This window comes from Tachypleus tridentatus, chromosome 13 (assembly GCF_004210375.1).
Source record: "Tachypleus tridentatus isolate NWPU-2018 chromosome 13, ASM421037v1, whole genome shotgun sequence".
NCBI classification, from domain to species: Eukaryota; Metazoa; Arthropoda; class Merostomata; order Xiphosura; family Limulidae; genus Tachypleus; species Tachypleus tridentatus.
In genome coordinates, this window is record NC_134837.1 from 148,385,614 (window position 1) to 148,457,702 (window position 72,089).

Consider the following 72,089-nt stretch of genomic DNA (forward strand, 5'->3'; position numbering starts at 1 on the left):
TGGCTTTGCTATAAAAAAAACACACACACACACATAGAATGAGACGAGTCATGCAGTGTATTTGGGAAAACATTAAAAAATCACAAATTGAAAAACTGCATGGCAACATAAAAACAAAGCATAGTGCTCTTTATAAATCAAAGGGCACTCTTGCAAAATACTATAGCATTTCACAACTTATTTGCTTTTCTGTGATAATGTTTTGTACCATTAATAAATTCACTATATAGATGAAATTACTTCTTATTTACGATTCCTTTTATGTGTACCGTTTATGTGTTTCCATAACATTAGTTTTCACTACTTTATAAATAACTTCGACATGTAAATGTTCTGAAAAAATCGCATTATTTAATTTTTGGAGGACATTCTTTGACAATTCATTTATCAAGTTTTACTAATATCGACATAGCACGTGACAAAAGAACAAAACTCCTGTCACTTCACGAATAAATATTTTTAATGTTATTTTTTGTTGCCCTAAAACAAACATCATTTTAATCTTCTAACGTTAAGAAGTCGTTTTTTCGTACAGCTATTTTGCCACTGTCGAAGATACTTTGTCAACGACGGTATTTCCGGTTCAGTAACGTAGTGTCACCACCACGTTTTCTTAACGTACAAAAAACGAATGAACGTTTTCGTTACGACAGGACGATGACAAGAAAACTCCTCGTACCACAATACACACCTAAAGATATCAAATTATGTTAGCAAGAATCAGGCTGATATAAATAGTTTGCACCAAAAAACCGTAGCTGTTTTTAATCAACCATCACTTACATAGTTAATCATAGCGTCTTGTTGCCAACTAGAAACAGGCATAAAAATAGTCCTTTTAAGACGTGTGTATGTTTAGTACTAAATTTATTAAAGTGTGGGTATATATATATATATATTACTTTGTAATAACGTTTTAGATGATATAGATGTGGGATATGGTAGGCTTGAGAACCCACAATACGCTCCTAATTTCTATTTCTATATCTATTCCTACTCTTTTATTTTTTTTATTTATGTGAGACTGGAAAATGGAAGTTAAGACTAATAGACGGTGTATCCACAGTGCAATATGGATCCTACTTCTGCAGTCATCTACAAAACTAAGGGTACATTTTATATCCCACTTTATAGCTTGTACCCTGGGATCTTTTTAAAAAGTACAGCGTTTTTTGTTTTTTATTTTAAATTTATTTTTATTTCGGCTTGTTTTTAGGTTATAACAAATTAATATAATTAATCAAAGGTTTGGATTTGCTGCTTTTAACGCAATTTTTCCTTGTGATTTTGTCCACTTAACTTGATCAGTATCAATTTTCTCTAATATATATATATGTTACTTTGATAAACTTCCAAAGAGTTTTAAAGAAGTTTTAATTCTTTTCCTTAGCATATAATAAAAAACATCTTTCTATTTAAATAGCTCAGTGAAATTGTGGTAATCACATAGACATTTGTGAATAGTTAACAGATACAGAGATGAACAAAGTAAATTCAGTAATTACATGGACGTAAAATATATTACGCTAAGCATACATACATAGAACGCCACCCTCTAGTGGCACAGCGGCACGTCTGCGGACTTAGAGTACTAAAATCCGGGTTTAGATACCTGTGGTGAACAGAATACAGATCGCCCTTTGTGCAGCTTTGTGCTTAATAACAAATAACAACATTCTCATGATGACGAGAAACCCACTTGAAAGTAAAATGTATCTCAGAACGGCTGTAACAATACACAAGGAAGGTCGAAACTTTGTTCTCTGCTTTATTAGTAAGTGTTAATACCTATACCAGCCGTTCTGAGATACAACAACATATACACGAAAGAAAAAAACAGATATAGAAAACAGCAAGGATGAAAATTTGATAACTCATTCTTATTAATTGTAAAATTTCAAACTAATTAGTGACTAATTAAAACCCAACAAAAAAAAGAAAGAAAACGTAAAACATAAAGAAATGATAGCAATAAGGAAGCCAGATGTTAAGAAGGACAAAGTAAATGCACCATTTCACAACTTTATTTAATTGCTATGTATAATTATCTTATCCTCTTAAAGCAGATGACAAAGATCTTCACAAAATATCTGGTGATTAGTTTTATGCCACAAAAATGAAATAGTAGTTCTCTATTTCGGTTGTTTTGATGCGCTTGAGATATATAAAACTGTTATAAAAGTTTTGTAAATTTTATACATCAAACAAATGTACAAAGGCAACACCAATGAAGTTACAGAACCTCGTATTGGACACACTTCATTTCTTCTTCCAACTAGTTAACATATTTTCACTTTTTAGGAAAGGACCCAAAAAGAATAAAAGAAACGTAGTTGAATTCTCATATCCGCTCAAATGGTGGTAATATCAGCTGGATACACTACCCCGAATACTTAGCTTATGTTAGGAGCATAGCTAACGATGATTACGTCTCAGCAGGATGCAGTGTTTCAAATTCACCCCCTACATTAGTACTGATATGGACACGAAGCAAAGGCAATTTTATTTGTAGTCTGGTGGTGCGTGTTGTGTGATAATGCACTTAGATACAGGATATATTGATGTAACTTTTAACTAGACTTAAGAGAACCTAAAAATTTTACAATGTATTTGAAATACACAATTTCACATGGCAAAAACTAACTAAAACAGCCAAGTTTTGAAAGACAGGTTATTTCAAAACTGTTAAAGGATGAAGTTTCATGTACAGAGTGTCGTTCGTGCGTGTGATACTCTAACAGTATGTTATCAATTCAGCTCTGGTAATCTTGTAGTTTATCTTTCAAACATACAGATTAAAGTAATAATCAAATGCAAATTAAAGTACTCACTTGATGTTGTAAGTTACAAATTAGTATCTTGTGAACCATGTAGACCAGGACAAATTGAACAAGTGGGACAACTAAAAAAAGTCATATCAGTCTTTTATGTGTGTAAAGTACGTGATATTGTTAAGGTGTGCACAGTATATCTCGTCGCTGCTACTGTAGCCTGCAGCTCCTTCAGTGTTATTCTTAGCTTTGCAGTCGCTTCTCTGACAATTTTTCACCTTTTTCAAGCAGACTTTCTTAGGACGACCCAATATTGGCAAAGTCTAGGTGGTGGGACATATTTTCAATTTATTCACAACATATTTTTGAGTATTTAACGGTAAAGTGAGAACCTTTTAAATTGGTTTATAACCTTCTACAGAATTGTGATTCTGAACAAACTTATTCCTTCAGTCTGTATAGTTCTTTTGACGTTATTCTCAATACGTAATAGTAAACCAAATTTTAATTTTCAAAATACTCTGCTTAAATCAATACTGATGATTCTATATCACTTAAAGTATTTTTTCTTATGAATCTATAATATACTTTGGTATATGATAGTGTTGTAGAGAACCACTTGCATTTGCTTTAGTAAGGCAATGACGTAAAGTTAAATCAAGGATGGAAAAACTGAGGAGTGAAGACTTTTGCAACATGTGTTTTAAAGTTTTTGTGTGTCATATCACTAAATTTTGTAACAATACACTTTTTCTTTGTAATCTTAAGAAACTGGTTTGAGGTTAATTTAATAAATATTATTTGAACATTTGAGTCATGTCTTTCAGAAGAAAATACCTAAAATTTATTACCAGCACAGGGGGATAAAGACTAGTGGAAGCACTGTTAATTATAAGAAAATTATAATTTTTTTTACCTCTCGTACAAAATGCTTCAAGCAACTTACTGGATTGACAGTGAGTGCGATATTCTATCAAAAGAAGGCAAATAGGAAAACTTTGTAACCAGAAAGAAGCTATGCTACATCCAGGACAAACCATCCTATGTAAGTACGTTCATCAAATTCACAAGAGAATGACACTCTACTGCCACGTTGAAGAACCCACTCCCCTTTAATCGATCGATGGTGATGTCACTTCTACATATCAATAAATATACTTTTACTTTCCTTCTTTTTGACATTACAATTGTATATGTAGTTTGTACGATATGAAAAATTAATTGTATATGTGTTTCCATTCGATTTTACTTTATCTTCCTCTGTTTTATGTTTATAGTTCATTTTACTGTACGTAAAGCTTCAGTGTCTGATGAGGACGGTCTGTGATATTCAATGTTAACGATAAATCAATAATTGTAGTTCGAGTATTACTTTTCTTACAAGTAATTTATTTATCAAATTAACTAAACTTTGAAGTAAAGTTTCAGTCGATAACGTCCAAAGATTATCTTAATATCAGTCTAAATCCACTCAACCCTTAAAGTTTAAGTATGCAGTGTGTTCAGTTGTATTTAAGCAGAAGAGGATTACTAAATCATTGCAGGTATTGACTGAACGCTAAATTGTTTTGCTATATGAAATTAATAACACAATATAATATTTTATTATTTTTTAGATTTAAATTTTAAATATTATTACAAATATATGTTAATAATTGAAATAATGTATAATTTCTTTGTTAAATTTTTCAAACTAAATTATAAGCTGTTTTGTAAAGCAAAAGATATTATACAAAATAATTAAAATGAGAAATAGAATAGAAGTAATGTCAAACTTTAAAAGGTACACTAAAGAAATCAAATTTAATTATCATAGCAGATTGCACTGTATAAGAATATTTCAAGTAAAATAAATATCTGAATTATTATTATTATGAAATATAGCCCGGTATGTCCAGGTGGTTAAGGCACTCGACTAGTAACTTGAGGGCCGCGGATTGGAATCCTCGTCACACCAAACATGCTAGCCCTTTCAGCCATAGGGGTGTTATTATGTGACGGTCAATCCCACTATTCGTTGGTAAAAGAATAGTCCAAGAGTTGGCGAAGGGTGGTGATGACTAGCTGCCTTCCCTCTAGTTTTACACTGCAAAACTAGGGACGGCTAGTACAGATAACCCTCGTGTAGCTTTGCGCGAAATTCAAAACAAGCCAAACCAAATTATAAAATAGTAATACAAGGGCCACGACATATAATGAAGATGAAACTTACAACGTATTACACTGTAACTAATTTTACTCTACAAGTTTGTTTAGTTGCTAAAAATTTAAGTCAACTATAGGTCTTACAATGTTAGATATCGGTTTTGATCCTCATGTTGAGCACAACTTAGATAACCAATTGTGTAGTTTTGCGTTTAACAACAAACACGTCTAATTATTTTTATTTTTAGCGTAAAATTTATTTGATGCTTTTTATTTGTTGCTATTTTTTTGTCAGTAAGCTGTACTTAATCTCACCTGATTTTTATTTTACCACCTAAACAATGACTACAAATAGCAGACTTTGTATGGTCAAGAAACGGATACAAACTTAACTAGGGGAACTAAAGCAACACGACCATCCCCGTATATTATGATTTATGACAAGTTACTATCAGAGCGATTCGCTTCTTTGTTGTCCATGTGACACTACACCCTGACGAATAGGCGCGAATGTGAGTGGTTATTTTTTTAGACTTTTGGTCTAAGATAAGTACTTTGGTTTTTTTATGGTTGCAAAGTAAATACTTAAAAGAATTTAACGTTTTTGATTTGATACAAAAAGAACTTTAAAAAAAACTTAATATGTATATATACACACACACACGCACACACACACACACAGTAAAAGAAAAAACTGTTCAATTTCACCGATTTTTAGCTTCGACATAACAACTCATAGAACAATTTTGAGTTTTTCAGGTACAAAGCTTTAGCTTGTAGCTACCGTCATCTCATGACCTCTTTGAGGTCTAATTACCGCTATGGATTCAGGAGGCCAAACTCTTTCGATTCATGTATTTCAAAACGCCTCATAGAATAATTACTCTAATCTTGCCTAAACTCCTTTCATTTTGAGGGAAGGCTGATAGAGATCCCGATGAGTAGCAAAATCGAATCTGGTGTACTAAAATCATTTTATTTTGAGGGAAGGCTGATAGAGATCCCGATGAGTAGCAAAATCGAATCTGGTGTACTAAAATCATTTCATTTTGAGGGAAGGCTGATAGAGATCCCAATGAGTAGCAAAATCGAATCTGGTGTACTAAAATCATTTCATTTTGAGGGAAGGCTGATAGAGATCCCAATGAGTAGCAAAATCGAATCTGGTGTACTAAAATCATTTCATTTTGAGGGAAGGCTGATAGAGATCCCAATGAGTAGCAAAATCGAATCTGGTGTACTTTCACCACACGCTTCGTAATGCTGGAACACAAAAATATAACTCGTACAAATGAGTGGAAAAGTATCATACATTAATTTACTCTAATTCTGCCTCTAAAACACTTTCAAGTGCTGCGTGTGATGAGTGGTTTAGAGTAAGATAACTCTTCTTTCTACATCTTTTGAGAGCAAGCTTCGATCGAAGTGCACGTCGTTGCTCCACACTAGCAGCCAAGAGCTTTTGCACCGTTGTCATAGATAATGTGCAACTTACGCATGGCAGAAGGACTTTCCAATTCCTGCCGGGAACATTTAAATTATAATTTATATGGAGGTGCTAAAAATGTAGTAGGAATACAAACAAACTAACAATTCCTTTAAGGGGGAAAGAAATCCACTCTGAACCAGATCCTCCCTGGCCCAAATCCGAAATCACTATAAAAATAACAAGTATTATAAGTTTGGTAAGAACCAATTTATTCATGTCATCCAACCACAATAAGTGCATTTCTTTCAATATTTAATAAAAAGGCACAGCTCCCTCTTTGTTTTAACTAGAAATGATATTAAAAATAAAACGAGGCTCGTTTAAAACTATTGAAGATTTTAATTAGATTAATTGATGGGAATTGCGTCGAAATTTAAGGGGGAGGGAAGCATCTTACTGTCATCTTCCCAAATTGCCTTCCACATTTGTATATTGCCCCGTAAGTATCATTTATTTATTCAAATGTAGTTTATACGTTGATATTTTAATTTTTCAAAAGTTCTTTCAAACTTTAATATTTTCTTTTAAACACACCACACAGTATCACAATGTGTCTTTTACTATTACTACTCTCTTATATGGAATAAAATCGGTTTGGCGGCTCTTAGAAACTAACCTGAAAAGTACCTTGTGAATGAGTTTAAAATCTTTTAACAACTAAACACAATATGAATAAAGCCTGAATTTGGTGTTTTCAGCTATATTTTAAGCGATCCATAAGTTATTATATTCAAACATAACCTTTCATAGTTTTCACTTACTGCTTATCACAAGGAAGGCAGCCAATCAATGCCAACAACAACCATCAAAGAATTTCATATAACTGTAAACATAATAATGGAATAGATTGTCGCTGTAAATAATCCACTTACAGCTGAAAGTGCAGAGTGTGTTCAGCGGTATTATTTCATGTGTTTTGACCCTACCATCTGTAGCCTTCCACACTAACCAATTGTCCACGGGTTAACTTAGAAGAGCATAATTTTTGCTTATGAAATATACTATTTTTATTATTATTATATGATCTATTAATTTCTGTCTTATATTTTTTCATCTAGCTATTATAAATTCAAATTTATTGTATTATGGCAGTAAATAATGTTTATGTTGTCATGATGTAATACATTTCATGGCTATATCTACCAGTTTGAAAGATTTACTTATTTAGTTTTAGTTTGAACCTTTCTTTGCAATTGCCTATAATTGTTTAAACTGGATTCTAATGTAATACATTTAAGAAGTTATGACTTTAGTTAATCACATCCACGTTTGCTCATATTGTAAATCTAGATCCGTTGCTTTGAAGTATACTTGCATTGTGGAATGTGATCATCAATGATATTATAGCACATTCGTGGCAGAAAATTAGGTAGTTATTTGTCGTGGTATAACGGTGGTATCGTTTACGCATTGATTTGTATTCAGAATTTAAAGTTAAATTAATATGGTTTGAAAACAAGTTTGAAGCTGTGTTAGCTTTTAACGTCATTCATGTACTCTCCTATAACTAGGACTAGGTCTGGCATGGCCATGTGGTTAAGGCACGTAACTCATAATTTGAGGGTCGCGGGTTCGAATCCCCGTTACACCAAACATGTTCGCACTTTCAGCTGTGGGGGAGTTATAATTTGACGGTTAATCCCGCTATTCGTCGGTAAAAGAGTACCTCAAGAGTTGACTAGCTGCCTTCCCTCTTGTCTTACACTACTAAATTAAGGACGGTTAGTGCAGATAACTCTCGTGTAGCTTTGCAAGAAATTTAAAACAAATAACTAGAACGATTGTTATTCTTCTTCGTTTCGGGGTTTCAATTTTTTTTTCGTAAACAGGATATTAACTCGCAGTTGTGGAAATTTGTCTGAAAGGCTAACCTCTGAACCAGCTGATCTTTTCAGATTTGCCTTGGCTACTAGTTTTGGCAATTGTATTCTACGGTAGGTACCTTTTCAGTTTGTGATTACCTGTACAACTGTTGTAGTTCTGTTACAAGAGCTTATATTTCCAGGAATTTCTCCTTATTCTGTTTATCTGAACAGTAGAGAATTAACTCTCTTTAACTGAGAATTTCGGATTATTCTCTTAAAGTTTGTTTTCAGGAGAGAAATTTGTGACTTGTGTGTGTGTGTGTTTGTTTTCTTACAGCAAAGCCACATTAGGCTCTTTGGTGAGTTCACCGTAGGGAAGTGAACCCTTATTTTAACATTGTAAATCCGTAGACTTACCGCTGTACCAGCGGGGGACGATTTGTGACTTGAAAAAAATGTGATTTGGCTTCGATTCAAGTTCCTCTCGCCAATCAGCATTCTTTTAACACTGCTTTTTCTTTGCTTTTCTAGTAATTTTACATTTTAAAAAATCTTTCATTTCCAGCTTTCTTTCAGTTATATTCTTTTTATCTTATCGAAATAAACTCGACGATTTCACATTTTGCCCAGAGCAGTTTGTTTCAACTGAGTGAATACATTACAACTGCTGTACATTATATAAATATATAAAAATTTATTTTATTCGATCAAAACGTTATGTGCTCTCCATTTTACTAGACCGTATGCAGATTAGTGTTTGGACTATGTTGGACTATGGATTATAGGGTCCAAGGCTCGAGATGTAATACTGCTGAACACGATCCATATTTTTGGCTGTGGTTGCATTATAAGACTGACAGCCATAACCTTTATTCGATTTTAAAACCCAGGAAATGCTCTTGCAATGAAGGGTGCTGCTGGAAACTGCCTTTTCTCTGGTCAGTAGTTTAAAATTAAGGAAAAATATGGTTGAGATTTAGGGGTGTTTGATCTGACAGTTCAAACCACGTGCGCACAAGAAGCCAGCCGTTCAAGTTAAATTTTAGTTCCAATTATTTTCGATATTTGAACTTAATTGCGTTGTACATTTCAGTACGTATGTCATGTAGGTTTCCTGCTTTCTTTATGTATAGGCAACACTATTATTTGAGAATGAAATTTTTATTTGATAAAATTAATTCGTATTTTTTTTTTATTATATTTTTCGACGATTTTTTAGTTGTCTCATCTAAACGAAACAAATTCTCATTCTCTTTAGCCTCTCTGTCTCATTTTGTTTGCTTAGTCTTCTGGAGACCTAGCGTAAACTTTCGGACTTACAACGCTAAAGTCAGGGGCTCATTTCTCCAGTGGACACAGAGCAGTTGTTCATTGTTGTGGGGGACCTGGCATGGCCTATGCGCGTTAAGGCGTGCGCTTCGTAATATGAGGGTCGCGGGTTCCCGCCCGAGTCGCGCCAAACATGCTCGCCCTCCCAGCCGTGGGGGCGTTATAATGTGACGGTCAATCCCACTATTCGTTGGTAAAAGAGTAGCCCAAGAGTTGGCGGTGGGTGGTGATGACTAGCTGCCTTCCCTCTAGTCTTACACTGCTAAATTAGGGACGGCTAGCACAGATAGCCCTCGAGTAGCTTTGTGCGAAATTCAAAAACACACACACATGTTCATTGTGTAGCTAGCTAGCTTTACGCTAAAAATACCAGCGTATTTATACATTTAATGTATTTATATTTTTAATACATAAGTTTTATTTCAATATTTTATATTTCGTGTTACATATTTTTGAAATAGTTGAGAAATGGATAAAAAATGATATAAAATATACATTAAACAGAACTATTATTAAATTTTTATTATCTAATTAACTATTATCTAATTATAAAAAAACAGTATTTTCAAAGACAAGTTTCAATTCTTAACAAATCAACACAAGAACTGAAGGTGAAAGAAACTTTCTGAGCCTGAAAGGTTAAGAGTTTTTTGAAAATTAAAATCATTGAGGCATTCATCAAATAATAACAATCTGTGAGAGAATTGATACAATGTGATTTACCTCTGTTGCAATAAGATACGAAATGACTAAGGTATCTGTAAGGGAATAATAATTTTGTAAATAATAATGTTTAGCCGAAAAGAATTTCGTCAGATATTTATCGGCACAGTGGTGTATCTGTGGTCTTATAGAACGAGGAAACGAGTTTCGATATCCGTAAGGGGCTGAGCCTTTCGTGTAGCTTTATGCTTAATAACCAATAGCAATATCAAATACATGAAAAACGTTTGGTAGAACTATTGAGAAAAACATGTCATTATTTTTCTAATTCCAATTTATATATTTTTTTTGAATTTTTTGCGGTTTTATTGCTCTATAATTATATTTATTTGCTAATCATCTTAAATGTTCATTTCATCAAGAATGATGTTTCTTTGTGTATAATTATAAAATCGTTATATCCACAGTGGCCAAATTATCTTTTGAAAAAAGATACTGTTTACACTCGATATTACCAATACTCTATTTTTAAACTTTAACTCTATTTTAGTATTCCATCTTCACGCAATCGAGTATTTTTAATTTCTGATATGGACCAAATGATTATTTTTCCATATATTTTTCTAAATTAAAAAAAAAACAATTAGAACAATTTTAATGTAGTACATAAATATACATGTATGTATATATTTCTAACTGGGATTAGAAAGTAAATATAAATAACTGGCTTTACTGTTCTTGTTCCTTGCTGTATGTTAACGCGAGAGATTATCGCGTGCATGCAGCTGGTACCAATCGGATTTCTTTTATGAAATGGTGATATTGTTCTCACGCTATTTTATATTGTACTGTTACTGTAAAATAAATAAAAGAGTGGAACGTAGACTGATTATAAGTTTTAATTCTAATTTTATTTAATAAACCACAGTTATGTTTTATCATATTTCTCTAGAAATTTTCAATTATTAGCTTTTAATTCCGCTTTGCAATTTATTATCCATTACAAATAAAATGTTATATATTGTAGGATTTCAACTGAAGGTTGGTGCATTTTCCAATAGCAATAACACTTCTTAGTTTAAACAGTAACACAAATTAAATTATAGAGGGTCCGGCATGGCCAGGTGGTTAAGGAACTCGACTCTTAACCTGAAGGTCGCGAGTTCGAATCCTTGTCACACCAAATATGTTCGTCCTTTCAGCCATGGGGGGGGTTATAATGTGATACTCAATCTCACTATTCGTTGGTAAAAGAGTAGCCCAACAGTTAACTGGGGGTGGTGATGACTAGCTGCCGTCCCTCTACACTGCTAAATTAGGGACGGCTAGCGCAGATAGTCCTCATGTAACTTTGTTGGAAATTAAAACAAAAAAATTACGGAGTTTTATAACTTATTTATTCGCAGTTCAATATTTCACAGCTTATTTATTTCAAATAAACATTAGAATATTTATTTCTATAGTTTTTACGAAAATAAATGACAAGAGTTGGTATCCTTCACATTGTTTAATCTTGTCAGATTAATAAACTCATTTCAAATGTTGATGAATAACTATTTTGAAGAAGTGCCAAAATTTCTAAAATTAACGCCTAATATAAAACGCGACATTATTAATATGCAATTGAATTATTACAGTTTTTATTGGTTGTTTTATTTGGAAAACTGAATCGTAGTAACTGATAAATAATGTTATTATTTCAATTGAATACTATGTTAATTATTTTCCTCTAAAGGTGGAAGTAGGAACTAACAGCAACTAATAAGACTAAAGTAATCAAGAGAAGATATAAGATATCGACTACTTTCAAAGCTGTAGGATTTCATGGTGAATCATAAATATCAAGGAAAATATTTTTGTATATTAATATCTATGTATAATAAAATAACGAGAAGAGTATAGGTACAATAAGAAAAGTAGTAAATCATTGACTGTATGGAAGGCAAGCCTTTAGTAACAACAACAAAAAAAAAATCAACAACATATTAACATTAGGAAGATGTATCAGTCCAGCGGGAAGAAATAATCTTTGTCGAAAACTAGGAGAGTTGTCCAAGAAAGCATAGATTACATATTTTCTGATCATTTTACAAATCATAAAAGGTTAGATAGAGAAAACAGTGAAAGTAAAGTGCTTATAATTTTACGAAAAATTGTGAAATAGAAATAACAAAATTATTTCTTCATTGTCTAGAATAAAATGGCTCGGCATGGCCAAGTGGGTTAAGAGGTTCAATTGGTAATCTGAGGGTTGCGGGTTAGAATCCCAGTCGTACTGAACATGCTCGCCAATTTAGCCGTGGGGGCGTTATAATGTGACGGTCAATCCCACTATTCGTTGGTAAAAGAGTAGCCCAAGAGTTGTCGGTGGGTGGTAAAGACTAGCTGCCTTCCCTCTAGTCTTACACTGCTAAATTAGGGACAGCTAGCGCAGATAGCCCTCGAGTAGCTATGCGCGAAATTCAAAAACTAGAATAAAATAGAACGTGAGAGTGACAGGAGTGGTAGAAACGATATAGACACTCAGCGAATTTGGAGAAGTTAAAGAAAACTTAGAATTAGTGTTTTATAATTGACCTCAACTGATTATTAGAAGTAGCAAGGACTGGAAGAACTCAGTAAAGATAAAATAAATAGAAGAGATAAGAGATAAAAAATAACAGATGAAGAATGCTTTTCGCATAATGTATTCAGGTAATTAACTATGTGAGTGATGATTTAAACTGTTAAGAATATTAATTTCAAATAAGGTTCTTGCAATATGTTTGTGGAAACAATCGCTCGAAATAGCTAAAGCATTCGTGACAGAGTTTACTTTATGGAATTTCTTGTAGTAAAAACATTATGTCTGGTTACTAAATACGTAGACTTTGCTCAGTGAAAGCAGAAAAACAATAATGTTAACATGTTTTCGTTTTCGAGCCAGGAAGTAACTTTCACCCTCAGACTGTGTAAAACCTCGTGAATTTTTATAAGATTGCTGTTTATTATTAAGCTGTTTCTAGCAGTATAAGGCTGTATACATACCGCTGTGCCACGGAGAGGTGTTTTTAATACTTTGTCAGAAACACCGAGAAATGAAACCAAAGTAAAATATTCTTATTAAAGAAGACCAGAGGATGAATATTCCTGAGTGCTTATCTGTTGCTCGAAAGCTCTTCTTTGAAACAAGTTTGTTTATTTCAGTGATGTCGAGAAAACCCACTTGTAGAGAAAAATATACGGCTCGTTTGACAATTAGTCATCACCACCCATTGCTAGCTATTGAGCTACTCTTTCACCAAAGAATAGTGGGATTGACCGTAACATTATAACACCCCTATGGCTGAAAGGGTGAGCATGTTTGGTGTGACGAGGATTCCAACCCGCGACCCTCGGATTACAAGTCGAACTCCTTAACTCACCTGGTCATGCCGGGCTTCTTTTAAACAAAGATGAGCTATTAGTAAAATAAAAGGCTGTGGAAATGAATAGTTGAATTATGTTACGTTTTCAAAATTAGAATGCGATATTAGACATGCTCTGAATATGCTCAATGAAAATATCTGAAAACAAATTAATCTCATTTTTCCCTTTAACAGTACACTTAATGTTGTAGAGAAATTTAAAAATAACATATATGTCACCAGTGTCTCCAGGACATTGTTTTTCACACTAGTATAACAATAGGCTCGTCAGATTAGTACTCAAGACTATAGATACAACATCAGTCTACTGATAGATGACATTATCAGATATAATATGTGAATCCTTAATATCAAATTTAAATAAGTTGCTGAAACTAATTTTGTTTTCTATCTTCTATGTCGTAAGTTTAATAAGTCAGATTAATATCCACAACAGTGATAAGAATGTTGATGAATAAGGTTTTTATTTTAGTAAAATTGAATTAATTAATACAGAACATTTTAAAATTTACTACCGTTAAGACTAAAATAAGAGTTAAATTTTTCATAATTAAAAACAATAGTCTTAACAGGTATATTTACCGTTAATGTTTTGAATAACTATGCAAAAATACCCAGAAGAGAATCAAAAGGTCTAATGTCACTGAATATTAGTTTCAAAATAACGTTTTAGTTCTTTAAATAAAAAAAAAACACGTTAAGTTTTAAATAATTACGAAGGTAAATCATAAGAAAGTTTTTAAATTTGACTTAGTCGTTATGAATGTAATAAATTTTAGGAATATAGTTATTCTTCTTGAGAAAAAAAACAACAACAAAATTCGTTGACTAGGTTTATTTATGTTGAGTTGCCGTTATTATTTTTTAATGTTGTCCATGGAAACTTTTCACACGAAGAGAAAACAACTGGTTTCATATTGTGGTTTTAAATCTACAGTGAAAGTTGTGTGCAAAATTACTAATGTTTGTCAACTTTTTATTTAAAATTAAATACAAATTTACACAATGGATTGTCTGCATTGTGCCTTTCGGGAATCGAAACCTATCATTTAGCGTTATATGCCCTCAGACTGACTGATGAGCCACTGAGAGGCCAAAATTTAAATTGAGCTTGCTTAACTGAAAATACAGCAAAGGGTAAACTTAAATCTAAGTCTTTTATTTTGTGTTTCTTCATTGTTCATTGTAAAGATTAATTATTCTCTTATCAAAACAATGTAGGAGATCAGTCTTCCTATCAGGCTTGATTAATGTAATGTCATTTAATGTTTATAGTTGTTAAAACTTTATCATTGTGTACTTCCAGAGTTTTTAACCTGTACAATATTAAATCAGGTTAAATTAATTAAATCAAGGTTATAGACTATTTTAAAGACTTGTCTTTGTTTTAATTTCCTAAAATGTTGTAGTTTACAACAAAGTTCATTCAACTGCTTGAAATATCTGCTATTACTTAATAGTTTGTGAGTTTAAAGCACAAGATACAGAATTTTTTTTAGTAGTTAATTCATTTTGAACTATCAATGTACTTTTGAGTCTGAGGTTTGATTTTTGTTTTTATGATTATTTAATTAATTAATTCCACACCGTTTTAATCAAATCAAAATTAAAATATTTTAGGGAAAAACAGTTTAGTTAAAACACACACACTAAATAAACAAAAAATTATATAATAAAATCTGAAAACGATCAAATAAAAATCTAAATTCATTTTCGTAGAAAACCCACAACAATCATGTATACGGGTGCGGCATGGCTAGGTGGTTAAGGCACTCGACTCGTAATCTGAGAGTCGCGGGTTCGAGTTTACGTCACACTAAACATGCTCATCCTTTCAGCCGTGAGGGCGTTATTATGTGACGGTCAATCCCACTATTCGTTGGTAAAAGAGTAGCCCAAGAGTTGGCGGTGGATGGTGATGACTAGCTGCTTTCCCTCTAGTCTTACACTGTAAAATTATGGACGGCTAATGCAGAAAACCCTCGAGTAGTTTTGCGCGAAATTGAAAACAAACCAACAATCATGTATACGTGCATAGTAATCTCAACTAAATGGTATGTCAAATTTAGGTATCATTCATCATAAAACATTTAAAAAGTACATGAAGTTTACCTGCTAATTTTAACACAAGAAGTTTCCTGCCTTTTTTTTTATGCTTGAAAATATACCGTAGTTCTGGTTCTTTCAAATTTTAAAAATAAATTAGTAATAGCTTTCAAGAGAAGAACTTGACCCACTTCTAAGTAAAATTTCCACAGATTTCACTATATGTCATTTCAGACTTTATGATATTTTTTCAAAATACCGCATGAGTTTAGCCAATCATTTGGTGGTGTCTAACAACGAAGCAGTCAGTATACATGCAGCATACTGGTGAAAAACAGCTCACGAGCTTTGGCACATCATACTGTAAATGCTATTTTTCTATTGAAAAACAGTTTTCTAATATTTTCAATTTTCATTCAGCAAAGTCTATATAATACGGCTTTATTAATGTTAATATTTTTTGGTATGTTAATGAAGTTGTAAAGTTTCGTTGCGGTAGAATAAACAGGATAAATGTAAAAGAATATTTATAGTTTAATACATGTTTAATAATTATATTAGAGATATCATTGATTTACAAAATTACACAAATGTAAAAAGATAATTAGTTTATTAAAACAAACTAGACTAAAAACTAGCTAGCCAAACATACAAGTCATTTTCTTCGTTCGTCAACATAACAAACTTATGAACAGCATTCACTGTGGACAGCGCAATCGCCATTATTGGTCACGTGACCTAAACATCCCTTTTTCTCACGCGAGAAGGTACTTTGGAGCAGTTGGAGTTGAGTAAAGAGAGCTAGAAGACGCGGATTTCTACTCTGGTAGCGGTAAATAAACAAGTGTCTTTTCTTATTTCCCGGACTGCGTGAAAGATATGACAGTTCATTTATAGAACATGAATGAAGTTGATGAGTGATGAGCTACCTGCAAAAACACTTTTTATAACTGGTTGTTCGACAGCTCACGTAGTTTTCGATGAGATTATAACACAGAGAAATACGAGTGAAAATATCTTTCCATAAAAGCATTGAGTTTCTACAAATTGCCTGGCTTGTGTGAAACAATTATCTGGGGTAAGTAGGAGATTATATTTTGACGAATTTGTGAACGATGAGGGTTTATATTATACCCTTCGCAGTAAATCTATTTATCAACATTCACATGTATCCATGATACTATTTAATGCGTCAGTTATCTAGAAAAGAGATTGTATCATTTATTATTCGAACTTTTACCGAAATCTAGTAATATTGGTCGCTACCTTCTGTAATTTTAAAACTATATTATATATTTGGCAATATGTAAAGATGCTCATTCTCAGCGATTTAAAATTAAGTCAAAGTTGCAAAAAACTAAGTCACAACTTTTCCTTGTGAAAAATTGAAGAAAATCTAACCGTTAGGAATACTAACATACCTTTTTATGAATATATAAAAGTTGTCTTTTGTTTATCAAAAATTGCTGGCACATGTATTTATTTGTTTAGTTTTATTAGTGGTTTCTCAATATAGTTTTAAGTATTTCTAATACAAAACATTTCACTTGGGAGTTATCTGTGAACATGGTTATTTGTGAAGATTTTTTTCATTTAAGGTAAATATACTTAATTGATCCAGAAGTTTTCCTGTACTATAACCGCAGCTCTAAAATAACAATGTATAAAATTCAGAAAAAAGTTAAAATGCTTATTTTTTACCCTTATAAATAATAGTTATTTAATTACGAGTGACAGATACTTCAACAGAAATTATATGTAATTATAAATGATTATGATGTATCGAAAGAATAAAATTAAATTTCCGTGAAAATAATTAAATTTGTTGAAGCAAGATGTGGAGATTTTAATTTTCTTCTAAATAACAGAGAAGCATTTGGAATCATAACGTTCAAATTTAATCAGTCGGTGTGATTTTGTTTTAGTTTATAACAATAAACATTGTAAAAAAAATCAATGTGAAATCTATACCAACAATATGTCTTTGGAAAAATAACTTAATGAATACAATTTTCAAACGAGACCTTACATTTGTTATTCGATACATTTAGCGTTTTGTCTTTTGTAAAAAAAACAAAAGAAAAACGTTTTTATTCGTATGTGGATTTCTGATTTCATTTACCAAACGTAAAATGTTAAAAGTTTATTTTAGCCCTGCATGACCAGGTGGTTAGGGGCGCTCGATTCGTAATCTTAGGATCGTTGGTTTGAATCCTCGTTTCACCAAACATGCTTACCCTTTTGAACCGTCGTAGCGTTATTATGTGACTGTCAATCCCAATATTTGTTGGCAAAAGAGTAGCCCCAGAGTTGGCAGTGGATGGTGATGACTAGGTGTGTTCTCTCTGATCTTACACTGCTAAAGTAGGGATGGCTATCGCAGATATCCCTGGTTTAGCTTTCCTCGAAATTAAAAACAAACAAACAGTTGATTTTAATGATAAGGTAGAAAAACAAAATATCAAATAATACATATGCAGCTGCATAATGGAACCGCTAGTTTAACTATTGCGCTCAAAATGCAATAATCTGAGATATATTCATATATATACAAGGCTCTTATAACAGTACGTTGAACCGTGTGAAATATGTACAGGTTTTCCGTATAATATTAAATAAACTTCATATTAAATATATTGCTTTATTCATACGTATAACACAATATTTCGAAATGAATAGAGTTAAACAATTTTAGAAACTATAATGAATTTTCTGGCTCATTATTGAAATACAGAATAAACTATACCATTAAAATGCAAACCATAATTTTGGCTTGTGCTATGAAAGTGTATTTTGTTCAATTGCAACTACAGGTATAATTGTAATATTTCGACGACTAAATGGTTATAAGTTTCACACAATGGACCATAATTGAATTTAAATTTATTAATGAAACATTTTTAAAGTATTCTATATCATACATAAGGTGAAACCGATCCTAATTTGACCAAATAAGCCTACTGGATTTATAACTACTTCTGGAAGTACCTTATTCACGTGAGGAGAAAAGTTTAGTCGTAGGAAAAATTAATTAATTTATTCGTGATTCTTTGAAGTTTTTTCATGTATCTTAACTGCTAAGCTTTTTTTTTGTAATTACCGAATTATGTAGAATTAATTATTTTGTAGAATGAAGTGGGATGGGTGTGACTTAGTAGTTACCATGTCGAACTCTGTTTGGAGAATTAAGGGTTTGAGACTCGATGTTGCTAAATACTTCACACTCTCAGCTGCAGATGCGTTATAAAAACATAACAGTCAATCCTATTATTTGGTTCAAAGAAATAGACTAAGCTCTTTTGAATAATGGATGCCACTGGCTGGTTGTCTTCCCTCCGGTCAGTAGTTAAAAAGTGGGGTTCGCTCTATCTGAGCCTTAGGGATGTTTGACTAGATCGTTTATCACACGCGCGTGATAAAAAGGATCATTCAGGTCGAACTTTTCAATTCTGTCAATAATAATTGCTGTGTTTTTTTTCAAGACCGAAGATTATTCACTAAAAATAACTATTGGTGTGATATAGTCCATTCTAATTTGGTTCTGCTTAGATCTGATATATTATCTCTAATAATGAGTTTTTTGTTGTACTTGGATAAGCCGAATCTGTTTCTGTTGATTAAGATAGAGTAACAACGTTGTTTAACGTGAGATTTTAAATTTTATGTATTGCTGCTATTAATTACAACAACTTTTTCTCATTTGTGTTGAAAGGACGGTAACCGAAATGTTTCAATCAGTAAGGTTAGGCTAGATGTAATCGAGGTTTTAATTAAAATAATGGATGTTATTTACGCGATTGGAGCCTAATTTGTTTAATAAACACGTCAGAAACGTAGTTTCCAATAAAAGAGGAAATTTTACTTCCGACGCATTATGCTGTGGTCGCATTTTGTTAATATTCGTTCAAGCTACCTGTTATTTTGCTAAGTCGAATGTTACATTGATTTTATTCTGTTGAATACATTATTAAAGCGTGAAGAAACTATTTGAAACACGTGTTATTTTATGAAACATCCTTTATTAGAAAAAGGAAATGAGTTTTAATTTGAATAATTAATCGTGAAAAATGTATTTATTTCCACATTAATTGAAAAACATTGGTGTTTTCGTATAATATTACTATTTTAACTTCTGGTGACTTGAAGTAAATATATTTTTATGGTAACAACTTCTAAATACAACGAAAACATTTAGTTACTGTGCTCACTAGTAGGTATTATAAGTAAAAGTTACAATATTTTATATTTCATCTTTTAAAAGAGTCTGAAAGCTAATTTGAAGTAAAAACGTTTACTAAAATACATCATGATGATATATGTTTCTGGCAATTAACATTAAAAAGTATAAAAAATTAAGAACAGTCATTACTGAATGAGAACAAATAAAACCTGTACATAATCAGTCATTACTGAATGAGAACAAATAAAACCTGTACATAATCAGTCATTACTGAATGAGAACAAATAAAACCTGTACATAATCAGTCATTACTGAATGAGAACAAATAAAACCTGTACATAATCAGTCATTACTGAATGAGAACAAATAAAACCTGTACATAATCAGTCATTACTGAATGAGAACAAATAAAACCTGTACATAATCAGTCATTACTGAATGAGAACAAATAAAACCTGTACATAATCAGTCATTACTGAATGAGAACAAATAAAACCTGTACATAATCAGTCATTACTGAATGAGAACAAATAAAACCTGTACATAATGTGTTTTCCATGTGAATGAACCTGCATATATTTAATTCTACTACATGACGACGTAAAGAGCATTTTGCAAGAATAGCTCTATATGTAATAAAAAAAACCTGATTTTGAAAAGAGAAAAATCATCTATAACCTCTGTTACCATTATTATGATACTAAGCTTTGATCCATAATTTATTGAACTAAAAGTTCTATTAAAGTTAATTTATTTGTCATTACACATCCGTATTAGGCCTATTATATTTTCAAATACTGCATACTAAATCTAATCCCTTAGAGATTTTCAGAAATAAAAGGAGCGTATAATAAAATATTCCAACAACCACAGTATGTCTGCCGTATTCACTGATGAAGATGCATTTCACCTGCAGTTGGGCATACTGAGACACAACAAATACAGTTATTATCGTAATACGATTTAAATAAGCCATTTGTTACGATAACAGCTGTTATGGTTTCAACGTATTTTTCAAGCTGGCTAAACATAATTATAGTTAAAAGAGACATTCCTTACTTAAGCAAGGCATTTGCATCATTACCAGTGATATGAAAAGTAAAAGCATTTCGATATTGGAAAAGGAAGTGTTATCTAAGTGAAAAATGTAAACCACATCACGATCATTTTAGGGTAGTTTCGACTTTTAGACTATTTTATTTTTGGCTTAAAGTAAATCTATATAGGTTTCACTAAGTGGCTTTAATTTATAAATATAACTTTTGTTTGCGCAATCACGAGACTTGTAAGAAAATGGTAAATTGGAAAACATTAAACTAAAGACAATACTTACATATTTTCGATTAACTCTTTAAGACTTATTTAAAAACTGAAACCTGAGAAATGAATTTTTTTTTTCTGTGTTCATTGCAGAATTTAGCATTATAAACCATAAAGCATACCACTAATGTACAATATACATATATGTACAAACCACTTACATGATAAAGTGTTCGGGAATTCGCCGAAACCAAACATGTAGATTTTAAATTTACGGCTCCCTTCTTTGGCAATACTCTTCTACACCAAAACAAACAAATCGTATTTAAAACGAGTGATTAGTTTGCTTCGAGTATTTCCACACAGCCACACCAGCAATACCTGCGTTAGTCGCACCTAATTTTGAACCGTTATGCTAGGGAGAAGACAGCTTTTCAACAGCACCCTCCGCCAACTATTAAGTTACTCTGATTGCGTAGTGTAATTTGACCGTCTCTCTGATAACGCACGTCCAATGCAAAGTGCAAATTTGTGGCAACAAGATGCGAACTAAGAACTTTTGAATTCACAGTTGGGCCTACTAAGCAGTAGACTACCTCTAACGACATGTGTGATTAACCCTCTATGACCTACATGTAACTGTAAACTTCTATTAACATGTTTAGTCCATCACTAAATAGCGTGCCTTTTTTTCTTTTGCACTAAATCATTAGAAACATTAGGTGATAAAGTACATTGAGCGAGGTTAAGAAGTTAACCATGATAAAAATAATCGATTGAACTATATTTACATTCAAAAGATACTAAGTAAATGATGGGCTGAGAAAATAATAATAAAATAGTTATAGAATTTATAATCGACCTTCTTCAAAATAGAAATAAGATCAATAACACTAGTATTTAATCAGAAATTCTCGTTTTTCCATTAGAGAATAATCATTAGTAAAACTAAAACTTACTTAAATGAATATGAATTCATACGCTAAAGTTCACTTTACTGAACTTGTCTTATGAAAACTAACAACAAATAAAAATACTTAGTGCTAGGAATACGCGTACAGAATGGCCAATTTACAACGACACTCATAGGAAAAGGTACAAAGGGAGAGAAGACGAGACGAAAAAAATAAATTCTAAGTTTTACCCACGAGTGTCGCATATCTACGTTAAGTTTAGTATGCACTCCCTTATTCTTTTATACAACCCGCCCGTCAGTACTCGGCTATAAGTCTGAGAAATTAAGAAACTAAATCTCGGTTTCTAATACTTGAGATGGGCAGAGAGCAGATAGCCTATTGTGTGGCTTTGTATTTAATAACAGAAAAATGTCAAATCAGGAAAAAACTGTTGAAAATTGCCAATCTTAATATGTCCTGAAAATGTAAGCGATTTCCGCCGGATTATGCCCTTTAACATAAGGTTATTGAAAATCATCCGGGTAAGCTTTACGTAAAACCATATCCTGTAATCTGCCTTCTTTTGTGGCGTCAGGTCTGGCACGGCAAAGTGGTTAGGGCAATTGATTCGTAATTTTAGGGCCCTTGGTTCGAATCCTCGTCACACCAAACATGCTCACCCTCTCATCCGTGAAGTGTACTAACGTTACAGTCAATCCCAATATTCGTTTTTAAGAGAGAAGTCCAGGAGTTGTTGATTTATGGTAATGACTATCTGCCTTCTCTCTAGCCTTACACTGCTAAATTACAGACGACCAGCGAGGTAGCCCGGGCGTAGCTCTGCGCGAATGTAAAAACAAAACAAAAGACCTCTTGTGGCATCATTCTGACTGTCCTTGTATCCAGAACCTAAGCGATTGTAGCCTACTTCACTATTTCTCGTCATTTATTTATCTGTAATAAAACACAAAGCTACACAATGGGCTATCTATGCTCTTCTCAACACTAGTATCTAAACACGATTCTAACGTTGTAAGTACCCAAACATACCGCTGTACCATAGGGGAGCTCTCGCCATTTGATTAATTATGAAGATTATGTCGCTAATGGCTGGTTTTATTAATTTATTTTCAATAATTCTTGTTGCCTATCATATGTGGTAACCATATTCCTAAATATTTACATTTTCACCTTTCATCATTCTACAGGTATAGTACTCCAAAGTGACCAAAACACTTCTTGACAACTCTGGGAATATATTTGTGTCTTATATATGAATCTTTAAGTTTATTATGGCACTCGCTTTCATCCGTACTTTACTTAAAAAATCAACTTTACATAAAATCACGAAAAACGACTCAAATTGAGCTGGTTAATAAAGGACGTCATTTTTGAAGCGTCATGAAAATGTTCTAAACTGTAAAAAGTAACAAGTGCATACACAAGTACGAAGCTCTAACAATGTTCAAACTTTTTTCGGCAGAATTATGTAGGTGTTAAAACATAAAACCGATCTGAACTCCGTGTAGTAAGTCTTCGATAATATTAGTTGCATTTACAGAAATTTAGATACGTAAAATTAGCTCCCCGTGCTTGTTGAATTTTTCAGAAACGGTGATTTTTTTAAAAATCATCACACAAATAAATTGTATATAATGGAATAAAGAGAGCAAAGGAAACATTTAATATGTTTTGTTGACTAAATATTTCATATTTAAGTCCAAAATGATCAATAAGTATACAAATATTTTAGTATATAGTTTTGTGTAGTCCTAAAGAATAAGAAAACAAAGCTGAAATCACGCAAATGTTAAGAAAGTATAAAATGTATTTTAAAACAGCCGTGTGTTGGCCTCGGAATCAGGCACTCTAACAAAAACTGTCAATACTACGAAAAGTAGGCAGCGCTATCACTACTTAGTCTCAAAATGGGGCCCATAATCTTAAATATTTGTATCTAAGAGAGAGTTGGGACATCTTAAACACACAGTTTTCATTTTATCAGCACTCACAAGCTCTAGAAAAGCTTTGCAGTCACATTAAGGGATAGAAACATCTTTCCTGTTTTGTAGATGTATGAATTTAATGTATAGCTGTGTTCACTGTAGGTTTAAACAAATGTTAACATTTAAGTTTTAGATCTGTTTACTTCTCTCAACATTTGAGTGGTCAACAGATCCTTTTTTGTCAGAGTATTTGCGGAATATTTTTAAACGATAACAAACAATCACTTAAGAAAAACAAAATATTCTATTACTCATCAATATTACGTGGATATTCATTGAAATTTATTGCTATAAAACTAAACCTTCTTAGATCTTATGATGGTCTCTGTCTCATCCTTTTTTTATAGAAAGTATTCTCCTGGTCTTGTAACATCATATGGGGAGTACAGTCTAATCCTCTGAAGATCGAACGGCAGTTACAGGATAGTCATCGATAGATGGCTAATGGCTAAGAAACCTAACGTTATCCTTTTGAACTTAAGAGCATTAAAAAGGATTTATTTTGTTTTATCTTTAGTGAATCGATAGGAATTTCAACTATCAGAAATAGAAAGATAAGTAATTTGAAAACAATATAACAATACCATTCTTATAGATCATCGTGTAGTGATAAATGAATTAACTGAAATAAACGTGCTATAACAACTATCTACAATATTTGGGTAAGTAACTCACAAAATATAACATGGAAATAACATTGTATTGAGAATCTTAACTTTTGCTACTGTCCTAATTTAAATCATGCACAGTTTGCAAAATAGATAATGTTTATGTAAGTCATTGAAATTTCTACCTACCTGTTAGATTTAACATCACTGCAACGAATATCAGAGTGTTTTTGTCGAGCTCACAACAGCACAGTGGGTTATGTGTGCTCTGACCGTCGTAGATATCGAACCTCAATTTTAACGTTATAAGCCTTCAGACTTACCGCCGATCCACGGAAGGTCTGCAATGGCCTGCATATTTAAAGTGAGTATGTATGTGTGTTTTCTTATAGCAAAGCCACATTGGGCTATCTGCTGAGTCCACCAAGGAGACTTGAGTCCTTGATTTTAACGTTGTAAATCCGTAGACTTACCGCTGTACAAGTGGGGAACTTACGGTAAGTGAAGGAAATCTTTTTCACATGTAAAAACGACATACTTTACAGGTTATTTTCTCATTCGCGTTCATGGAAACTATTTCATTTCTTGGGTAAGCTCAAAGTAAGGGTAACTGTCGTGGTTCAAAGAATGGTTGCCTTTCTTTTATCAGTTTCCAAAGATAAGTTAGAAGGAGTACTTTACCTCGAGTTCAACAATGTAATAATTTACTTGAATGAAAACTATGAAAACAGTTCTGTTGATTTTACTTTTATAAATTCAATAACGCGTGATATTAAATAATACGTTCTTGATTATATAAAATGTTAGCTGGTGGCTAAAGCGTTCTACTTGTGAGACATGGGATCGAAGCTCTTCGCTGAATATATTCATCCTATCAGCCGTTTGACCATTATAATATGATTGCCAAGACCATTATTGGTGGATGAAGAGTAACCCAAGAGTTGGTGCTAAGTGGAGTTGACTCGCTGTAGTTGTATTCCTTCTATTATATCATTTCAAAATTATGGACGACTCGCAAAGATAGCCCTCGAGTAGTTTTTCTTAAGAATTAACAAAAACAAAACTGTAAAATATTAGATTGAACAAGATTGTTACTAGGGAAAAGATAAATGATTATTTAGTCTTTTCTTTGGAAAATGGGGTGTGGGCTGGCTCTGTGGTAGAACTCTGAATTTCGGGGTTAAGGACCCGATTTCTAATTCGAACGTTATCACAAAATATTCTCCCCGAATATCCTGTGTGGTATAAGAGTGATAGTTAATTCCTCAGCGTGGATGGTGTTGATTGACTATATTCCTTCTGGTCATTAGTTAAAAATTAAGAACGATGGTAGATAACCTCGATGTTTTTCATATAAATACAAATATAAATACTGTACGTACCTGGTTAGCAGATATTTAAACTTTTCTCGAGCAGTGCAAAAGTTGTAGCACAGTTCTTTATCACTACAAACAAAACAAATAGCAATCAATAATTATCTATTAATATAACAATAAATGTCTTTTAGATTCTGTAATATATTTTTGAAGGTATATTAGCTTAAAAATGTTTAGAGTTTTACTTTACTACTTCGTCGAAGGAATAATTTTTAATTAATTACGCTTAAAAAATTGTGGAAACAATCCGAGGTTATGTGTAAATGTTACAATGCAAACCTCAATAATAGCAATATTCTGAGTTAGACCATTTTGTTATTTTTTATTCTAATCTACAAGTTATTTAAAACTGCATAAACCTAACGATATAATATAAAAACCACCTTTAAAGAGTATTTATTCTTATAGTTTGCTGCGTTCTTGAAGGTGATTAAAAGTTTCAAAGAAATGTATTTTTTTTAATTCATTTATGGAACCCAGAATAAGTTTTCAGTGCATTAAAGTCTTTTGAGCAAACACCTCAACACCTTTTATAGGTTACAACATGTATCATAACATTTTTTATTATTTATTTGTACCCTATTTGTTTAAATATAAACTTTTAGAATGTATGTACGCTTGGTTATTCATTCACATATAATTTCTATTATTACTATTGTTGTCATATTCAAAGAGTTCGGTTATCTTAAGTAAGTAATAACTATTACTTTGAAAATAAAATAGTGAACGGAAAGTACATTAGTGTGCTATGTAAATGAAAGAAAACATTGTACGTTTTTACGAAACTGGTGTGAATAGAAGATTATCGCTCTTATTGACAGAAGGATATATTCAATAGTAAATAAAACTGGGAAATCTCTGTATACCTAAATAATACCAAATTATAGTCATAATAAAATTAGTTATATTTGAAGAGGGCGCCTCACCGGGTTATGAGTTTTTGGCGTGTTTTAAAGAAAATATTCTTAATGTCACTTACTTTGTGCAAACGATTGAAAGAGGTTTTTATAACTACAACCATAGTTATCAAGATTAATAATGCATATAAATTAGTTTTAACAGTACATACCTTTTCATAAAGTGTTAAGGAATAAATCGAGTACTAATTAAAAATCAAAGTTTTTAGTTTCACAATGTTTTTCTGTGAGTACGTTCACACACTTACAATGTTAAAACAATTCGGAACACAATGTTTTTCTGTGAGTACGTTCACACACTTACAATGTTAAAACAATTCGGAATTTGATCCCGCACGGTGAGGAGATCGTCAAATTCGTAGCTTTGAACTAAAACATACTTTTACACAAAGAAAATATTAAAATTAAGTTAAGTTGACATCATTTTCGGATGCATTTCTCAAAACTATTTGATTATAAGAAAAAAAACAACCAAATAATCTGGCGTATCGCCAATATACTATATTGCATTTGGACTATTTGAATTCTAAAAAATAAAGTAGTGAAGTTGATGGAGTTTTAAGAACTTGTAATAAAAAAAGCAACGTCAAATGTTTTTTAGAATGTTTAGACATACCCAGTTCTCAGAGAACGTACGTAAGTTTATTTGCAGATGCAAGTCTCCTGGCTAGGATTCTTTTAAGAGACAACACATTTTAACTTTATTCCTATATATATAAAAGAATCTATCATAAGTCCACTCAGACTCAATCAATCATGGTGTCCACACCAATTCTGAGGGTCGACGATTACGATTTTTTATTGTTTTCTATTCCTAGCACCAACATTCCTTATCAAACTTCTCATCTCCAATATATTTTAAAATGTCATCGAGCCCACGTGAGTTTCTGTCCGCCTGTCGTTTGTCTTCCTTCGATATTACCTATTTAAATTTCTGTCAGCCTTCTTTCAGATCTAATTATATGCCCAAAGTATTGCACCTTTTATTTCTTACATGTGTGAAGCAGTTACCTTTTTGTCTTTGTATGTAGAAATAGTTACTACCAAATTTTTTTTCTACGTAGCTGATCTCCATTCTTCTGTAACCATATATTCCAAATGCTTCCAATTTTTTTGTTTGTTTGTTTCTGCAGACAAGGGTCTTCCTGCTCCACCCTATAGAGAAGTACTGACCGCACGTAACATTTTATCAGCCTCTTTAGTTCTAGTCTGACACCTTTTCTGCGCTGTTCTCTGAGTTTAACACTCCTACGAAAAGTGGGGCCTAATAGGCCCCAGAGCAACTTGAAAGGTTATTAATATTAGGCTAATAATTTTGTATTTAAATGAAATTGCCATTTAAATCCATTAATGAATGGATTAACGAGATTCCCACTGTCCCTATCTACTATCTAGCGAAACCACAGCCAGGGGAACGGGCTTGGAGAAATCAGGACTAGAAACGTCTTTTCGTAGGAGTGTTAAAGAAAGTTGCTCTTGTTATCTCGGTCATTCTTTTCTACATTGATATTCGTCGTTTAATATAAACTTGTCTACTTGTTCCAGCTCTTCACCTTCTAATTTGCATATTCTGGGAACTTCCTCAGATCGTGAAACTACCATTATTTCAGTCTTGCTGACATTTATTACGAACCAGTCGTTTCCTGTCATTGACAAACCTGTCAAGTAACTATTGTATACTTTTCTCAGATTCACTCATAAGCCCGTTATTGTTTTTTTTTTCTGTTAGCACAGGTCCATCTGAAGTAGCCTCTCTGATAAATCACACAACGTACAAAAAACGAAAAGGGAACTACTTAGTTTTCTGTCAGTTCAAACTGCTGCTGTTTGACTCCAGTATAAATTCTTCAGAATTCTAATATTTCCTTGATCTACCACATCTGTTGCAGAACCTCCACGGTGTTTCCATGAAAGATCATGTAAAAAACGTTTACAAAGCTTATTACATACATAAGGATTCCTTTTCTTCTCTTTATTTCTTTCACTTAAAATCCAAAAGTCGAATACACTCTTCACGCGGCCCAACCTATTTCAAAACCATATCCTGACAGCTTATTTTCAACCCTATATTCAATTTTACCGAAGATTAATTTTATCAGTACTTTAAGCTTTAACTTAAAGTATGACATATTACTACTTGCGATGAGCGGGATTGATTTGGAATAAGTCACAAACACAAAGATTAGTAACAAATCTTTCCACGTGCGTCAGACAACAGTGTGTGATGTAACTAAAAAAATATCTCTGCCGAGAAAGGCTGCACAAGCCACACAAACGTAAGCTGCTTCTTCGAGATGTTCCTTCAACAGTCGCGTACCTTTAATAGCAAGGAAAAGAAACAGCTATTCAAACTATTTCATACTAAGACGAGTCGGAACATTTTCCAATGTAACACCTATGGATTTATGTGCGATCGAACCGTTAGAACGGGCACCAGGAACCCTTTGTTCCTGTGCACTATTCGGATTGTGAAAAACTGCAAAGAAAAGTAATGTGATTTGGACATGAATTGAAATTAAGCTGTGGGACTACTGTTAAAATACACTGTCGTTAGATAAAGCACAGCTGAAAGTGGTTGCATAAACTGTAAAAATGTTATAAGGCACTAAAATAGTTTTAATATAACGTACTTAACCTCCGTGATATTCAGTAGTTATTCGTATGTAAAAGTTTCTGAGAAATCTGGTCTAAGCTAGAATGTTTATTGGTTAATACTCGATAAATATTTAAATCTAACCGGTCATATAGCGAGAAAATACGGATACATAAGCTTTCAATGTCACAAAAAAGGGAAGGAAAAACATGAATTCCTTCATTTTGTTGGAAGTCAACACGTGATACTGGTGCCAAAACTTGACGTGTTTATTAGCATTTTTAGCCTGGAAATCTACAGCATAAACAAGCTAGTACAAGTTAAGTAGTTCAAGACTCACAAGAATACAAGCTGGCCCGAGTGCTTAGTCAGACAGACATCATTGTAAATTCAAACTAGCTGGGTCTGAGTCACAGCGGGAGAGAGGAGATTGAAATAGGAGCATTCCCCCATCTTTGATAGTAGCTAGTAGTGACATCAACCATACTGCACAAAGTGTCTCGCCTGCATGGAAAAATTAAACTGAAGTGCAAATGGGGAAACCTTTCATAGTGTAAAGCTTTATCTTTCTATGTACCGGAAACCTAATTTTGTATTTCATGACCAGGTGTATTTTTCAAGTTGTTAATACATTAGATAAGTGTGTTATCTAACCACATGAAGGCAGGTTTTGAATACTAGTCTAGGTTAGCCTTTTATATTTATCTTTGTATTAATTACACTTAACACAAAATTCTCAACACTGCATTCAAAGTCTGTACGCACACTCTGAAAGCTTGCTTAATTGGTTGTAATTAAACACAAAGTTTCACACTGGGCTATCTGTGTTCTGCCCATCATGAGTATCGAAATCCGATTTCTAGCGTTGTAAATCCGCACACACACACACCACTGTGTTATTGAAAAAAGAGACTGAAAATCTGAAGACGGTTCTCCAAACTATATAGTCTTATTTAACTAAACATGTAACTTGATTTGTAGTAATTCACAATGCAAATTCAAAAGTGCATTATTTCTCATTAATTTTCGTTTTACGCACTAGCTTCATTTATTATTCTAACCCATTCTCGATCGGTTGTGACTTTCACAACATTCCTTTTACGCATCAAAACCAGAAAAATTAACGTTCAATCATTGGAAAGTACAGTTTGTTGCCATAGAAATGGTTTTGTTGATATTGTTTATGGGCATTGATTTAAGTGACCACTGCAAAATATTTTACTTTATTAATAGATTATATGCTATATATTTAAAATAACTTTTATTTACTACAAGTGATTCTTTTTTATCTAATTTTCGTAATGGAATGGCGCTTTTTTGATGAAAGACAAAGTAGAATGAAAACTGATACGCCTTAACTGTAATTAAATAATGTACTCTGCACCAAAATAAAACACTACAGTGCTGCGAGTCTATACATACAAGTTCGTTTCGCATGGCAGCTGGTGTGAACAATGTATTCGAACAGCACATGCTTCTATGCAATACTAAACAAACTTTTCTCATTTTACTCAGGTTAATACTCCTGTAAAACCGAAGTTTGTCTGCACGGGATAGCCAACTAAAACATTGTTAAGACTGCTTTTTTGAAACAAATTTGTAAGAAATATGAGAAATTACTGTTGTGGTTTTTTCAAGATAAAATTTTTAACTAGGCTTATAAAATAAAGACTGTTTTACTATTTAACTTAAGTAGAAAAATACTTTGATTAGGTTTAAAAGCAACGTTTAATTTTTTTATACCCAGTCTATTCTTCTGATTTGTTGTTGTTATGAATTAAGCACAAAGCTACACAATGGGCTACCTGTGCTCTGCCCACTACAGGTAACGAAACCCGGGTTTTAGGGTTGTAAGTCCGCAGACATACCGCTGAGCCACTGGTAGGCTCTTGTGATTAGAAAGTGATTTAAAATTATGTGGTATTTATTACTTCATTTATTCATTTCAATATCGCAAAAAAGGTAAAATAATAACTTCAAAATAATTTTCCGTATAAGATGTTACAGATAAAAACTTTTCTTACACCTCCATTGATTATACAAATAATGAGAGAACATTCAAAGTATAATTTTCTAAGCTAGAATTATCTCAATAGTTTAAACCCCCAGTGCCACAGAGATATATCTGCAGATTTACAACGTTAAAATTCAGGTTTAGATACCCGTGGTGGGCATAGCACAGATATCCCCATGTATAGTTTTGTGCTTAATTACAAACAAACAAACAATCAATACTTTAATATTACCTCACTGATTTCTAAACAGTTTTAAACTATGTGTTCTGACGTATTTAATTGATTAAATGTTTTGATGTACCTGTTTTGACATACATGTTCGTACTTCACACATTGGCCTGGCATAGCCAAGCGTGTTAAGGCGTGCAACTAGTAATCTGAGGGGCGCGGATTCGCATCCCCGTCACGCCAAACATGCTCGCCCTCCCAGCCGTGGGGGCGTTATAATTTGACGGTCAATCCCACTATTCGTTGGTAAAAGAGTAGCCCAAGAGTTGGCAGTGGGTGGTGATGACTAGCTGCCTTCCCTCTAGTCTTACACTGCTAAATTAGGGACGGCTAGCACAGATAGCCCTCGAGTAGCTTTGTGCGAAATTATAAAACAACAAACCTTACAGATTTATTCTGATATACAGCAAAACAATTCTGATGGTTTAGCAGATTTATACCGTATCGATAACAAATAAGGGACGTTTCATTAATGTATTATTGACGTACTTCTGACATTTTGTTCCGGACCATTGGAAGAGCGAATTCTTAATAATAGCTAACTGTATAAAATACAGTTGTCAGATTAAAAGGTGTTTTGGGTATTATATTATTTAAAACATCTGAATACCACGAATACAAATAAGACATATACGGTAAAACCAATATAGTTCTATGTCCCTTACTGAACACATTATTAACAAAGACAAGAACAAAATTCATATATGTGTATGTAAGTCTACCTTTGAAAGACTATTCATAATGATGGTTAGGTCACTGTCAAATTTGTGGGTTCAAATAGTTGTTGTCCGGAACTGAAACAGATTCCAACAAGTCAAGAAGGTTACCTCCGTAAATTTATCATCTTACTTGATTTGTTTAAAAAAATTCAGGGGACTTAAAATTTGGAACAATAACTCACTCAAACATATAGAATTAATTCATTCATATTTTTGGATTTTGCAGGAGTAGTAAGTTATATTTGTCGACGTACCATATCAGACCATATTAAAGATGTATTACCCCTGGGATAATTTTATTTAACAGATAATTGTCTAATAACCACAAGAGGGATATATACGAAAAAAAAAAAAGTCTTAACTATGTCTCAAGGAGGAAGTCGTGAACAGTTAATTTTATATCGGAATACGTACACAAAGCTTTTAAGTTATCTGGTTTATTAGAATTACATAAACAGTAACTTTTTTACGTTTATTATATTCATAAAGTAAAAATCATGATATTTGCTACCATTCGAGCAAAAATGAATCTACAAACCTTATATAGTTCACCAGGTTTTGTTTTATTATTTTATGTTTGACTTACTCATGCAAGTTGTGTAAAAAGCTACGTTATGAAACACGACTTTCAATGATATAACACAGTAATTTACTACTTTGTAATAGTTTTATAAAAGCTTTACCAGGTAGTTATTTAATAGGGATAAGAAAAAGTAACACTTTTGAGAACAGTTGAAACATGTTAATAACGCCTGTAAGTTTAATGTAATAATGTATTTTTTTACCTTTACACTGCCATCGTTTACACATCATGTTGTTTTCACTTTATACAGTTTCTATGTAAAGTATTTCTTTAGTTAAAGTTGGTTATTTTCATACTTAAATAGCAACCTTTTTGTTTTGTCATTGTGCTACAACTAGATACATAAAAGCCAGTTGGTTACTGTGGTCTTAATATTTCAATCTACGTAAAGTCTTTATGTATTTCCAACAGTATTTATTTGGGCATTGTTACCTAGAGTTAAAAAAAAACAAACGTTGCGATACTCTATGTGAGCAACTAAGTATATTAAAGTAATACTTCTAAGAGCTTATTAATGAAAGTATGCCCCCCACTGGCACAGCGGCATATCGGCAGATTTATAATGTTATAATTCAGGTTTCAATACCCGTGGGCCCACCATAGATAACTCATTGTGTAACTTTTAGCCTAGTTAAAACAAATAAGTGAAAGTAATGAATAATATATAAAGCTGTATCGTACACACACATTACCTGCTGTATGAAGTACAGATGAGGTTTTTCGCTAAATACGGAGGCTCACCAAGCAGACTGGAATGTTAAGAACACAGTGGTAGCTGAGATGCTGCTCATATATAAACCAACTATATGGAAAACAACAGTTATGATGTGGATTAAGTTAAGTTGGTGGAGTGTAACATTAGGACATATGAATCAACATCTCAAAAGAAATGTTTTTTATTTTGTATTTCTGTTTCAGCACCATTGTGTTGTCGAAGTTAGGTGTTTGATTATTTAATGTTGTGTAGAATTACGCAGAATACTTTATGTACAACGGATTAAGTGACGAACACTGTATTAGGTATGCCTTACGTTTTCTTAACACTATAACATATTTTCAAACCTCTTACAACAAGATAAAATTACCGATGCTTTAAACTTGAAAATAAAGACTGCTAATTAATAATAATTAAGTAAAAGACAAAATGTACAACTTACTCTTATCTATCCAGTAGAAATTATCTCGTTCAATAATATGTCGTATTCATATATTTCATGTTTCTGTTGTTTTTAAAAGAATTAAGAAACTGAAATATAACTCGACTGGTGCCTCAAAATGTATCAAGTTTTTGGTTTTATACAATCATGACAAAATAAATTAAATTTACTATATAATAATCAAACCTACTCGCTTACTTATATATTTAAAATGTTCTAAAAACACGTAGGTCTAAGATGTCATGATAAAAATGAAATAAAAACACCATAATCCGAGCGCTTTCGAAAAGTGGACCTTTCTTCTTCAGGGGCAGTCTTCCGCTGGTACAGTGGTAAGTCTACGGATTTACAGCGCTAAAATCAGGGGTTCGATTCCCCTCGGTGGACTCAACACCCACCCCGACGTGGCTTTGCTAAAAGAAAACACACACACTCTTCAGGGGCAAACTTGGAGTGGTGGTGTGATTAAACAAGTGATATATATATATATATATTTATATAGAGGGTGTTTAGTGACATCATGGGATCATACAGTTGTCTGGGAATTGTTTATTTCTCTATGTACTGTGGTGAGTCTCATTTCCGGTGCAATGTAGCCGATGGCAAAAATGTGTGTGAAAAGGTGTTAGTGATATTTTAATTTTGAAATTGCTAAATCTATGTGTATTTTTAAACAAACATGCTTAGGTGTTTAAGTAAAATTAAATAAAGATAACACCTGGAAAGTGGTTGAAAAAGATATGTTATACTAACCAATTTAAAAAAAAAATCAACTTTGATATTTCATGAAAAAGTAAGTGAAGAATAAATTTAGTTTTCTAACAAAGATGAAACTAATGACTGGAGATCACTGATTCCTGGATCTAGATTAATTCTGAAAGGTTAAACAGTGTTTAGTTTGGTAATCTAATATGCTTCTCTTATTTCTCTGTCTGCTTTAGTTTTGAATCCTGTTTCAAATCCAATTAACGATGTTACTCTCAATCACTCTCCAAGTGTTAACTTCATTTTATTTTACTTAAACACCTAAACATATTTGTTTATAAACATACATACATTTCGCCATTTCAAAATTCAAATATCACTAATATCTTTTCACACACACTTTAGCCAACGGCTACATTGCACCGGAAATTAGACACTCACTACAGTACACAGAGAAATAAACAATTCCGGGACAACCGGATGACCCCCGTAATGTCACTAAACACCCTATATATATATATATATAATATCACTCATTCAATCACACCACCACTCCCAGTTTTGCCCCTGAAGAAGAAAGGTCCGCCTTTCAAAAGCACTCGGGTTATAGGGTTTCTATTTCACTTTTATATATTTAGGAGATGTTAAAATAAGAGAAGATATCAGGGTGAGAGATGTAAAGCACTTATAAACAAATGCGCCGAATATTTCCATTACTCTTTGGTATGATCGGCTAATAAAGTTTTTAGTGTTAAAATGTAAAACTTACAAAGAAATTCTTGTATTTAAAATGCTTATATCTTAGCAACTACTTGTCCTAAAGAAACCACATTTCACTTGAGGCACAATGAGGATCATAAGTTTTATTCAGTTTGGGTTTTCGAAACCTCCTGTGTCATGTCCAAACATTCCTGAATGAAACATTTTATTTTCAATGTACCACAGTTTTTCTAGCATAAATAGTTTTAAGATATAATAATTTTAAATGTGTTTTTTAGAATATTTCTGTATTTTTCACTTATTTTTGTTTAACAGCTAATTTTTGTTTTCGTTTTACAGTTTTTGGTTTGTTTGTTTTGAATTTCGCGCAAAGCTAAACAAGGACTGTCAGTGCTAGCCGTCGCTAATTTAGTAGTGTAAGACTAGAGGTAAGGCAGTTACTCATCACTACCCACCGCCAACTCTTGGGCTACTCTTTTACCAACGAATAGTGGGATTGACCGTAACATTATAATGCCCCCACGGCTGAAATATCGAGCATGTTTGGGGTGATGGGGATCCGAATCCGCGATTCTCAGATTACAAGTCGAGCGCCTTAACAACCTGGTCATTCCGAGCCCAGTTATTGGTTGGATTCATGTAAAATTCACAAATAAGTGCTGTTTTCTTTTATTTCATATTATTTACTGTCTTAAATGTTGCGAAATAATCTATCGATACTGATTTTCAGATAACAAAAAACATTCTTTTGTATGGACTTCAATGATACTTCTAATTTCCGGATTTTGAAAATCATTATGGTTATATTAATTATTAGGAGAATCCAGCTATGTAATCACAAGCTTTATTGCCATAGGAAGAGGAGTTAATGTATCCAGCATAATAATTTTGTCGACCAATAACCCTCTGTATCATTTGGACAGCTTGTACGTGTGCATCATCCCTAAATAAAAAAATCATTGTTAGAGATATTCCAAAGATAATATATGGTTCTCAAATATACGTAAATGCATACATGTATGTAAAAAATGCTAAAGACGTAATATTGTTTTTGAACATCAAAACACTTGTATGGGAACGAAAGTACAAGAATGGGGAGATTTCGTGTTAAATACATAGATGCATACCCATTTCTAAGGGTTTTTCTTAGTTTTTGACTAAGCTGTAGTAAGGTGTTTTATTGTTTTATGATATGTAAATCATTCTACTTTAATTGCATATTATTTTAAACTACCTCTTAAATTATAATTGTAAAATATTATGAACGATATTCAGTCATAAGTAACAATGCTATTATTTTTACTTTAATGTGAATAATACAATAATACTTCAATCTAAGGAAACACTTTAATACTTCGTTTCATTAGAACAAATTTATTCAAAGTTTTTTGGCGTGTTACAGTTAATAAAGAGATTGTTTTGTGTTTTTCAGAAAAATAATGACATTGGTAAAGGAATGTGAATATTAAGTGTTCATCATGAAGTGTCAACTAAATTTTGTGGTTTTCTCCTTTGTACTACTGTTCTACCGTTCTGTCAGCGGACTTTGTCCATATAGATGTCAGTGTGACGAGGAGAGGCTCACTGCAATTTGTGATGCTGCTAAATTGGACGTAGTACCCATCACTCTGAACCCTGACCTACGGGAACTTCACTTGGAAAAAAATAACATAAAAGGCATAATGTCGGCCTTTAATGTCTACCGTAATCTGGAATATCTAGATATGAGTGGAAATCAGTTAGTCACTTTAGGAAGGAACAATTTTGAACGTCAACAAAAACTTCAAATTCTTCTTCTTGGCTATAATACGATTTCATCTTTGCAGCGAATGACATTCTTTGGTCTGAAGTCATTGCATATCTTAAAGTTGACGGGAAATTTTATCCATAAACTTCCTGATCAGGTTTTCAGCGAGTTATCGAGTCTCGAGGTTTTAGATTTGTCCGAAAATAGCATTTCAACCATTTCCAACCAAGCCTTTATCGGATTAGAAAGAATAAAAATCCTTTTACTTCGAGAAAACAAGGTAATGCAGATTCCTAAAGCAGCTTTCGAGCCCTTACCTCATCTTATAAGCTTGGATTTGGGTCTGAATTCTTTTCCTTTGCTTGAAGACTATGTATTTTCTAATCTGTTGGGACTAGAAAAGCTAAAGCTGGACAGCTGCGGAATTCGAGAAATACGCAAGCACGCATTTTCGGCACTTAAACATCTTACTGATCTTTTACTTCAAGATAACATGCTTAACGTTATCCCTACTGAAGCTTTTCATTATCTTAAATCAGTACGAGAACTTCAAATCGGCCAAAATAACTTTAGAAAAATTCAGGCAAATGCATTTACGGGCCTGATGAATCTACGTTCTCTTATTATTAATAGTGCTCCGTTGCTGAAGAAGATAGAAAATGATGCTTTCTCACGCAACGACAATTTACAGCATATAGTCATGAGCCATAATAAAAAACTAAGTTATATCGGAAAAAGTGCATTTACGTCTTTGCCATTCCTTCGTACTGTCAGTCTTCGAGATAATGCATTTCACACATTACCTGCTAAAGTTCTCCCTTGGCAAAATCTAGAATATTTTGACATACGTGACAATCCACTGGTGTGCAACTGCAGTATTTCTTGGCTTTTACGTTTGTTACAGAACTTTAACTATTCAAGTCATGTTGATCCTGATGTAACACTAATTACGTGTGATACTCCACCACTCCTACGTGATATATTGTTGAAAGACTTAACTCCAGAAGATTTAGGTTGTTATATATCTGAGATCCAGAAGATTATGACATGGACGTTCGCAACGGTGGGAATTTTGATTATTATTCTGATTGTGATAATTCTGTGGTACCGACAGAAGGTGGCTAACGAGCTTAAGATTAAGTGTAGCACCAGTTTATCTGAATCGCAGTTTGACACCAGATATGGCCAGGATAGCCTAAGGCAAGGCCTTACTCCAGAAAGAGAGTGGATTGTAAAGATAGGCAGAGAACCATACCCAGGAAGGCTGGTTTAACTTTCTTCCAAATGTTTGTATAAACACAGTTTGCGTTCTGTACAATTTTTTTTGCCTTTTACAAATTTAAAATCATACTAAAGTTTCCATTTTAATTATTTTTACCATTATGCCACTCATCTGCCAGTATACGTTTGCTATATTGAAATAGATTTCAAAGAAAATAATTTAATCAGGAAGTCGAGAAAAATCCCAGACAAAGGTGAGTAGAAAAAAAAAAGAAAATTATTTAAATTAGCATGTGTTTAATGTGCATCGTTGCAGGAAGCAAAACTGAAGTTATTTTTTTATCCCTTAAGCTAAGAAATAAAATGTATTTATTCTGTAGAAACTGGCTAAAATTCATTAGGTATCTGCATTATTTTAATATATATATATGAATTAGCCAATACAATTATTTAAAGACGAATTATCCAGTTAGAATAAAAGGAAAAACAATTTTACAACGTATATTAGAAAATAATTTACATAAAAGTTGGCTGTCGTTTTAAATTAAGCAGAAAGCTACACAGTGGGCTATATGTGTTCAGCCCACCATGGATATTGAAACCCGGTTTCTAGTGTTGTAATCCCACAGACATATCGCTGTGCCATTGAGGGGCGTAAAAATGGGAGGTCGTAATGAAATAAGTTAAATTTTAAATATCTTTTAAATTGCCTACAGTTTTTCATGGTGATAACTGTAACCATCTTAATTCAGGCAATAGAAGTAGAAACTTTATATTCACCCACGTTGAGATATTATTTAAAGGAAAGAAAAGAATGACAAGCAAACGTAATAGTTTATCGCTTCACCTAAACGTGACGAAGTTCTTCAAAATCCTAAACTCAGTACGTTTATAGATTTTCTTTCTGCAGTAGATATAGCAGATTTTTTTTTAAATTTTCACTTCACACTTTAATATTTATTTACCTTTAGTTTTCTCACTACTTCCCGCATCAACAATTAATTATTTTGTGCAGTTCGTATTTAAGGTAAATATTAGTTTGAAACATATTTTTATGCTTTAGGTCAGTAATTTAAAATTAATTAATGTTTCTGTTAAGAAAACTCCAAAATTTATGGCTCAGAAACTCTGACCAAAACGTGAATCATCTCTAATTATAATTAAAGACTATTTTTATTGCTATTTTGTTATGTAAATATTCGTTACTATTGAAAAAACTAATCTAATCACCTGAGGTAAGCGTTCCAGCATGACCAGGTGATTTGGGAGGTTCGAGTCGTAACCTGAGGGTCGTGGATTCGATACCCCGTTACCCGAAACATGCTAGCCCTTTCAGCCGTGGGGTCGTTATAATGTGCGGTGAATCCCACTATTCGTTAGTAAAAGAGTAACCCAGGAGTATTGGTGATGACTAGTTGCCTTCCCTCTATTCTTACACTACTAAATTAGAGACGACTAACGCAGATATCTATTGTGTAGCTTTTCGCAAAATTCAAAAAACAAACACCAAAATTAGGCAAAAACAAAAATAACAATTATTTTAAGGAAAATAACTAAATAACAAATTATTGTTCAATGAAAAATTCAGATAATTGTTGAATCTATAAAATATACTTTATATACTCTAAGTTTAAAGTAAATATCTTCAACATAAACTTCTAAAAGTTCAAGATGTTATGATGCCAAGTAGAAATATTTAGATTATTGAATGTATTGTGACTGAAAGATCTGATAGAATTAAATAATTAAAATATTGCAAATGTAGCAGCTGAAAACGAAAACAAGTTACCTAACAATATATTTAAACATTATGAATCAGGAGTTAAACAGTAAATATAGTTGTTACTATTATACTTTTACTTTTTACTTAAGAAGCAAAAGTAAAACGTTTTACGTGCTTTTGTAAACGTTAGCTGACAGTAGGATCCACACAAATTACATGCATATATATATCTGATCAATTACATTTTTACAGCTAAATATTTGTATTTTCTTATTGTACTCCACGTTAATGTTCTAAATTATAAAGCTTTAAAACTTAATTACATGCTTATAAAATGTGAATGGCATGAAAACTAAAAATAATGAAAAAAACAACAAAACAAATATTGATATATTACAAAGTAAGTTCGTTGTCAGCCATCACAGCTGTCATGTTATATCTTGGAATATTCTTAGCACACAAGTGTTGCACATTTACATCATTGGTACTGTTGTAATCTAAGATCATCATTGTAGTTTAGACTACATTGGTGTACCTTTCCGGCAGGCCGTACATAATACTTGGCAGCACAGCTGTTTTCCTTTCTTCGAGTTCGTTAAATGTTGTTAAGAATTAGGTGCATCTTTTAACATATAACTACTTTAAATGGTAGTTCATCTCTCTTTATGTTTAATGTTCCAAGCATTGTTAGTTGCATGTCCAGTAATTCCTAGGCAATTTTTAAACTCATAAAAAGCTATCACGAGATATTTCACTTTCACTCTTTTGTAATCCTTGAAACATATCCAATAAAAATGTACCTCCATGATATCCTCCTCTTGGATGTTATTCTATACATCCGCGTATTATAAGCACACAATAAAGTTAAATCCTAATTTCTTACTTTCCAGGTTTTCTCTGAAGATATTATTTGAAGGGATACTACTACAGAATAAGACCAGTTGCTCATCAGTAACAATACTTTAGATACTCTGTAACATTTCATTGAAAATAATTTTTAAAGGATTAATTGCTTTTTTTTTCCTTTTTTCTCCGTTCTTCAATATTATCATGTTGAAGATAAAGTTTACCATTATCCTAACTCAGATATTTTCGATTGCTTCGTTCCTTGATTTATAACTACCAGCTAGCACCATCAAATCAAAAACATATATTATATTTCGATGAACCTCAATGTTCAGGTTTTTATTTTAACCAAGCTTCTTTTTTTGTGAATTTTAGTATTTTCTCCATTTTTTTTCTGTAAACAGAGTGAATGGTGGTAAAGCTGTGTTAATGTCTTCTTACATGCCACTCTTCTTATTTAACTCTTAAGACCCCTGATCATCAGTACACTGTAGTTTCTTTATTGGTCTTATTTTAATTTCAACTTTCAAGAAGTGCCAGCCTTTTACATAAGTAAAAAATGAATTATGCGAAGAATCGAGGAAGTAACGTTTTTTACTTGTCTCTTGTTTTTACTTGTGGCCATATAAAATAGGTCAAATCAAACATATTCTATTTAAACTCCATAAGGGACCTTAGCAGATATTTTTGGAATTAATTTCACTTTTTCTGTGATTTATATGTTATTGCGATCCTGTAATTAGCAAGGACGTAAATCCCCAATTTATTTAGTACAACTGTAGTGAAAAATCATGTTTAAAAACCGGTGAATTGACATCATCTATACTTTTTGGAATTAATGTTAAGTTATAACTGTATGTGCAACATTGTCAGAATACTTATGCACTCAGTTACTTGCCGAATATCGAAAGTATGCCAGTAAGAATGTTCTATGACTACAGTACCCAGCCGTACCTCTTCAGTGACACAGGATAAGCATGGAAGACAGAAACTAAAGGATTCATAAAGGTTACCACACACGTGGGAAAATAAGTGTTGTTTACCAAGCATAATTCACAACCATCTAGAAACTATATTTGTTATTATCTCTTACTTATCAGTACTTTTTAATAAAGAAATGCAACCTCAAATATCTGTAGTAACACGTGGATAGAAAATAAAGGAAAATTAACACGCTGTGCTTTATAGTATTATTGTTAAGTTATGGGCTTCTCACCCACGTTATTATACTTTTCACGAACGTCTTCACTCTGTGTTGTTTGACTTTATTCTTAAGAGAATAAAATATATAATAATCGTAAGTGAGTTGAAGCTACATGAGTCCTATTCGCAATAATCTGAAAAAGAACAGCACAATTCACTGTAGTGTGATATGTTTCGTATTTAATCACTGTTTTCCATCTTCTAAAGAAAATGTACCCCTCAAATGCACATAGTATGTTTGCATCAATTTGTGTTCAGCGGTTTATTGAAAACAAATTAAGAGAATGTAAAATAAAAAAAAATATTTGAACGTAAATGTTCTTCAAAATTATATATATATAATATTAAACAAAAGTAGGTTTTTGAGAAATCTTGTGATTAAGATAAAAGCTTCACACATTTACATTGTAATATAAAAGAAAGTTGAAAAGAGATTAAATCAATAAGCATACCTTTTAAACTGGATGTTTGGACGATATTTGTAATAAATTAGTTTCACAAGATTTACTCCTGAAAAGCTAGAATACAAAAGCTAATATTAATGGGTGTTTGTATCGCAGCTTATTTCTAGATTATCAAGTTTCTTCCTGTGGGGCATCGGTAAATTTACATACTTAATACGCTTAAATCCAGGATTTGATTACCCGTGATAAACAAGGTATAAGAAGTCCATTGTGCATCTTTTTACAAGACAACAACTGTTAGGTTACATTGCTGACAATTTTTTCTTTTATACTAAAATAAAACTGACTATAACTTTATGGTTCTCTAAAAGACAAAAGTTTATGTGAATGAACCCTTATCATCACATAGCAATCAGAAATGAAAGAATATTCCGGTATCAGAATAACAGTAGCATGGTCCATGTGTAAAACAGTTGTGCAAAAAATGATCTTTCAAACCGAAAAAGCCATTGGAATGAAGCTAGTCATATATCCTGGAGCCGTGAGTAAAAAATCGGATAGGAAATTAAAGTTCATGAATATTCACAAATCAAAAGTTTCTAAGTTATTGTCGCACCTCGAAATCAGTGGCTGTTTCTGTTGGAAAGACGGTCGAAGAAACCGCATCAAACCAGTTCCGGTCAACCAAACTTCCGCTAAGATTCTGAAAAAAAGCTTTCGAGGACTTTTAATATTTTGTTTGCTTAAATGTGGTCTTTGGAATTGACATCTGTCTACGTACAGTGAAGGGTGTGTGTAGAACGACAGTTAAGATGTGTTTAGTGTAAGACTGACTTCTTGCTTCTTCGGAGAAGTTTGTTACGCAATAAACAATATTAAGAAACCAAAACCATGAAAGCTAACAATATCGGCGATAAAAAATGTAGTTACAAGTATAACACAGGACCTGCAACGTTATTTTTGCAAAGTGCGATTAATCTCAATATCGTGGGTAAACGTTTGATTTTTAATCGTTAATATCGTTATTACACCGTAAAGATATTAAATCTTCAGTATTAAGTAAGTGGTTTGGTTTGTTTTAAATTTCGCGCAAAGCTACACGAGTGTTATCTGCGCTAACCATCCCTAATTTAGCAGTGTAAAACTACAGGGAAGACAGCTAATCATCACTACCCACCGCCAACTCTTTTACCAACGAATAATGGGATTGACCGTCATATTATATAGTCACCACGGCTGAAAGGGAGAGAATGTTCTGATGTGACGGAGATTTAAACCTACGACTCTCCGATTACGAGTGAAGTGCCTTAACCAACTGGCCATGCTGGGCCTATTAAGTAAATGAAAAAGTGTTAAATGTTCTCAATTTATTTCTTCGTTAGTTTGAAAGTAAAGAAACTACTGTTTTACATTATTAACCTTAAAACTTTTAAGTTTGAAATAGTTTATCCTTTTCTTTTAGTTAAGTAATTATTCTCATCAATAGCTCATGTTTTGATCTCTTAAGCACGGAATTATTATTTAATTTTATAAGTTAAATCCTAACATCCATGCAACATGTTTTTTTTTTTATTTTTTGTTAACGTTGTCAAAAATATCAACTTAAAACATGAAAAACATAAATCACTGAACTTAAATCAAGACAAATATAGGAAAAACGAATAAAAACAATGAAGTACGTGGTAGATAAAATAAGGAGTGTTCAATATCATAAACACACCCACTATATTTTACTATAACGCCCATTTATTTCAGTTTAATCTGTCATTTACAATACTTCATTCTTTGAAGAAAAGCCAACAATGGATGTGTTTCGGAGTGTTTTCACGTCAGTCTGCTGGTATATATAAAATAACGCTGGGAAGCTAAAGGTTTGATTTTTGCAACCCAGTTCTGTGCTCCTCTAACTGCAATTGATATAATAAAATGAAAAAGGTTGATGCCATTTTTCTTAACTCTATGTTGCTGGTTATCAGATATTCAGGAACAAATTGTGTGGTAGTAGTTTAATTCATATCTGAATTGATTTATATCTTAGCACGTCAAGCTTTCAGAATAACACTGTAATTACTAATACATATAAAAACAGTATTGTTGATAAGCGTTTACCTCGTGTTAAGGTCTGCAGTATTGTTAATAAGAGTTTAATTGATTTTGAGGTCTTCTTAAGGACAAAGTTACCTTAATCTGACAATATCTATCACAATGTCAACACATTATTTATTTTTATTGACTCTCGTTATAAGCTTAACATTCAGTGTTGATGACAAATATGTGTTGTCATTATCACTTTAGTAAAGTCAGCTACACGGGCTAAACGTGTAATATTTCTAATCTGTTATCTGTCAATTAACTGATTATGGAGATTAAGATGCGTGAATAATTCTAAAAACTAATATATCTCTGAATTTTCAAAGCTTAATGTATAAAATGCATTTAGTGCATACTAGGTGAAAAATTAGAGACAAATATTTTGATAATTTAATAGTTCTTTGAGATTCTATTATAAAAATGTATATTTTTTGTACTATAGAGATTTACACGTTTAATGAAATTATTAACATAGACGTCATTGATTTTCAATTGAAAAATATAATTTTACACACATAAACATACACTTTCCATTGATAAATATCATAAGGCAGTTTTTCAAAATCTGCATCGATAGCTAATATCAGAATGATCATTCTACATAATTTGTTAATGCTTTGAATCAACAGAATAACCAACCCTTAAACGAATTTCACAAAATGTGTTGTTTGAAAGCTATCTTATCTTGTTGCTTTATGATTATATTAATGCTTAAATAAATTATTCTTTTGAAATCTGAAGTGCAAACAGTATATTAAAAATAACTTCCAATGTCTTATTGTATTAAAACCTAATACTATTTATAAATGTGCTTTTCTTGAATAACATGCTTTATATAAATCCCTGTACATCAATCTGATGTTTCCTTTTGGCGCCACCTAAGGTTTGGCTGTTAATTTATATTTGTCGTTTTGGAGATATACAAACTTACATCTTTGGCGACAATACATTGCTAAAATCCTTAAATTTACTTTCAAAAATTTCAATCTTGAAGACATCCAGATATAAAACTTTTTTATGCGTGGAAGGTCTGTGGTAAGTAAGTTTGTGGAGTGAGAGCATTAGACATTTTTAAAATACGTAATTTATCTAAATAGCTGGTCGATAACATTACTTTTTAGGATGTCGCATCCTTTAATAAGTATGTAATGTTAATGTTCGGTGTATACGAAATGGAAAACATATGATATTAACATATGGTATAAAAATGTATCTTTGTAGATATGTAAAAATATATATCTTTGCAATCTAGCATATGGTTATATTATTGTCTCGCAAGCGTAAACTATAGTGGTGAGGCTGTCGTACATATTCATCACATGCATGAAAGTTTGTCAGTGTAAACACATATATCTTCTTGCATCTAGTTTTATGCTTGCGGTATCTACGAGATCAAAGAATAACACCGAAATTCAATAGATTCTTGGAAATAAGCCACAGAAGGCAGTACTGAGTGAATGTTGTTCCATAATCTCCCTCGGGGATAGGAAATGTTTCTTCATAAGATCATTCGTCTGCTATAAAATGTACTTTTGTTTAGTTAGGAAATATCTGAATGGAACGTTTATCAACGGATGATATTTTGTTTGTTCCCCATAGGGCATAATAACTTATTTTCCACTTTTAGAAGTCACACTTATTTATTCGTTCATGGAAATAAATCGTTAGTGTTTTTTAAATAATGCAGATTCTAACACGGACTAACGCTGTTTGCAATAGAACCAGTTTAGCACACACACCATAAATATCGAACGTTTTGGTATATAATTGTCAGGTGTCCGTTCTTCAAAGGTCATAGATGTAGATCCTTAGTAGAATATCTTATAAGTTTTAGTTTCCATGAGTACTTCCGACAACAGTTTTTATTTCAGGAAATGTAGTTTTTCTTAATTCATTAGATAAAATATTAACTTTATTTCCTATGAGGTTTGTATTCGTCCCAAGAGGGGTCGATGGTTATCTCCTTAACACCAGATTACAATGTTCAGTCCATCTGGTGCACACGACACTGAAATAGCTAAGTATGCAGCTTTGCTCTATAGTAACTAAAGCTATTTTTGAAATAAGCATAGACTAGTAGGCTAATGTGTTGGGCTCAGGTCGAAATTTTGGCATCTGAGACAGGGTACCAATTCGCACCCTTACACTTTCAGCTGTGATTGTGTTGTAAAAGTGATAATCGATCCATTTGCTCGTTGGAAATCCTTATTTGGTGGCGGGTGCTGTTGAATGGCTGTCTTCCCTTCATTCGAAACAAGAGTCAGCTATGCCTGATTCCTATTATTCCTTTTCGTTTTACTTGCTGCTTTTATTTCATCCATAAAATTACAAACATTAGAGGTTACTGAAGAGATAATCATTATAGTAAGAAATAAGCATTTGTAGATGCCTATTCATATAAAATATCAAACTTTTCTGCAAGAGTACAGTTAAGTGATAAAGAAATAAGATGTTTAATTAGGCTAAGAATTATCCTATGATGTTATGTGAAGTCAGTCACTCTGCATAATAATATGCAACAGATACATTGGTAATATTTGATAATTGTTTAGTTCATTATTATATGAGCTTTTCAGGGTCTAAACATGACTGCCATGTGGATGCGTAAGGCTTGAACTGATACTTTTGTTAGCTATGCTTTCTAACTTATGAGTAAAATCTCCAGTAACCAAGATACTAATACTTTTTCCTGAAGTACAAATTTTACTTTTGTCATCATATAACGTTAGATCCTCCTTTTTTGCCAAACACAGATAATTTTCTAGAATGATTTAAAAAATGTTGTGTATTTCCAAACACATATTGAAGTGTGGCATAGATATAAATTTCATAACGCAGGTAAAATAATATGTTGAATTATACACGGACTATTCTTTAAGTTAAATTCTTTTTTGGGGTTCTCTTACCGAAGGCTTCATCAGTAAGTTCCAATAAGAGGGATAAAAGATCGCAAATAAAATCATTTTAACGTAGAAAATAGTCTGTGTATAATTATTTGATAATACCTTTGTTTGCGATATTTCAGCTCTTTTACTGGAATTTACTAATGAAGTCTGCCGTAAGAGAAGCGAATTTGCAAATAAAAGAGCACAGTCTGTGTATAATTCTACAAACATAGATGTAGATCTCGTTAATAGTTAAATGTTTTGATTAATAAATAAAAGGTGCTTTAATAAATCTTTTAAAGTTTATAAATTACTTTTTATTAACAGATTCCATTCGCCAGGAGGAGCTGATACATTTAATAAAGTGAGCTGGTTGTCTGTGATGTACATGGTACTGACTGATCAAACTACTTTAAAGAAAAGGCTAAATGTTTTATAAAGTGTCGTCACTCGTTCATTGGAAGAGATAATCTAACGATTTATTTGAAAATACTTTCGATACCAATATTATTCTTATGGAAACTACTTGATATGAGATACATAAATTTCTATTTCAAATCCGTTTTAGTTCTTGAACGTTAGCAGAATTCGAGCAACAATGTACTCTGAACTTAATTTTCTTACATTTGCGCTTTTGTGAACAGATTTGTATTCGAGCTGTTTTTAGTGAAGCTTTCTTGAAAATATGACTGGTAAACGTGTTTTCTTCCATAAAGAGTTAAAAAGTAGATTACATACGTTTCAAAGTTATATATCTGCACAGACCACGTTTCGGTTAAGAACGGAACGGAATTTCTGAGAGTTAGGAAAAGACGAGCCACAGAAGCTACTGTAGAGTTAGGCCAGCATCTATAGAATCTAGCAATGGCGTCCATGTTTTTGTTAATGAGAATGCGTTGTACAGAAAAATAAAGATATAACTGAGATTTTACTCTATTAGATGTGAGTAAAGTAATGTGCATACAGTTTAGAATAATGTACTTTCTAAGTATTTCTCGAATATATCCTCCCTTTTTCTAAACATTGAAATATTATATACTTTGATCTCATATATATGACAAACAGTATGAAAATACATTGTGTTCTCAGCTGTTATTATTAATGAATATCCGTCTGTACGCAACGCCGTGAGCCATAATGCTACATTTGAATCTATAACTTAGTTTTTGTATGTATCTGTGTATTGTAAATAAAACATTGTTTCTGAAATGAGAACCATAATTGTTTCACCGTTATACTATGACGAACAGGTTGTATTGGAAATGAAGAAAAGAAACCCACACCAACAATCATCTTATAACGCAAAACGTTATTAAAAGTTTAAACAACTACATACTTGGAGATACTCATTTCCATTTACAATTTATAGCATGACTAACACCAGATAAAATACGGTATTTTTATAATATTGTTTTGAGTTCGTTTTTATTCTACAAATGCCAATTATACAGTTATTTACCTGTTAATTTAAAGTCCTAGGAACAAACGTTTTTTTCCTATAGTTATAATCTGATCGTATAGATTTGGATGACAACATTTTTTTTTCAAAATTAAGTTAAAATGGCTTCGTTCAGTGACGTGGATCAAACCATCTATGTAGGTTTATTAAAAGAAAAATCTTTGTTCATAGGTTTCAAAAGGCAAAAAAAAAAAAAAAAGATCAGTGATGGAAGAAACTGAATCCACTTACTCTAACGGCGAAAAGAGTGAGAAACATCAGAAGTGTATCTATCAACGGAAATACGTCATTAATCATAATAGTCTAAGTAAACTGACTCGTAGCCATAACACACCCTTAATTTCCGTTTTGCGCTCCTATAACATGTTTAAAAAGTTTTCTAACATGGATACATCTTCTCTTTTCCGTCAGAAACTGCTTCTGTGTGTTGCGCTAGATGGGTTAGAACGCGATTCTTGTGCCAAAAGGAACCGGTAATCGGTTAATCACTCCAAAACTTCCGTCTAAACTCTCTGAAGGGCGGAGGCTAGCACGAAAATATTCATTTAAAGTCTTGTTGAATGGTTTATTGGTAAACGCCCTACTTTAAAGAAAATACAGTGCTGTGTTTCCATTTATATATATATACACACATAGATATTTATAATATATCTTTTTAAATAGAGAGTTTCGGCCATCATATAATAATTAGTTATGTATATAAGACAGTCCTACCGAGCACTTTTATAATCATAACCTTTTCGTTTAGAAACGTACAGGTCTTACTCTCAAATTATGCGCCGTTTTCTTTTGCAAATAATCGATAGTAAATAGGTTATCTATGACGCGCCTAACAAACTCTGAACAAATATTAACCTTAAGTATTAGCTTTCATCCCTTATTAAGGATAATAAGAATTTTATAAACTTTTGGAATAAAAAAAATGCTTCCAATATGAGTTTGAAGTGAATCATATAGTTTTATACAAAATACAGCTACATTTAACGTAATTCCTTGCTATTTTCATATTTCCTTTATTTATGTATATAGTTTTATACAAAATACAGCTAAATTTAACGTAATTCCTTGCTATTTTCATATTTCCTTTATTTATGTATATATTTTTATACAAAATACAGCTAAATTTAACGTAATTCCTTGCTATTTTTATATTTCATTTATTTATGTTGGCTGTTATCCAGCACATAGCTACACGATGGGCTATCTATACTGTGCCCACTAAGAGTATTGAAACCCATTTTTTAAACTTATAGGTCTTCAGACTTAGCGTAAAGCTGCTAGTGAGCTTTGAGATTTGTCCAATGATCATTCGTCAAAGTTCGCTTTATGTTGGAACACAAAGTAGCACTACAGTTGACAAACACAACAGAGTAAATGAGTTTTTTTAACGTACAACTAACCCATAAGTATCTACGCGACTATAGATACACAATAAAACGCACAATAATATAGTTCGATAAGAAGCTAGGAAAACATAGATGGAAAAGTTAAAGTGGCCTTCCTTTACTTAGAATTGATTAGTTCTACACTTATACACTGAATAACATTTAATGAAATGAAAATGCAGTTAACAGGGAACACCACTGAATTACAGCGGTTACTATTTGGAGTATAATAAACTGACTGGTCACTTGATCATGATTCTCATATGATATCGGATTGAAGCAGATTTTGGCACAAAAGAATTAGCATAGACATGGCATGATATAAACTCCAAACGTTGTTTCTCAAGTTGTTTTGTTTGAACGTGCCCCATTCTTCGAAGATAACTGCTGATAACTGTCTCAGAGATATTTGCAAGTAACTTAACTTTTGAGTCCGTACGGTCATTGTACTGGGTGAGGAAAATTATGTATATTACGTTCATTGAACCTACATGGAGTCTTGAACAAAAATGAGCACATTTAGCTCTTATGTTTTTGCCTATTAGAGTGGATCGTCAGCACTGTTTAGATACACTGTAAGCGTTTTTTGCTCTTGTAAAGAAAACATCCCACAGGCTCACTACCACAAGCAGAAGCAGTAACTTGAGCTGATGAAACGACACTAACAGAGTCAAGTGACTCACGCAGTTTATTTGCATTATGTGTGATTCGATAATTAATACAAAATACGGTAGAAAGCGATTCATTAGACTATATCGCACGCTTTTGGTCTGTCATTATTTTTAGACTGCGCTGTAAGTCTGTGACCATGATTTCCATTTTAGATTTTGAAATAAAGAGAAGTGGGTTCCTAAGTATGAAAATTCTTTATAACGTCCTTTGTATAGCACGGCTGAAGATATTGTTGATGGGACCAGTCAACTGGAGTAAGGTCTATCATCCATTGTACCTTACAAGCGTGTTTAATCGTTTATTGTATTGGTATGTTGCAAGCAGTACGCAACGAAAGGGATTTCTAATGGGAGACGTATCCACATTTATTGGCAATGATGAATAAATTCTGATGAGAGATATCTATAAACAGCTGCCCAAAGAAATGGTCCTTGTTAATGAAACCTCTGTTAGACGGATGCCCATTTTGTTCTCATTTACAGTCATATGAAATTCGCGGAGAGATCTTTAATAAATACACATTGTTTTCACCAGTCATGATATGATTAAATATCCTGATGTACAGGATTAAATCAATGACCTGAAAAGCAAATAATCATTATATTTTGCATATGCAAACGATGGAGTGTTCTAAACTTTTAGCTAGCTCCTATTCAACTGGCTGGTTAGTATAATAATTTGACCAATATACATTAATCTTGTAAACTTATAACTATGGAAGCCGAGAAGGTTTAGTGAATTAAACATAAAATAGAAATAACTGATATGAAAATTCTAATTTGACAAGTTTAAAGAAAATATCATTTATAAACGTTATGTGTTTAGATAATAGAAGAGCTTTCTAAGTAATAAATTTAAAGAAGTTTTGGATATATGGAAAAAGCCATACGCGAAAATAAAGTAAAAGTCACTTTATGTGCCCCAATAAAGGATACAAATGTCAAAACCGATAAGAAATCTACAAATCACTTAAAGGTATTTGCAACTAAGCATATACATGCACATCTCAAGAAAGAGAAGTTTCATTTTGCCAACTAGAAACGTTGAACAAAAAATATAAGACAAAAATAATGTTGTTGTTTTGAATTAAGCACAAAGCTACATAATGGGCTATCTGTGCTCTGCCCACCACGGGTATCGAAACCCGAATTTTAGCATTGTAAGTCCGCAGACATACCGCTGAGCCACTAGGGGGCAAAAATATTATTATAATTAATAAAAGAAAAATGTTAATTTGGGCTATATATGTAAAATACATTAAATTTCCGGATATGACATTTTCAATTTTTTGACCAGGCAGTTAGGGTGATAGACTAGTAATCTGATATTCGCGAGCTCGAATCACCGTCGCATGAAACATGCTCGTCTTTGCAGACTTGAGAATGTTATAATGTGACAGTCAATCCCATTATTCATTGGTAAAAGAGTAGCCCAAAGAGTTGGCAGTGGGTGGTGATGACTAGCTGCCTTCCTTCTAGTCTTACACTGCTAAATTAGGGACAGATAGTGCAGATAACCTTCGTGTATCTTTACGCGAAATTAAAAAACAACAATAATCTTTGGAAATTGATTTGTTGTTTTAAAGCAAAGCAACATTAAGTTATTCACGGAGAATCGAACGCTGGATTTTTACCGTTGTATATCAGTAGATTTGCCGCTGCTTTACCGTTGCCTTTTTAAAAAATGAAAACGTTTGAAACAGCTTTGTTAAAAAGAAAAAAATTAATATTTAAGCAAATAAAATAAATGTACATTTATCTATCTATATAACTAAAGAAGATTGCACAAATTTTAAAATGGAATGACGGTTGTTAAGTAAGAAAATAGAATGAGGTAAATAGAGTAAATGTTGTCATGCTTTTTTACCATCTCACGACCTCATGCAACCTTTGTGCACTTATGAAGGTATCTACGACATTCGTCAAGCATATTATCAAGCAAGCTTTTAGAAATAGTTTGTTTGATATGATCAATCAGATAGGAATGTGAAGCTTGACGAGGAGGATAAACAGAAGAGATGCTCCACCTGAACACAACGTGCAAATAGAACATCTTTCAGCTGGGAAAAATTTGGCTCTCCAGATTGTTTAAATGTGTTTTAAGTCAATCTTTTATCTTGGAATTAAAATTAATCGTATTTATTTTTTTGTGTGAAAAACACTAAGCAATAATTTTTGTTGAGTTTTGCAAGTACAATTGCTCATGTTATTCCCAGCAGTAATATGGTCAGCGTACTCATGATTCTAAGAACTGAAATGTTACCAAGCAAATTTGTAGAGCTTAAGCTGGTGAAAGCTATTCCATGCAATCATTAAACGGAAATTTCATATTTTGTTTTTTAAGTCAATCTTTTATCTTGGAATTAAAATTAATCGTATTTATTTTTTTGTGTGAAAAACACTAAGCAATAATTTTTGTTGAGTTTTGCAAGTACAATTGCTCATGTTATTCCCAGCAGTAATATGGTCAGCGTACTCATGATTCTAAGAACTGAAATGTTACCAAGCAAATTTGTAGAGCTTAAGCTGGTGAAAGCTATTCCATGTAATCATTAAACGGAAATTTCATATTTTGCCAGGAGATATAAGGAAACTACGAAGAAGATTCGTGAAACTGTTGATGAAGAGAAATCCAAAACTCCTTAAAAGTAGCATTAAATAACGCAGGATATGCTGTTTACGTGAATGTGACTTTCAGAACAGTAACCTATACATTAACATGAAATGACCTCATTTTACAGTTATTCAAAATTCTCTTCTTACGAAAGAAAAACAAACTAAAATCTTGAAATAAGCTTTGGATTTAGAAAGATAGAATGAAAAAGTTGGAACAAGGTGCCCTCAGAGATAATTTCAAATAAGAAAATTTGGCAACAACCAAAAATTATTTCTCGACTTCCTCTTAGCCAATAGTGAGATTTACACAAAATTTGTTGGAGAGGAAATCATATTTGTATCAATTCTTCGTCAATAACGTACTTTAGTGATCAATTTTGGTCACTTACTTTTATTTACTTATTGAAATTTCTGTATGTATATCATGTGCATTTCCATAATCGTTTCCAACAGTGTACATTATTTCAACCCCTATAATCGGTCCATTTCGGGTGTTCCATCTTCTAAAATAAACTAATTAAAATGAAAAAAAGTCTTAAAGCCAACCCTTATCATTCATGTACATGTCAAGCTTTTTCTTAAACTTACTTAAAATTAATGATTCTACATCTGAAGGTAACCCATTCCATCCTGTTAGTAAAATAAAACAGTCTAAGCTGAAGATGTCTCATACTCTGCAAAAATTTATATTTGTGATCTATTCCTACTATTCTCACTGTCAAATATGAATAAAGATGAGTCAACAACACTATCAACCCTTTCAATCTTAAACATCTTAATCAGCTCTCCCTATCTCTCCTCTTTTCAAGAGAAAAAAATGTGAGAGATTTTAGTCTTTCCCCAAATAACAACCCTTCCATTCCAGACACAATTCTAGTAACCCTCCCCTAAACTCTTTCCAACAATTCAATATGTTTCCCATGGCAAGGAGCCCAAGACTAACACAATATTCCAAGCGTGGCATAAACAGTGACTTGCAATGAAATTATAACTTCTTTAGACTTATGTTCAATATTTCTGTAGATACAAACTAAAATCCTATTTGCCCTACCATTAACAACAGCACACTGCTTGTACGGCCTTAGAAATTGATCGACTATTACATCAAGATCCCATTTCTTCTCTGAACTACTTTCCAAAACTAGAACTCAAACTCAAACTAACGTGGCAGGGGTTTAGTTTAGAGAGAGAGAAATCAGAAGAGTTCTCTCTCCAACTGGGGTGTTCAGGAGCTTTGTAGTTCCTCTTCGTCTCCTTACATGAGAAATGTTTTAAAATATCCGTGGAATTTTTACTTTATTTTTAACATTTCAAAAAATGGAGTGGTGAATTTGTGAGTGAGAGGAAGGACGGGAGAACTGGGCGAAAGCAGCGAAAGTGAAGTGAGCCAGACCTTGGCTCGAGGACGGAGTACACTGGCGGCTGGCGAATTAATTTTTAAAATTTACTGTGATTGATTAGATACCCTGTGACTGGGTAAACGGCCCTTTTCAGAATGAGGCTGGGACCTACAGGTCCGATGCCAGAGATTTTGCTGTGGGGGGAAACGGGAGTACCCCGAGAAAACCCACTTTCACGGCCTGGGCGCCGAATAATCTACCCAGACCGTGCCCGGAAGTAGCTGGGAAGAAAGAAAACAAAAAAAAAAACAAAAAAAAAACTGATGAACTATGTTGGTGGTATACGTGGAAACTGTTAGCTGCAGTCTTGTAGATCGGGTGGTAACTTCATCATGAACTTGTTTCCACACTTGAAGCCCATTGGTGCAAGTGAGAAACGTGGTCTTGGTGGTGGAACTACTGGCTGTTCTTCGGTGAGTTGTTCTTTGCTGGTCTGTGATGCTTTGTTTCTTCTCGAGATTTTGGTTTGAGTTTTCTGCGTGGAGGTAGATTCTTTCAACTTTCCCTCACGGTACTTGTTTACTATCGGTCTCGTGGACGTATTTAGCCTTAGGTGGAGTTTACCATCCACTTAGGGCTGCACTCTCAAGCAACCCGACTCCAGAGATCCAAAACTAGAAATCCTCTAAAACAGATTTATTCATCACAAAAGCTCACAAATAAGGAAACAATCTTCATAAAGAATAAAAATATTCTGCTATTATTCATTATATAATATTATTCTAAAAATAATATATTGAACTGCAAAATTATCAACACTTTGTGTATCTTATGAATGAGCTCAATGGTCATCACACCAGAACATAGTTTCATCTCATAAGATGTTTAAAAATCTTTATTTTATATTGTTAATGGAGAACATTTGTCTGAAATAGGTGAGTGGATGGAAGTAATTTGGCAGAAGAACTTGGTGTCAGTGAACAACATTATAGCTGTTTTACATTGAGAAGAAATTAATCTAACTCACGAAATTCTTCTAGAAAAACATCTTTAGAAATTCTTGAAATATCAATTACGTATTAAAACCTTTGAACGGCTATATGTTCATAAAATTCAAATATCTCCTGAAGCTATAATCTAAAAACAAACATTGGAATCCCAAAGGAATCGCATTTAAAGAAATTTCAAAGTATCCGCAAAACAATTTATGAATTTGGAGTATTATTCTAATTAGGATCACAAAGACTAGTAAAGTTAGGGAAAGACACCCGGAGGCTTGTTTTCCAACTTTTAGTGTGCACACAATTCACAAATCTTCAAGTAAGCCAGTAAGATACTTAGCATAAAACCTTCCAAACAATATAAACTTTGTTAACTCTATGAATACGCAAAATATTAATTAGGCTTCTTAATAGCGTCCGCCTCAGGTACAGCTACCTACTTTTCTTTAACACTCTATTATCTTATCTCTCTGTCATCATTATATTATAAACCCGAAATATCACCAACGTATTCGTCCATTGAAAATATCAACACTTTGCTCATCCAAACTTTGACAAAGTTTGTGAACTTAGACTTCCAATTAATTTTATTAGAATTGATTTTAATAGCTTAAAATCATACCTACCATAAAGATGCCCTTTAAATGAATAAATGTAATTTCAACTGTACTTCTTTTATTTATGTTTTATTTAAAAAAAGGATATTTATGATTCCCATATTGTTCCAAAGTTGCAGATTCATTTACTTAAATATACTTTTGCAACATTGGTATTTCATAGTATTATGTTAAATAATATTGAATCATATTTGTTTATTTTCTTAACTTGCATTAATTTCAATATATTTTCACATCATTTTGCACAACAGTATGTTTTGTTATAAGCTGTAACTTACACAAATATTATAAATACAAATGAGAAGAATGTAGCTGAAAATAGATATTTATGAGACATGACCTGGAAAACGGTTTTCTAGATATTTTATAAAATAAACCTACTTTTTCTTGAAACTAAGCTTTAATTACTGTTTAGTTTTGTCATTTGTTACATTCGTTTCTTAATCACCGACTTTGGGATTACTTGAAATCAATATATGACATATATATTTATATAGTTTTATTAAAATGTTTGCTTGACCGACTATCTGACAATATGAAATAAGTACGTACAGTCGTAAAATAAATTTCAATATTATAACATATGTAGGTTTTATTTTTGTGTTATATCATACTGATTCGTAGGCTTATTAATTTTGATGTTTTAATATTTGATTAATTTGATATATTACATCCATAAACTGTTTATCTCAGGTGTGGTTCAGATTTATATTGAATTATAAATAATCTTAGTACTCCTCATCGTAAATAAAAAGTTATTTCACATGAACAATGTTATTGATACTTTTCACCATGATATAGCTCTTCTCTCTTTGGTTACCTTGTGTTCAGGATTATAGATGAGGATTGGAATTTCTCGATACTAGTATAATCCAGTAACGCATGTTAATCAAAGTGTATATTGAACCGGACTCCACCATTGAATATAGACTTTAAAATTAAAAGCCTTTCGGAATGCTAAGTTTATTTTTATACCTACTACTGTGTTCCTATACAATGTGAAAAACTGCACATGCACAATTACACCTTTTCTTCACTACACGTATCCAGTGTGTATGTTTTCCACATTGGGAATACAAAGCACGTTCACATCAACAGTATACTTAAGATTTAGATTGTGTATAATTCTTCGTAATGTCGAATTATATTATATTAACAAATATAATTATGCAATCGTTATGACTAATTAAGTTTTCAATCTACGAATTTTAAATTATAATGCACATTTTTTTTACATATGACAGTATTCATTTAAAAATATCTGGTTCTGTTTGTTTATTTTTGTTTTTGAATTTCGTACAAAGCTACGCAAGGGCTATCTGCGCTAGCCGTCTCTAATTTAGCAGTGCAAGGCTAGAGGGAAGGCAGCTAGTCATCACCACCCACAGCCAACTCTTGGGCTACTCCTTTAACAACGAATAGTGGGATTGACCGTCACATTATAACGCTTCCACGGCTGAAAAGGCCAGCATGTTTGGTGTGACGGAAATTCGAACCCTTGACTCTTGAATTACACTCAAGCACTTTAACAACCTGGCCATGCTGGGCGTATTTAGTTACAAATTCAATAAACTAGTTTGGGGCTAAGTACTATAACAAGAAAAACATACTATCAATGTATAAGTTTTAGTAACTTACCAACATGTAAAATAGCGTATACGTATACAAAGCAATACATTTTTTTCAAATCTGAAAAAAACACGTTTTTTTCTATACAATTTACACGATCCTAGTTTTTTAATCATTGCCATTTTAAATGACCAAAACAGGTCAGATGTTTTATTGTTGATTTTTATTATTTTATTTCACATTAAGTATCTCAAGACAGCTAGTATAGGTATTAAAACTTTTATCAAAATAAAGTAAAGAACAACGTTTCGACCTTCTTAGGTTATCTTCAGGTCGAAACGTTGTTCTCTTACTTTATTCGAATAAAAATTTTAATACTCATACCAGTTGTCTTGAAATACATTTTCACTTCAAGTGGATTTCTATTCATCAGGAATTGTTTCACAGTATGTCAAAACCCTATTAATTGATTGATAACTAAGACTGTACTTTTCAGTACCAAGTATCTCGATTCTATAAATATGCAGTTTTCTTAGTTGGAATATATTTAGTAGTTTAATAACACATAGACATTCTTAATTCAATCGTCAAGAATTTTATTTACATTAACAGTTGTCGAAATATTTTCGTATGCATAAAAAATGAGCTATACAAGCCTTGCTTCGTCACGTACCAGAAGTTATAGGGCATCAAATTGTTCGAATGTTCAAAAATGGTATGAAGCCAGAACATTGCCAGAACAGTAGGGTACCCTCAATATACTGATTCCAGAAATCTGAAAAGTCATCAGACTACATGAAATGTCAAAATTGAAAACAAATCTAGCAACACCATAAGTCAGGAATAGCATGGACACATTCGTTCCAGAGTATAGAGAATAGTATTGAATAGAGAACTGACAAAACAATATTATTTTGTAAGAAGAGTTATCTGCAGACCACTATTAACCAGAATTCACTTTAGCTAACTTACCGTTAAGAGTCTTTTCTCCGTCTTGCTTAAGTTTATGGCAGGATTTGTTTCAGTCATTTGCCTAGAGGAAAGAGGAAAGAATACTGGTTATCCAACAGAGAACACATAGAAGATGGTGCAATACATATTTGGGCAGGTATTCATGATGATGGAAAACTGTTCTTCATACCGTTCACGGAAACGTCAATAGCGTCTCCTACAGGCATCACATGGAGACAATATTTTGTCTTGTGCTAAAACAAGATTTGGCAACAATTTTGTTCCGTGATGACGATGCCATTGCTCACAGTGTGTGTATTGTACAAGATTATCTCGAACAATCAGCCGGTACAAGATTGCATGGCCAGCAAAGTATTTAGATTGTAACTCCATGGAGAACTATTGGACAGAATTAAGCCTAAAAATTGCTTATCATGACACTAAACTAGCTATTATATGAGTTGCAACACATTCTAGTGACAACTTAGGATGAAACTATGGTGGATTACATCATTAACCTCACTGATAGCATACCATATCGCCTTGTGGACGTTATTAGAGTATAAGCTGGACCAATCACCCAATGAATATTTAATTTAAATTGAAATAAGGATAAGTGTGCTATTCATAATAGTTTTATATTATATTTTGTTTGTATATAGTTTTTAGTAAGTTTTTGTTGTGATATATGATATACTGAATTACACATGTTTTTACACGTGTTTGATGAAATTGTTTAATTTTCTAAAAAATCGTTCATGGTATCCATAGAATTTGTCTCATTATACAAATTACATATGTATATGTTTAATATAACACACATTTCTCATTTTGAAAAACTAAGTGCGTTTGTATTACATATTGATAATAATAACCTTATTTGTTTCAGCTTATGGAAACCTAACGGACACACACTTTATTAAATACGTAAACGTGTAAAATCATTTTGTTTATTTTCATCGCACGATTGATGATACGTAAACATTGTTTTACCTCTAAAAAATTACACGTACAATGAATTGTACTTAAAACATCTTCAGAGAGTTAGTTTCTATAAAACATCAAGTAAAATAGCCAAATGTGTCAGAACATCTGAACAATTAATAAACGGTTACCCTTTTTTACTGTGATATTATGTAAAATATTTTATAACATCATTCGTGTAAACTGACGCCATGTTTTTTGGTAGATTTTGGAATTCCCTTATTGCTCTTTGTGCTTTGAGTTTGACATAAATAATTTATAAAAGCTTCTGTTACTTCGTACAGTTTTCTAAGTACCATTTACTTGTGAATGTACGTTGTCTCGTGGTACAACAACGTTTATTGTAATCTGCAATACAATTCAACAGAGGAATCTCGATTACAAGAAGGAATAGAATGACTGACAACTTTCACCCTTTCATTTGTCTTGATGGCCTCCTGCAGGAGGTATTGTTCTGGTAATACGAGTCGATAGCTAGAGGATTGCACGCACATATCCATCGCACCATGATGACGTTGCAAACACTACACTTTGCTATGTGAAATTATGTATTGGGGCAGATGAAACTGACACGTGAGAAGAAGTCAATAAATCGTGATGTTTTCTACGCCACATTGTGATTATGTAAACAATATACTGCAAGGGAAATTTACGTAGTTTTTCTCTTATTATGATGGTTACGGATATTAAACTACATTGACTTTGATGTTTGTGCTTAACAAACAATTTTTTTTGCTTGAATACTCAAGCTCAAGAACTATCCATAATTTAGTCCTAAATATATATATAACATATACATTTACTGATGTAAATAGATTTGAAACAAACACATTGACCACGTTTAGCTACGACAAGCGAAATTATGAAAAAAATATATTGTAAAAATGTACAAGTAAATATTACGCCTATTATTTATTTAGGTTTAGAAGCTATTTTCGAACAATGATGGCGAGATGCTGTACAGTGTATTGAGTCCTAAAATGTATTGAGCTTTCTGCATTGTCAACATGACGGTGTATTCTCACTGCCAACCTAGTAATAATTCACATTACTGAGCTCTTTATAAGAACTATATTTCAGGTCCCCTGCTACCCTTGAAGCTACTTCCTCTGTTGACGATCATGACCAGTCTCGTAGCCATGGTTACGTGTTATTGAGTGAACCGATGCTACAATTGTCATTGTAAAAATCTGCGGAAGACGGTGAGGCGACGTACGAACAAATACAATAGGTTAAATATTGTTATAAATAAAATGTCAAGCTTTGCCAGTAAATATGTTACAAAAATATATTAAGTTAAACTACTTAAAGATATTTCGATAAAATTTTAAAATAGTTTAGTTTAAATTTAACGGTGTTGGAGGACTTGTATCATTATTTGAAATTTATTCTATCTTTAATATACATGTATTCCTTCTATTAATGCAAGCCCTCTTCACTCTCTCCCTCTTCAAATAAAAGTATTGAAGTTTTAAGAATGAAAATAAATGTTATTTCATTAATTCTATTCATTTATAACATGTTCTTAGTTGTGTGCACATTCAAGAGTTGCAGGATCGAATCCTGTCATGGAACGTGCTCGCCTTTTCAACTGTAGGAACATTATAATGTGACGATCAATAACACTATCGTTAGTAAAGAGTAACCTCAGAGTTGGCGGAAGGTAATGATGACAAGCTGTCTTCTCCTTTGTCTCTTACTTCAAAATTAGTGAGAGCTGGTGTAGATAGTCCTGTAATAGCTTTGCTCAAAATTCAGCAAGCATGCAGTGTGTTTACATTAATTGTATAATTTAACGTATAGACTTTAACTAGTTTGTTAAAGTTTAAAACTGCGAACTAATACCATGAAGGCTCGGCATGGCCAGGTGGTTAAGGCACTCGACTCGTAATCTGAGGGTCGCGGGTTCGAATCCCAGTCACACCAAACATGCTCGCACTTTCAGTCGTGAGGGCGTTTATAATGTGACGGTCAATTCCACTATTCGTTGGTAAAAGAATAGCCCAAGAGTTGGCGGTGGATGATGGTGACTAGCTGCCTTCCCTGTAGTCTTACACTACTTAATTAGGGACAGTTAGCGCAGACAGTCCTCGAGTAGCTTTGCATGAAGTTCAACATAAACCAATACCATGAAAAAGTTTATAACTTTATTTTATAATCCGTCATTAGGGTTAGCTTATGAATGAAAAACATTTGAGGAAAATCCCGCAACAACATTGTCTGAATTAACTTACAACCTCGTTCTCCGCTAGTACAGCGGTAAGTCTACAGATTTACAACGCTAAAGTCAACGGCTCGATTCCCCTCGGTGGACTCAGCAGATAGCCCGATGTGGCTTTGTTATAAGAAAACATACATATACACACATTTATCACTTTAACTGAAGTAGTTAAATTATTTCTTCTCTAGAGAGCATGTTAAAGATATTTTTTTATAATTTTCAGTCAAAGCTGCACAAAAACTGTCTGTGTGTAGTTATTTCTAATTTTTAACTGATAGACTGGAGAGAAGCACTTAGTCAATAGCACAAAGTGCCGTGTGAGCAAATAGTGAGATTTGCATGTTACTCTTGCGGTGGTCTCAAAGTGAAGATAGCATTTTTTTGGAAGAGGGACGCGAACTCATAATCATGGATTTACAATCCGAGCAAGCCAAACGTTTAGACGTATTTCATTATTATAGTAAGAATATTTTGAGATTTTGTACTTATCTATCTGTCCCTAGGTGTGTCAGCGATAACGTTTTTTGTACTTAAAACTTTAAAGTCCCACATTCGATTCCCGCGTTGAAAACAGCAAGTAACCCAATGTGACTTTGCTTTAAAACAAAGAACCACATTTTGTAATCTGTCTTGATGATCTGCCTGCTTAATGGTTTGTTTGATTAGTTGATCCATACAAAAATGTCTTTTCAAAATTTCCAGGAAAAAAATCAAACAATAATAACAACAACGAGAAAAGTTATTTTTGAAAACCAAAAAAATGAAAAAGGTGTAAAACAGCTTCTATATTCACACCAGTAGAGAACGTTTTCCCAGGCCCGTGTGATAACGAGCATTTGGCCCAAATCCTTTCATCAATCATTTCTGTGTTTGGGTTCGCGAGATGTTCTCTACTGTAACTCGTGTTGAATCTGCAGAGACAAAAACATCAAAAGGTACGAGTGATGAGTAAAGCCAAGAACAATATATTAGATAAAGCAAAAATATAATACTTTTGAGCAAATAATAGTGAACTAATATAATTTTATCTTCTTTCTAATTAAATAAATTGAATAAATAATTATTAATTTTTATCGTTTTATAAGAATTTATTTATATTCCAGTATAACTACAAGATTTGTCATTTTATTTTCTCATGAATTTTACTTTTTTATATAACCACATATTTTTATTTTTCTAAGAACACTTATGAATTTATAATATTTAAGTGACTAGTTTAGAAGCGACAGAAATAAACATTAATATCACACTTCCTAGCTAACTGAAATAAATAAATTTTGTGTAACCAAGTTAACCAATAAAGAGACAGAAAAGCTCAGCTGAGGCAGTCAAACATCGGTAAATTCCTTTGTGAACCAAACAAAATAAATATCGTTCGTGAAATAAGTTTGTGGCGCATTCATAGAATAATTATTGGTAAGTTTGTTTGTTTTTGAATTTCGCACAAAGCTACTCGAGGGCTATCTGTGCTAGCCGTCCCTAATTTAGCAGTGTAAGACTAGAGGGAAGGCAACTAGTCATCACCACCCACTGCCAACTCTTGGACTACTCTTTTTCCAACGAATAGTGGGATTGACCGTCACATTATAAACGCTCCCAAGGCTGAAAGGGCGAGCATGTTGGGCGCGACGGGGATGCGAACCCGCGACCCTCGGATTACGAGTCGCACGCCTTACGCGCTTGGCCATGCCAGGCCTTTGTGTTAAGAATCAGTTACAATAACAAGGAAAGTTTGTTTGCTTTGGTTACACTAAAATAGCTTTTATGTCACGTTGAATAGCAACAAAAGTGTAACCTAATATTGTTGTTATTCCACATACTGAAATTAGAAAACGAAAGGTACAGAAAACAGAACTGAAAAATATTTGTTGATTTTAATTTGTTAATCTAGAGTTTCATTTGATTAAAAAGGTATGTTTTTGTTAAAAACTTTGGTGATATAACATAAAATAGCTTAATTCAGAAACGATTTAAATTTAAAATTGAATCGGTATTTTTACTTTCATGATTAATTTTATGCACTTGACTCCAGGCTACGTGATCTCACACTATCTCTTTACTTTAGGCTTATTATGCCAACACCTACTACACTTATAGGGTTTCATGGCTCTCCGTCAATAAAATCACAATGAGCAGGTAGTAATTAAACCGTTATTTTTGAACAAATGCATTTTAGCTTTTACGACTCTTCTTATTTTGAGAAATCAAGCGTGACGTGAAAAAAATGCACTGCCTTTTATATAGACATTGGTTAGACATTCAAAAAATGAATCAATTTCGTTACAGATAACTATGTATTCGCGTTGGATGGAAGCCAGAAAACGTGTATACATGAGATGCAATTTATTATCAATGTATGCTTCTCATTCATGATATTCAGTTTCATTGTCATATATACTACGCAAAACAATTAAAGAGTAGATGGAGTGTGAAATATTTGAACTGTCGCAATACAAAATTATTGTTATAAAGAGATGTTAAAGATTTCATTGTTTTTCAAATCAAGCACTGTATAATCAGTCATGTTTATTCAGCTTGTATTATACGTAATTTGTAGACACAATATCATGACTCATTAAACAACAAATGTAAATGTTTCACTAATGTGAAGAGTCGCGGCTGTGGTCTTATATTGCTTAAATGCATGATGAAACGTATGATATATTTGACCGTGTATCTACAAGTGTACAGACTATTATCTTTATGATGGCTCTTACCTGCTTCAAAACTGAAACTTGTGATCGCAGCCGCAATAGGACAAAGTACTACTGTAAAAATAAGCTTTAAAAGGCAGACCTGTATGCTAGATGACTGACTAACCATGTTCCTTCTTCTTGTAGATTCTACAACAGCACCAGGAACATGTCATGTGTACCAAAAATATGTGGATCAATATTAATTTTACAAATGACCCTCGCCAAATACTCTGGTCAAGTAATAAGAAAAATAAAAATATTATTTGGAAGAACCTGGAATCAGATCCAACTTTATTTTAATACAGGAACCTTTAATTGTTATTTACAAAGTAAGAATTTAGCTTATGGTCATGAAACTGTAATTCTCAATAGTAGATATTTTAGGATATTTTTTATTAACCATAATAATGCATTATTTGGTTGATTTTTGTAAACTTTAATGCTCAGTAACAGATATTTTAGGATTTCTTATTAACCATAATAATGTATACTTTGGTTGATTTTTGTAAAGTGGGAAAATCATTAAAAAAACATAAAAGTCCAAACCTGTGTTTCAAGTCCTAACCTCTGTTCCATTTAGTCAAATAAGTCAGTGTATTCCTTTCTAAGAAATCGTTTTCACATTGCTTTGTTTTGAACCCAGTGTTTTCGAATAATTAAAATAGTGTTTGTTTATCCCCAATCTGTTATTAAAATAGTTATACCAAATATGTTTACAACTTACAAACGAGGTGTTTTATGCCAGGAAATTTTAACGGTAAGTTTCAAATTTAAAAAAATAAAATGCTTTATTTGTAACAAGATTGTTATGTCTCATGGTTCTTTAATATTTCTGAAATCGTTGATAAAATATTTGACTTATCACAACCCAGGAACAACTACAAGGACAACACGTTACGACTGTAGCTAACCAGTTTACCTTCTCTAAATACAAACGTCTACCTCCTCCAATAACACCATATCCTTTCATCTGTGTCAGATTTATGTTTTTCTATTATTTTTGAAAATCAGTCAGGATTATTGCATTTTACGATCCCTCGCCGTATAATGTTATCACGTGAATCAACTGAAGACCTTAATACTTAGTTCTCAAATTGATTGTTAAAAGAAATCAAATGCACACATTCCTGCCTGGATAACATTTATGTCTATAAACAATGTTTACCACAGAAGACAAAATTTACTTCATTGTAAAAGAAATATTTTTTGACAACAGTATCTAAGTACAAAACATTATATGGTAACTTTTATATATATAGAAAAGCCATTTCATAACAAGTATGTGTGTTTTCTTATAGCAAATCCACATCGGGCTATCTGCTGAGTCCACCGAAGGGAATCGAACCACTTTCATAACAAGAATCGTGCCTATATCTTATGTTTTAGTTTTACAGTATATGTTTATTGAGATTTCTAGAAATATTTTAAACAGATGACGTAACGCCCCTCTTTTCAAGAAAAGAGTAAAACTGTTTTTGTAAGATCTTGTTAAAACAGAAACATTTTCCTTTAACCTGGTACTTAATTATCATTGATAGTTGAAAATATGTTGTAAATAAATTAATATATTATTATTTTATTCTTGATTGGAAGGTGTATATTTTCCATGCATTTTATTTCAAACAATTACATTTATTCTTATCTCATCATGCTTAACCATTTTTACTTAATTACAATCGGTAAGGTATTGAATAAACTGTCATTAGAAATATAATGTTTTTCATATTAAAACCGTAGTGTTACAGGTGTAACAGTACCGTTTATAAGACTGATTTAATTGTTTAGCATATGTGTGTATATATAAATGTAATTCGTAAGCTTCATTCAATTCAAAGTTCGTATAAAACCATCACGCAGTTATACTTCAAGCCTTAGATTAGACAACACTTCTTCGAATACTATGTAATGACCAGTAAAATCATTAATTTTATTTAAGTAACATGACACAGTTATTTGCCATTAAACATATCCCTGTTGATAGGAGTGTTGCAATAAATTATTTCGCATTGGAGCCTGCAATTTTAGGATAACACCTAAGAAAACTTGCCTCTGTCTGCACGTGAATTCTGAGCTTGCTTGAGAATGCATGCTGCATTAAAAATTCAATATATCTGGACCTAACTGCATTTTCGCACGTGTCTTGTCGTTTTAGTATTATTGTTTTCGTGTTGAGCATGGGTTGATGGTACATTCTATATACTGTTTTAGTGACTACATGTCTATAAGTTGCTGAGCTAAAGATTTAACATTATTTTACCAAAGCAAATAGTTAGATGTCTCAGGTAGAGAGAGGGTACACATTTTATTTTATGTAAGAACGTTTCGTTTACAAAGTTTATAGATGGACAGAAATACATTCCGCTGTTTTAGAACATTGAAAAACAATTTGTGTGTTTCAAACGTGCAGTTTGTTTAAGAACATTTTAGTTTTGTATATTCCTTTTTAAATTCCATAGTCATTACTTAAAAAAATAGTGACTTTTTTAGGTTTAATAAATTCCAAAGAAATTTTAATATATCTAGAGGGGGCGACGCAAGAGAAAGGAAGATGAAAAGCTAATTTCCTATAGATTTTGAAAATTATATGATGTTAATATTATAATTTGTTGCATTTTGGGTTAAATCACACAAGAAAAACTAGGCATAGCAAGACTGGTAAATAAAATTAAAACGGTTAAACTTCTAACTTTGAATTTAGTGGTGTAAATTTTACCACAACAATAAGATAGGCTTTATTTAAAACACGATAAATTCAATTTAAAACTAGTTTACTGTTTCTTGATGTTTTAGGAATTAATTTGTTTATTTGCACTTAGATCCACTAGTTTAAATTCATTCTATAGCTATAGGTAGATTAAAATATAAATCAGGCTAAGAACATTTTATTATTACTAATATTAAGTATACATCAACAACTTCTAATAAAATCATATTTCTATGTTCTGCATAATTAAAAATAAACTTTATTACTTTAGTGTGAAAACAAACTAGTAATAAAATAATCATTGCTTCACAAACATCTTCCTTAACAGTAACAGTGTTGATAATAGGCTACTGGTATTTGATATTCAGTTTTTTATTTTCAGGATATAAGTATTAACAAAATGGTTAAGACTAGTATATTAGTTAAGCGTTCGCAGTTTGTTAGGTGTAACTGGTGCAAAGAATGGGTTTTATTTGGGAACTCGGGATTGGCATGTACACCAATTAGTAATATTTTAATTGCATTTTCTTTAGTCTTCTGATGTGGCAATTACAAAACATATAATATACTTTATTCAGCTTACAATTTATTTGTTATTATGATTCTATGATTAAACTTTACTTGTTCAATCTGGCATAAACTATAATTATATAAAAATTAACAAGGTTTAGTGGGCCGTTTTTCGGAATTTGAGCAATACATTGTTGTCCTTGACAATTAACGAAACGTGTATTCTCGTCAAACCAACACATCATAGGATCCCTTAGTCAAAAATAAAAAGTATTTACGCACATGTATATAGATGTATGTATGTATGTGTTTTACTTGACAAAATCATTAAAACTCATATATATATATATATAAACAACAAACGTAGTCAAACTCGTGATGACGAAAACCCATTTGAAGTAAAAACGTATCTCAAGTTTTGATACTCATAACAACCGTATTGAGTTAGATTTTTACAAGTTAGTCAAACATTTATCTTATGTTTTATTAAGTTACATTATTTGTTCATCAAACTGCTTTCTAGCTAGACATTTATCTCTTAACAAATGTACGAGTTAAACATTTGAACTTCGGTGTATTTTTAATTTAATTTTTTTTTTCGAAATTCTGGTTAATCTAGTGCTTTATAATATTGAAAATAGTTTTCAGGTTATCTGATAAACACTACTAAATGAGCACAGTATGCTTAACTGAGCAAATCTTTTGGATTATTCGATTGTGAATAAGTATTATATTTTTTAGTAGAATGGAATAATAAATCTTTTATTTTTCTATATTTCTGTCTATTCCTTAATTAGTCCAAATTTCTACATATGTTAGTTAGTACAACGACTATAGATATGACTATTTTATTTATCCGTTTACCCCATGCATCCTATTATAATGAGTTAATTCTTCCATACATCAGTTTATAACCATCCTTTCTTTGGCGTTTCTATTTTCTGAATTCTCAGTCCGGGTATTCGTCTCTTCACCCATTCTCTAAACAGTTTCTCTCTGTTCACTAGGAAGTTAGTTAGACACTTCACAGAGATGTTCGTTTATCTGCCCACTTGGTTGTTCTTTTTAGTCCCTTCTTTCATACGTTTATCTATTTATGTATGAAGCTTATATCAGTATACTATTTCAATCGTCTATTCTGACGCTATTTGAAGTGCTTGTCTCACTGAATGATAGTTTACTTTCTACATTCACACTTAAACTTGTCTGCTTCCCTCTTTGACCTACTTAAACTAATAATTTCAATTTATATTATTTCATAATCAACACAGTTATCATAATAACTGACAGTCCCATTTTTTCTGTTGCATACATAGGGGTCCAGCTTTTTTTCTCACTAAATTGTCTTATTCCCTCTTAAAAAGAGGTGGGGTAATACTGAAATGTAGCTTTCAGGCATAAAGAGGATTCTAAGTTCCAAAAATATATTAATATTCAGTTGCTTAAACATACTTAATAAAACTAGAGAAATTAGAAAAGAATACAAGCGATAGAATAGATGTTAAGTTTCTTTCTTCGTGCTTGTAGGCCCCTCTGTGATACAGCGGTATGGCTGGAGACTCACACTGCTAAAATTCTATAGCTTATTGTGTAACTTTGTGCTTAGTTCAAATCTAACTTGTAGAAAAATGTGTACTCGAATAGTACAGATAAATATACGTCTTAGCAATATAAAATATCTTATTGTGACTTTACTGTGAATTAATTTATATTAAGGATGATCATATTTTATTTATCCAAAGAAATCATGAGTTGACCCAGATATTTTACTATTAAGCGAGAAAAAGTTTGTTTTAAATAATGTTTGGAAATTATTAAAATTATATCGATAGAGTATAGAATAAATTATCCTCTTGAAGGCAACCATAATTAGAAAACTTAAGAAGAGTTACTGCTCCAAGAAAGGTTGGACGACAATCCACTTCACCTTATAAGAGTATTAATTGAAAGAGCATGATGAACACAAATATTAAAGAAACCATGTTTCATAGTACCGTGTATACAAGTTACTTGAAATATGCCAGCGTTGATTTGAACCCTACTCTGAGGACTTATAGTATAAATATCAGGCTTCGATACCTGCAGCAGGTAGAGCACATATAGTCCATTGTTATGTTTGCTTTATGCTTATCAACAAAGCACACAAGCCTTCAATTTATAATTCTCGTTTTTTGTATATGTCCCACTGGTGGAAATTAATGCACTGTTAAGAAATGCACCTCAACTTCAGTCTTTCATCTTTTTAATTAATATTTAATAATTTAAACACTAACAAACTATTAACAAAACACAGAGAAGCCACTGACTGCATATAACAGAATTTATATTATCTTCACTTTCGAAAGAATAGCCTATTCAGATAAAGTCAAATAATTACACACACCTGTTTTCTAATTACTTTTATGTCTGAAATATTTTTTGTTTTAGTTTTATTTTGTACTAAAAATTTCAATTTTAACTTAATGCGTGTTTGGCAAAATTAAGAATCTTGAATATCGTCACATTCGAGTGAATTTCCTGCTGCAAAAGAAAATAATAAAATATTTAAAATAATATACAATATAGTCCTCTATTCGTCTATCTCTCTCTTGAGAAATCACATTTTGATTCGACGTACATTAAATACCTTTTAACGCGGAAGACTACGACGTTCTTTTTTTTTATTCCATATCTATTATTCGAAATGTCTTTAAGATCACTAACGCCCTTATTTCAAAGACTCAGACCAAGCATGGACTTTATTCAAGAAAATGGGTTTCACATTAGTGTTTCTATAAGAAAAAAAGATAACAACGATGATATCACGTATGTGTGTAACCGAGAGTCGTCACTCGGAGTTCAGGACATCAACTCTTGAATCTTGAATAACGTGCAAGTTAAAAATAAAAAAAATTGTCTTTATTTAAAGTTACAGTTCTTGTATATACGAATGTTGTGATTACACGTATTATCAAAGAATTTTTTTAAAAGATCGATATGACAGCAAATCATTAATGTTTAATTCTTATTTATTTTTTTCACGTATGAAAACCTTGAGGCATTAAACGCTTATACATTTTCGTTACCATATACCATAAAAGAACTTTATTGAAGTTTTTCTCTATCGGTGCACCACTTCACGTTATAATTTTGAATATACCTAATGTAACATACACTACATGGCCAAAAGTATGTGAACACCTAACCATAACACCCACATGTGCTTTTTGAATATCTAATTCGAAACCCATGGGCATTTATTTGGAGTTAGTTCATCATTTGCCGGCTATAACAGCCGCCGTTCTTCTGGGAAGGCTTTTCAATAGATGGAACATGGCTGCGGGGATTAGCTTCTATTCATCCACAAGAGCATTAGTGAGATCGGGCACTGCCGTCGGGCGAGAAAGCCTGGTTCGTAGTCGGCTTTCATCCCAAAGGTATTCGATGGGGTTGAGGTCAGAGCTCTGTGCAGGACAGTCAAGTTCTTCGACACCAACCTTGGCAAACTATGTCTTTATGGACCTCGCTTTGTGCACGGGGATATTGTCATGCTGAAACAAAAAAGGGCCTTCCTTAAACTGTAATCTACTCAGCACTGAAAATGAATACGGAGTTGTCTTTTAGCCATCTGTTTTACGTTTATTACTA

At 32.4% G+C, this 72,089-nt stretch overlaps 1 protein-coding gene across 3 annotated transcripts; it reads left to right on the forward strand.

Moving 5' to 3' along the window:
- The first annotated feature begins 16,445 nt into the window (after nucleotides 1-16,445).
- On the forward strand, nucleotides 16,446-48,947 carry LOC143238815 (uncharacterized). 3 transcript variants are annotated; one of them, XR_013020776.1, is made up of 4 exons: nucleotides 16,446-16,733; nucleotides 24,345-24,659; nucleotides 37,051-38,840; nucleotides 48,066-48,947. XR_013020776.1 is itself a non-coding variant. In XM_076479370.1 (4 exons), exon 3 carries the CDS (start codon nucleotides 37,097-37,099, stop codon nucleotides 38,636-38,638), a length of 1,542 nt encoding a protein of 513 aa, XP_076335485.1. In that variant the 5' UTR covers nucleotides 16,446-16,733; nucleotides 24,345-24,659; nucleotides 37,051-37,096; the 3' UTR covers nucleotides 38,639-38,651; nucleotides 48,066-48,947. The 3 variants fall into 3 exon arrangements, 1 of the variants encoding a protein (XP_076335485.1); XM_076479370.1 differs by having other exon boundaries at nucleotides 37,051-38,651; XR_013020777.1 differs by lacking the exon at nucleotides 24,345-24,659.
- Nucleotides 48,948-72,089: the final 23,142 nt, after the last annotated feature.

Bases quoted from the DNA above. Each gene is read 5' to 3' on its own strand.
- LOC143238815 (XM_076479370.1), top strand. From the start codon at position 37,097: ATGAAGTGTCAACTAAATTTTGTGGTTTTCTCCTTTGTACTACTGTTC.